Consider the following 72,089-nt stretch of genomic DNA (forward strand, 5'->3'; position numbering starts at 1 on the left):
TTCTTCTTTGTCTTGGGTGTGGGCTTGTTTGGACAAACTTCCACAAAGTGCTCCAACTCGTTGCATCCATAGCATCCTTTCTTTCTTTGCTCATTTCTTTGATTGGTGAAGATAAAATCTTGAATTTGGATGTGCACACCCTTGACATTGAGCCTTTGGATCATCTTCTCCACCTTGTTGATAAGTTTGATTGATTCTTCAGTAAGGTCGGAGGTGGAGGAGGAAGATTGATCATCATCACTTGAATCATCATCATCCTCCTCATCTTCTTCTTCATCTTCACTTGAGGAGCTTGAGCTTGAGCTTGTCTCAACTTGCTTGCCTTTCATATTCTTTTTCTCACTATATGCAAGAACTTTACCTTTGCTTGATGAAGAGGCTTCTTCTTGACCCATCTTGCGTGACATTTCAAATGCCACTATCTTGCCAATGACTATGGCTGGGGTCATGGTGCTCAAGTCCTCTATGTTGTAAAGGATGGTGATGATGCTTGCTTATTTCTTTTGTGGTAGCACGGAGATGATTTCCCTCATGATGTCCACATCATCTAGCTTCATTAATCCTATAGAATCGAGCTCATTGATAATTAGATTCAAACAAGAATACATGTCATGAACAAGCTCATCATCATTCATTTCAAAAGAATCATAACTTTGTTGAGCTAGGCAATGCTTTTGCTCACGGACATTACTTGTGCCATCATGGAGCTCTTATAATTTTAACCAAATTTCATGTGCCATATTTAAAGAGAATACTTGGTTAAACACATCTATGGTAAAAGATTCAAACAAGCAATTTTTAGCTCAAGCATTGAAATGAATTTTTTTCTTCACTCTTTGTGGGTTTATTGGGATTCTTAATGGGTTTCATCCTGTCACGAGTGACTCTCCAAACACCCAAATCTACCACCTCAAGGTGACAAGCCATTCTAGCTTTATAGCAGGGGAAGTTAGTGCCGTCAAAGTGCAGAGGCCTAAAGGTATCCATCCCAACCACTCTAAATAGCGTCGGCTCAACGGCGGTGAAGCCAAAGGTCCAAATTGAGCCAACCGGCTCTGATACCACTTGTAAGGGACCATGACGCATAAGAGGGGGGGGTGAATTAGGCAATGTAAAACTCTAACTCTAAACTATGGCCTCCTTTTCTAACCTTAGTAAAAACCTATGCAAAAGATAAACTATCTAAATATACAACTACGGTTTTGCTGGTGTGTTGCTATCTCTACCGCAAAAAGGAGTTATGCAACCTAGGTTCCAAACCTATCAACTACCCTATGACTAAGCTAGGAAAGTAAAGCACAAACCAAGATTGCAATGTAAATGCGGAAGCTAAAGAGTAAGGTAGAGATATGCAAACTCCCGTTGACGACTCTGGTATTTTTACCGAGGTATCGAGAAGCACGCAAGCTTCCCCCTAGTCCACGTTAGAGCCCCTCGTAAGGAATCCCTCGTAAGGGCCAAGCTCCCAGTCAGGTAACTCCGTGGATAGCCTCGGGCCTTCCCCACACGCAAGTGGGTCTCCAGTGTGCCTTCCGACAAGCCTCTCCCGGACCGCTCCCCGCCGTCTTCACTATCAAGCTTCCGACCGAACCGTTGTGGGCCTTGTTCCCTTCGGTACACGGTGGCGGCCATACCACAAACGCGGTTGGTGTGATCTCACAAGACAACAAGCCCCTCCAATGTACAGCAATGGTGCGCGCAAGCACCGAGTGGTAAGAGGTGTGCAAACCTCACTAAACACTAGGCATAAACCTAGAGCAAGCGCATAAGCGGTGGTCTAACTAACCTAAGCACTTCGCAAAGTACCTACGCTAATCACCGAATGTATCACTAAGTACTATGCAAGTTGAGATCACTAAAGTGGTGTATCAACACCCTTGATATGTTTTCTCAGCTCTCCACATCTCAAATGGCTAGTTGGGGGAGTCTATTTATAAGCCCCATGGAGAAAGTAGCCGTTGGGGACGAAACCCCGCTTTCTGCTACTGATCGGATGCTACTGTCGTCCTGACCGTTGAGCGCGCGCGTTGATCAGACTCACTACCGAGTCCGATCATCATCGATTGGATGCGTCCAGTCGCATTTGCGCCGCTCTAGAACCTCTCTGGACTCGATCGGACGCTGCACTTTGCGCGTCCGGTCATCCAGTGCCACTGCGTTCGGTCCTCACTGAGTTGTTGCCGCGACGATGAACAGTGAAGTTCGTGCGTCCGGTCACTGCCTCGCTCAGCATCCAATCGCTGCTGCTGACGTCTATTGTTGCCAAGCAACTATCAGACGCGTCCGGTCCTCATAGGGCTGCGTCCGATCACCTCTATGGAGCTCGTTTCTTCGCGATCTTGCGTCTGGCTTGGTTCCTATCTTGGTGCTTGGACTTTACTTGATATCTTGGGTCTTCTCTTGTGCTTCTATGGTCTTGCTTTTGGTGTTGGTCGTGGGATCATCATGTCGCCTTTGTCCAAGTCACGTCTTGCACCCTATTGAACTACAAAACAATTACTTGCCAATTTATTAGTCTAATTTGGTTGTGTTGGTCATCAAACACCAAAATCCAAAGTAAATGGGCCTAGGGTTCATTTTCCTTACACTATTCACATTGACTTCGCTCTCTCGGTGCCCTCTAGATTATGTAGTGCGCAGCCAACCATTCCATTGTTCAGCTGAAATTGTATGACCTGATTAACCACATTATTTATCAGATCCATCAAGGAGAACTGTGACTGATATTGTTCAATAACCAATGTGTGCCACAACAATGAAAGAAGGATAGCAATTTCAAAGAGTTAAATGCACCAGCGGCCCTCGAACTTGTAAGCGTGTGTCACTTAGGTCTATAAACTCACAAAATGCACTTTTGGGTCCCTAAACTTATCAAGTGGTGCACTGCAGGTCCATATAATACACGTAGGCATTTCTAGCTAATGTGGCATATGACAGCTGTCACACCCAATTTTAAGGATAAAATTGAATGCACAAAACTCGTGTGTGCCCAGGGATCAATCACACACACAAGCTGACAAATTACATAAAGTATCATCACGGTGTCTCTTACATCAAATTCATAATATAACATAGTCTTACATCACACAGTGGAATATAAAAAGATAACTCTCTCGTGGGGCTTCATCACAGGGAAGGTCAACTGGTTGACCACAAGCCTAAAAATTTTCAGGGAATTCCTCATACCCGTTGTCATCTGTTACCCATCCGGGATTTTTATCCAAATAAAGAAAATAAACAAGCGTAAGTACATCCCGTACTTAACAAATTAACATGGGGTTATGAAGCTCAAAAAGATTGACTCTGGTTTATTGCAGTTAGCATTTTTAGTAGGTCAAGCTTTTATTCTCAGGTATTATCAAATTATTCTTAAGCTCCCATTTAATCCTATGTGAACAGATATCAGGGTCAAGTGTATCATATATCATCATAGAACAACTTAAATGATCAACAACAAGTAACCAGTTATTCTGTGAGTTTTTTGGGCCGCTCGTGACCGTGAGCACGGCTGTTATAACAGTTTGTTACCCTCTGTAGAGGTGGTGCATATTCACCGCGAGTCATGATTCCCATATGCCCGGGTTAATTACTCCCATATCACTGCCAAGGTGAGCGGACAGGGTACACTATGAAGCCATTTCATAGGTTTCTCTAACAAGTTAGGGCCGCTAGGTTTCCTTGGCAGGCAGATGTAGGAACCCCCCTTTGCTATGGCACATATCCATCGCGGCTATACACATAGGAACAGAGGCAGCCCTATACCCAACGTGGCAAGCCCCATTTGCGCCAAAAAGGTAACCTCTAACTAGCTAGAAAAATGTCATATTACTGAGCTAAAGTCAGAGCCATATGACTCTCCCGGTTGCACTGTCAGTCCCAGCTTTTGCCGACAGATAAGTTCTTATGGAGGGCCGGGAGCAACATGATCAAAAGTCATTTGCACCTTCGCCCTATGGAACAGTTGTTATAAATCATGTTATACTTTTAGTTCCATAGAATCATTCATCATCATATAGATTATGTTCAGTTAGAACACTAGCAATCTACCCATATGCAATTACCCCATAGGAGTCAAGGGAACAAGTCATCAAATGTCTAGAATGTCCTTAGGGTTATCAAAATTAGACACATGCACATGAGTAATTGATTAAAGTGAAATAGGACATCAAGGTAGGCCCATGCTATACTTGCCTTGGTTCACAAACTCTTGCTGGTCCTGCTGGTCGTCGAAGAATTCTTGGTCTCCAACGTTCTCCTCACCGTCTGAACGCGACCAACACGGCAACATACAACATTCCAAAAGCATCCATGCAAAGCAAACATTCCTATCATTAGAATAGTACACCAACAGTATAGAAAACAAGATAAAATGTTTGTGAAGATAATCTACGTCTCGCTACGATCACGTCAACGCGAAGTTCACGAAAAACGGAGCTAAAATGCGAAAGTTATGATTTAAACAGGATTTCCTATAGCAATATATTTAATTAAATCTAACCATGAAATTTAAAAGTTCCAAACTTGACTAACAGTGATTCTAACATGTAGATTATGAAATTACGAAGCTAACGCGATTTGAACGGATCAATTCGGAGCTAAAACGACGATTTTATAAGCAAAACAGTTCAAATGGCATTTCTGTAAATACTGAAAACGTATTTTAGACTAAAGCAGTGAACTTTACGCTTTCAAAATGAGAATGCGTACTCGGGGAAATGCGCTTTGGACTACGGGTTCTATTCATCCGAAACCGAGGGACTCTTTAGCATATTTACACGCGAAAGGGTAACTTCTAATCCTGGCTGCAGATCGGAAAATGGACGGCTAGAATCAAATCTGGGGGAGAGAGAAGAAGGGGTGGCCAGAACAGTAGCTCCAGGCGGCCAGGCGCCATGGCCGACGGCGAAGACTTGCCAGCGAGCTCAGTTAGGGAGCTTTGGTTCGCGATTCGATGACCCGAAGCCACCGGATGAGAGAGGGGGAGCAGGCGAACACGTTTAGGCCGAGAAATTGGTCGGAGGGTGCGGCCGTGGCGGCGGTCGCCATGGACGGTGGCCGGAGAGCTATCGGCGCTCGCGGCTATGGCGCTAGAAGCCACCAAACGCCAAAAGAAAAGGTCGGGAGAGAGAGGGGAGCATGGGGGTCTCACAGCGGGGGAAATCGGGGTCGGAGTCGGCTCGGGGAAGGCGGGTCACGGCAGACGGCAGACGGCGGTCTTCGGTGCTTCGCCGTGCGTCGGTTGCGACCTCCGAGGCATGAGCGAGTGCGAAAAATGGAGCAGGGAGAGGCAGCAGGGGGGCGGCTCGGGCGTGGGCTTCGTTTTGTAGAGGCAGGGGCGCGGGTGACGCTCCCACGATCGAGGACGTGGGCGGCGGTTGCGGCTGCGCTAGGCGCGGGCGGTTCCGAGTCGCGCGGGAGGAAGGGGGAGGAGCTGACAGGCGGGGCCAGGCGTCAGCGGCTGGGGAAAGGGAGGCGCGGCGGTTGTTCGCGGAAGGCTGGGCTGGCGCGGTTGCCAGCAGCCCAGCTCGGCTGGGCCGGCCCAAGAAGGAAGCGGGGTAGGGAGAGGCGAGTGGGCCGCAGAAGGAAAGGCCTGCGGGCCGAAAATCAAGGAAGGGAGGGAGAGGAAAAAAATAATTCTTTTTCCTATTTCCAACAATTTTCAAAATTCATTTTCAATTAGATTTTGAATTCATTTGGACTTTAAATCAAAACCATTCATCACAAAATTAAATATGCGGCAGCATGTATGCATCACTTGTAGCTAATATTATATTTGATTTTAGTTTTATAAAAATTATTACTTTCCTATGTTTGAATGCTCACATAATTTGCTTAATTAAATCAATTTGACTATTTTTTTAGAAAATGTAAAATTTGGGTGTTACAACAGCGTGGCATGTGTTTTTATATTTAAACCCTCTAATTCTCTCTTCTTCTCACATCGTAGCCCATGACCAACACGGCATGGTTTAAAGATGTCCCGCAGGGCCCCATGAAGCTCTTTGTAGCTCTGGAAGGCTGCGCTGATGATGGAGCAAGGGGTGTTAGGGCAGCCAGTGTTCGTATGCATCGACGCCGGCAGCAACGCCGTCCAGGGTTCAAGGAGGGCGTCTTCAGTGGCCTGCGGGACGTCTCTAAACCACGTCGTGTTGGTCATGGGCTACGACGTGAGAAGAAGAGAGAATTAGGGGGGTTAAATGTAAAAACACATGTCACACTGTCATGCCACGTCAGCTAGAAATGCCTACGTGTAGGGATGAAAACGGATCGGATACGGACGGATATCACCGATATTACATTTGTTTTCATATTTCTGTCCGGATTCGGATTCGAATACGGATAGTGTCAACTATGTCGGATAGGATACGATTGGATATCGACATCATAAATATGCGATTTGAGTATTCGGATACGGATACGGTATCGGATGTTGGATATCCGGACTCGGATACGGACAGATCTCAACCCCTCTAAACAGATTCGGTTTCGAATACGGTCGGAAAATATCCGTACCGTTTTCATCCCTACCTACGTGTATTATATGACCTACAATGCACCACTTGATAAGTTTATGGACCCGTAGACCTAAGTGATACACGCTTATAAGTTCGAGGACCGCTGGTGCATTTAACTCAATTTCAAATGCATCGTGCAAAAATGTCAAGGGTTCTTTTTGGCTCCAGGATCCCACGGCCACTGAACCTGTATATCTGTACTGCCACTATAACATCACATTCCCAGTATGAATGGCATTGTTCGTGACTGGTGAGGGTGATGCATTAGTGGATCTATTCGTCACACGATTCACTTCCAATCTGTTTGCGGTGATGGTACGTCAAAACAAAACAAAACAAAACAAAAAACTGTTGTGGTGATGCACGATGTGGGTGGGCTTCAGTACCCTTATAGTGGATTTCATCAGTCCAGAGCATAACCTAGTTCTTCATCTGTTTGCACTTCGCTTGCTCCACTACATTTTTTTTCCTTTAGTTTCTCCCTGATTTAATGGTCGGTACACAGCTTTTGGTAAAATCTTGTTCAACAATGAGTGTTATCTTAAACGTTAAACGGTTAGTCACCATCCATTTAGCGTTTAGATGACCGATTAGATGGTTTAAACGGATTGCACTGTAGCAGTAAATGTACACTAAGTTATTTTTTTTATACAAATGTTTAAGTGCAATTTAAGGCACGAACATAGTTCCATAATTCGATATAGATGATAAACAATTATACAGTCATACACATAGTCATATAGATATCATTTAAATAGCACCAAAATTTCACCTCCAAGCCCAATTTCACCCACCCAGAAAGTTCGTTTAGCACACAAACTTTCATGTTTGTCGCCTAAACTGCAGTTTAAATGTATGCTTTGGCATCTACACCCATTTAGTCATCGTTTAATGCCATTGTTTAAGTTGTTTTTACCAGTTTGATTGTTTAGACGCATCAACATTTAATTCAATGACTAGGGCAAAAATAAACCCACTGCTTAGTGTTTAAACGCGTGTAGACGGCTGTTTAGATGCGTTTAGGCGAACACCGTCAACAACCCAATCAATCATTTCTTCACTGTTGTGCATCCCAAAGAGTAACATATGCATTATTGGGAATTTGACATTTGTCAACAAGAAAAAAAATTGAGAGTTGTATGCACATATAAGCTCAATGAAGATAATAATATTTATAAAATTTAATTATTTGAACATATGTATGTTTTGTACTAAAAAAGGCCAATTTACTTAATAAACTAGATGATACCTGCGGGGACTTTGTAGTATTATAGAGCATGGAACAACTTTTAAATATTCAAGTTGAAAATGAAAAGAATGAAGGAAGGAAAATAGGTGAAATGATCGAACATGCAGTGTACTACTACTAAAGTTTCAAACGTCCTTTTACCTCCGCTGCTACACTAATGCTCCAATTCCATTTTTTTGTTCGCAAAAAATCGAAGCCCAGACCCATGTGGGACCTAGGGAGCATTCTCTAGTGGAGTAGCAAAACATAGCAGCATGGGCCAACGACCCCTTCCCCGGCCCTCCAACTTCCGCACGCGTGAAAAAAATCCACCATCTCTATCTTCCTTTAAAAAACTAAAAAATCAAGACTGCAGGAACGGGGGAAGACTAAATTTTTACTATCATTGCCCCAGGCTCTCGTCCAGTTACCAAACTTATTTAGCAATTATACATTTACTACATGAACTGTTCTCAGTGCACGTTTTTCCCTATGCCGCAATCGCACACGTCACAACTACGACCGCGCCGTGAGTGTGGCGGACGATTTGTCTGCCACACGAGGTTGGACGCCAAAATTGAACTGGCCGGTGCGGCAGTCGCCGAACCTCTGGCGATGTGCAGCGTGGGTGTTTGGCACTTGCGACGTGCCACACTTTGGGCGCGACGACTTGTGGCGGGCGTTGGACACCACCCAAACGCGCCCTCAGTGCCTTATTTTTGTAACTTTTGGCGTCGTGGTAGTTCATATCAGCCTACCAGCGTGGATCGGCCAGGGGAAAAGACGTTGGTGACCTTGACGCTTTATCCTGTCGCTTGGGCCCCCTCGCTCAGTTCATTCCATTCATTCCCCCACCCGTTGTCTCCCTTCTTCCATCTTCTCCTCTTGCTCCATGGCGACTTCGACGGCGACTCTGACCTATGGAGACGATAGCGCCTGGTGCTCGTTTGAACCCGACGGATCCACAGTTCCCACAGGCGCTCCCAAGGCAAGGAAGGTTAGTGACACCATTGCCCCGTGTCATGCATGCAGCATTGGCGAACTAGGGTTAGGGTTCGATGGGTATTTAGGGGGATTCGGCGTTCTTGGCCTGAACTCGTCTATTTGCTGTTCATTCATAGGTGACTGATGTATTATGCGCTCGATTCGGACCTGTGAGCATGGATCCTTGAAAGCCCAAGTTTGATTTTGGATAATTGATGAAACCTAGGACTAACCTTCGGTCTAAGAGTGTGAATTAGATAAGGTAGTCCAATCTAAGTGGTGGAGTTAGATGATGGTCATGGTGAAGGTGATGGCTACAAAAGAGATGATCAAGTACTCTAACTTGGAAAAGAAGAAAGAGAAAAACAAAAACCAAGGAGATCAAGGCAAAGGTATCAAATATGTTTTTTTGTTTTGGCACTCAAGACACCATAGAGGGTGTGAGTGTGTTTAGCATCGGTAGCTGTACTATAAAGAGGGAAAATCTTTGGCTAAACGGTTATCGAGTGCCACTAGGTGACATGACTCTTGCATATGCATTAGGGACCTAGTGTGCTAACATTTGACCCTTGAAAAATGCTTGGAAAAATGCTAATATATGTGCACACAAGTTCTACACTTTGTGGTTAGCAACTTGGAAGCAAGGGTGGAGAAGAAAGTTGCAACTGGGCCCAGGTGTTCAAGGGAATTCGGACCCTAGCTGGGCCAGTCCAGAACCAAACCCTAACACCGAGGGCCACAGCGGGTGCTCCGGACCCTGCCTGGCAAGGGTTCCGGACCATATTCGTTAGGTCCAGTTGGACGGAGCAGAGGAGTTTGAGAGCATCACTGAGCCACGGCAGCTCTGGACCCAGCTGTGGCGTGGGTCCGGACTCAAGTGTGCGCGAGTTCGGCTGTGGCGCGCTCGGCAGCGAAGTGATGTGGCACGAGCTGGAGAACCGGACTGTGGCAGAACCGCCCGAAATAACATACTTTCGAAGGCGCTCATCTTCCACTAGACACTAAGCATCCCGAAAGTTAGCTACAGTGGACAGTTCCATCGAGCACACCCACGGGAGAACTCAAATCAATCCATATTTTACTTCCAGAATGCAATAATGAGTACGAGCTTACAATACTTAGTCTATTTCATACAACAAGAGTTCTTGAAAATTATTTATTACAATACCAGCGTTTAGAGTGCGATAATTAAACAGTGGAATGAAAAAAAACATCTAGCGGAAATAATACAAGGATTCGTCTGTGTCCACTAGAAGAATCCTCCACACAAGAGCTACTCCTCAAGCTACACCTGCAATAGGGTAAAATAAACCCTGAGTACACAATATACTCACAAGAGGTATGATATGCAATATAGGTTTGTTGTTTTCTTTTGTTTGAGAAAAGAATTGCTAGAAGTACGTCCTTAAGATCAAGTTTAATTAGCAGTCATGATTACTTCATTAGCTAACCATTCTAGGTAAGTACATGTTCTACTTTTCAAACAAGGGTTGAGCAATCAAAACCATTTCACTATCTTTCATCTTTCAGTTCTTACTACGTTGCTACACCATAGCCAAGTCATACTGTCTCATGGAAACGGTGATTTGCGAACCAATGTATCCTAGCTAGGTACCCTGAAACACACGTCTCGCTTGTACCTCAGGCACAAATGAGACCAACCCATTTCACTCCTGTCACGGGGCCTAGGTCCCCGTCCAAACTTGGACTCCAAGCCCGCACACTTGAGACCCGGTCTCAATATGGTGCTTAGACCTCCCCCTTTCCTGCCTCCAATCAGTCGATCCAGAAAGAGCCGGAACCCACGACAAGAGCGTAACGAGCCTTCCCGCTCCCATAAGCAAGTATGTGCTCAGGATAATATATGGACAGGGAAAATAGTGTAACCAAGCTAAGCCCCGTGGCCACGAGACACAACTCGTTACACCCACCATAACCCATACCATATCCCTACCCGGTCTCCATTTTTCTTTCATCATTTTATCATGAGAGTAAATATAATAATCACCTATTGTGAGTAACGGCAGGTTACTCACGCTACCGAAAACCTAAGCATAGCAGCTACTCGAACCTGCACTAGTAAGACTCATAGGACAGATATATCTATGCATGTGGTTTTCATAAAATTTCTGTAACATAAATGCACATCACACACATATATATATATATATATATATATATATATATTCAGTGATTATAAAAAAAATAAGGGTTATGCATAGGGCTTGCCTTGGGCAGGCGTGGTGTCAGCTGAGTTAGTCAGTGGAGGCTTCGGGACCTCCCCCTACACGGGAATCTCCTCCTCGTACTCCTCGACGATCTCCTCGAACTCGGGATCACCGGTGGTCACGATTTTTGCCAACTCGTTCTCTATATGCATGTGATGATGATGCAACAATTCAGTATTTAGGCAACGACAACTCTTAAAAGAAGAATACACATGTTAAGCTACTAAGCTAGTTCTAATTACTAAGATACTAAGCTAACTATCATATTCATCAAGCAAGATATTGAGTTCAACTAACAAGCACCTAGTTTCACTATTCAATAGATTTAATGTATATTTAAACATAGAACATTTAACTACCCTAATGTTTAGTCTATTATAAGGCTACAAAAATTACAGTGAACACATAATAATACAATGAAACTACCATAAAAATTCAGGACTAAAGCTATCACCAATTTACCACAAAAATTCTTATAATATTTAACCTAATAATATTGAGCACTCTCAAATGATTTAATAGCCCCTAGTATCAACATGTATATGTATACATTAATTACACCAACAGATAAATCACAATTTTAGGAGCCTAACAAAATTTGTTTCATAATTTTTGGGTATCTACAAGATTTTATATTAATTAAACAAAACTAGCTCTCGAATAAAAATATAAAGCTATTTCTAATTCTTTACGAAAAAAGAGAAAATGAACTAGCCCAGCGCGGCCCACGGCGGGGAAAGTGGTCCATGGCGGGGAACTCACGTGTGCTGGCATTTTAGGAAAAAAAAGCCCCCGTGCTTCCTACTATTAACGTGACCACTATTGGCCATATTCCTTTAGTCGGCGATTATGCGCGAAGGCCCCCGAAAAGACTCATCTTCACATCGGGGAGGTCCCCGAAGCCCTCGCGCTCGCCAGCGTGGCGTTGGCCGACACGGAGCCGCTACATCGGCCAACTAGGACCCGCACAGACCTAGCTAGGGGTTGATGCTCACCTACGGACCGACGCGCAACGCTGGGCATCGGTTAGAAGACTAGAGATGAAGTAGGGTGACTTCTCCATGTCGGCGGGCAACCTGCGGTGGCGACGATAATGTTCCAGTGAGCCACGGCGCTAAGAGAGCAGTAAAGGTAGCGGGTGAGCATCAGCGACTCACCAAGGACCTAGCCGAGGTGATGGTTTGGCTAGAGATGCCTCAAGCAAGGCTGGCCGCGTACGCCACGTTGGGACAGCGGTAGGGGTATGGCTTAGGTGCGCATGGCAAAGAGGGGATCGAGACGAGTCTAGTGGTGCAGCCAATTTGGCTCGAGGTGGTCAGATGGGAGCTGCCCTCGGTGATGGGCGGACTCAGCCTTATCGGCACGGTGGCGGGGAAAAACTCCAAAATTGAAGCTCGGCTAGGCTCAGTCCAAGGCAGTGTGGGATCGGGTGGTTAGGCAACTTGATGGCGAAGCCAGTGAAGCGATGAATTGGCTCATGATGATCTCTCCCTAATAGATTTAATGGCGCAGCCCAGACAGCCATGGAAGAAGAGAGAGAGAGAGAGATAGGTGGGGCTTAGCTCGACCTCGTCTTGGTGGGATACGACCGACACGATCGGGGAGACACACGCGCAAACACTGCAGACCAAATGCGTGCGTCCACTACCAGGCACTACTTGCATGGCCGTAGCGCCATAAATGGCAATGCGATGGTGCGGGCAGCAGGGGAGGGGGAAAGCCCTCGTGCGCATAGTGAGGAGACGAGCAACAGCATGGCACATTACCAGCAGCAGCGGCATCGTAGCAGAGCGGCAGGGACAGCAGAGCAGTAGCGGGGTGGCCCACAGCATAGTGTAGTGAGCAGCAGCCAGGGCACAGGTGAAAGCTCTAGTTTGGTTTTGGTGAATTAATGAAACCCTAAGTGCTAACCTAGTTTATCAAAGTGATTATGAGATAGGTAGCACTACTCCAAGTGATGAAGCAATGATGAAAATCATGATGTTGGTGATGGCATGGTGATGATCAAATGCTTGACTTGGAAAAGAAGAAAGAGAGAAATAAAAACTCAAGGCAAAGGTGAAACTTGATAGGAGCTTTTTCATTTTGGTGGTCAAGACACTTAGTGAGTGTGATCACATTTAGGATCGATAGTCATACTATTAAGAGGGGTGAAACTCGTATCGCAATGCGGTTATCAAAGTGCCACTAGATGCTCTAACTCATTGCATATGCATTTAGGATCTAGTGGAGTGCTAACACCCTTAAAAACATTTGTGAAAATCTGCTAACACATGTGCACAAGGTAACACACTTGGTGGTTGGCACATTTGATCAAGGGTGGTGAAGTTACGAGTCAAAAGGAACTATTTTGTATTGACTGGACTCTACCTTGGGCAGTGACCAGACTCTGACCCTACGTCCGGTCAGTGGAGCGCAGTGAAGGCCACCCTTGGTCCCTTGATCAGATGTTGAAGAGAAAGAGGGACCAAACGCGAAGGGGTGCGTCCGGTCATCTCATGATGTACGCTGACATCTTGGCGCGAGGAGCAGCAGTGACACGTGGTAGGCGGTGAAAGATCAGACACAGGTGCTGCGTCCGATCGCAACCAACCTGACGTGTCCGGTCGCAAAACAGAGGCTCGGGGAGCTCTCTAGAAATGATCAGACTCTGGTTGGTCTACATCCGGTCGTACAGGAGCGAACGCATTCGGTCGCAAAACAGAGGCTCGAGGAGCTCTCTAGAAACGACCGGACTCAAGCGTTGCAGCGTTCGGTCATCTCACTATGCTGTGTTTGGTCGCTACTTGACCATTGGCGCATGAAAGATGACCGTTGAGATCCCGCGACTGAGGTTGAATGGAGGCAACGCATGGCATGCATCCGTTGACCGGACGCTAGACCGAGTGCGTCCGGTCGATCTGACCGGCGCATCCAGTCGCCCTAACTTTTTAGGGAACAAAGAGCCAGCGGCTCTATTCATGGGGGCTCTCTATTTAAGCCTCATTACCAGCTGTAGCTCACTCTCTTTGGCCATTTGCATTGACATAGCAACCTTGTGAGCTTAGCCAAAGCCCTCCCACTCATCTCCATCATTGATTCATCATCTTTGTGAGATTGGGAGGGAATCCAAGTGCATTGCTTGAGTGTTTGCATCTAGAGGCACTTGATATTTGTGTTTCACTATGGGATTCACTTGTTACTCTTGGTGGTTGCTGCCACCTAGATGGCTTGGAACAGCGAGGATCGTCGAGCGGAGGTTAGTGATTGTCTCTGGCTCCGATCGTGGTGATTGTGAGGGGTTCTTGACCTTTCCTCAGCGTAGAGCCAAAAGATACTCTAGTAAATTGCCCATAGCTTGTGTAATCCTCATCTTGTGTTGGTTGTGCGGCACCCAATTGAGGGTTTGGCGTGTGATGCCAATTAGCACATGAACCTCCAAGTGAGTGAATCACCACAACGAGGACTAGCTTGCCGGCAAGTAAGTGAACCTCGGTAAAAAATCATTGTGTCATCATTTAATTCCGAGGTGATTGGTCTACATTGGTATTTATTCTTGTGATTGATTGGTTCATTCCTCGACTCGGCGGTATAACTATCTTGCTCTCTCACTTTACATTACCGCAAACTAGTTGTCAAGCTCTTTAGCGTAGCTAGTCATGAGAGCTTATTAGTTTGGTTAGTGTGGTCTTTAGTTAGCTTTTGAGAGCACACTAACTTAGTGTAGTGACATAGCCATTGTGTGGATAGAGATTTTATAAACTAGAATTGTGGTAGGTGGCTTGGAATTTTTAGTAGACTAGTGCAACACTCGCTTCGCCTCATATTTGACTAACCGGTTTGCTAAGTGTTGTTGTAGAAATTTTAATAGGCTATTCACCCCCCCCCTCTAGCCATTAGGACCTTTCAAGTGGTATCAGAGCCGTGGTCACCATGATTTGAGGCTTAACAATCTTCGGTGTAAAAATGACTCAAATCAACAACACCAAGAAGCCACCACAATTTAATGGCACAAATTATCTATATTGGAAGTCAAAGATGACCACACATATCAAGCCAATCAATAGAAGGGTGTGGAAGGTGGTAGAAACCAAAATTGAGATTGATGATCTAGAGAATCCCACCGCGGCCAAAGAAGTGCTTCTCCAAAACAATGACATTGCTCTAAGTGCCATTCATGATGCAATTAATGAGAGAACATTTGAACAAATCAAGAACATTGAGATGGCTCATGAGGCTTGGAAGAAGTTGGAACAATCATTCGAGGGCACCAAGGCAATGAAGGGTGCAAAGGCATACATTCTCAAGGAGAAATTTGCTAGCTTCAAGATGAAGGAAGATGAAAGTGCGTCAGACATGTTCCATCGAATGGAAGTGCTTGTCAATGATCTCAAAGCACTTGGTGAGAAGGTGGAGGACAAGGACTTCTCTCATAAGTTCTTAAAATGCTTACCCGCAAGATTTGGTATGTTGGTCACCTTGCTAGTGAGGACCGGTTTGTACACAATGACACCAAACCAAATCTTGGGACATATATGACCAATGATGCTTATAGAGATGATGACGAGAAGGAAGAAAAGAGGGAGAAGAAGGATAACAAGAAGAAGAGTGTGGCATTCAAGGCCACATCATCCAAGGGCAAGGCAAAGCAAGAATCATCATGTGAAGATGAAGACTTGAGCTTTGATGAGATGGATGATGAGAAGATGGCTCTCTTTGTCAAGAGATTTGGCAAGTTCATGATGAAGAAGGGCTACCGTGCTAGAAGAAAGAAGTCTTCATCCAAGAACAAGAAAGAGTCAAGAAGGTGCTTCAATTGTGAAAGCAAAGATCATCTTGTTGCTCAATGCCCATACAATAGTGACAATGATGATGACAAGAAGAACAAGAAGAAGAACAAGAAGGAAAAGAAAGAGAAGAAGGACAAGATGACCTTCAAGAAGAAGAAGAAGAAGGGTGGTTCATATATGGTCACTTGGGATAGTGATGCTTCCTCAAGTGATGATGATTATAGTGAATATGATAAGACCACCAAGAAGAAGGCACTTGCAAGTATTGCTTTCAGTGAGAAGCATTCTCTCTTCGACACTCCATCATGCTTCATGGCTAAGGCCACTAAGGTACAAACTTGTGATGATGGAAGTGGTGAGGAATATGATAATCAAAATGAAAATGAAAGTGATAGTGATGATGATGAACCAACTAAGGATGAACTACTTGACATGCTAGATGATGCTAAAGAACACTTTGACATTAAGAGAAGGGAATGCAAAAGCTTGTATAGGGAAATAAAAGCCCTTAAGCAAGCCTTTGATGAGCTCAAGGCATCTCATGAGAGGCTAGAGGAAGCCCATGAGAAGCTTGGCAAGGCTCACAAGAAGCTTGAAAAAGATCATTCCTCTTTACTTGATGAGTAAAATGAGAAGAAGCATGTTAAGACATGTAATGTAGGCTTAACTTATGACCTAATTGATGAATCATTATATATGCCTATCATTGTTGCTCCCACTAACCCTTCTTGTAGCACTTCTACTTCTACCTCATTTAGTAGTGATGGTTTTACTTGTGATAACTCACTAATGGTTGAGAATGAGACTCTCAATGATGAGGACATGGCACCTTCAGATACGAACAATGATTATAAGGTGCGCTCATTCCTATATTTGCATAGTGGCTTTGGTTATAATTCACTTGGTTCCACATGTACATGTCACTATTTGAATGTAGGTACAAATATGTCTCAACATGCAAGTTCATCAAAGTTGAACTTTCGGTTCGTCGGCAGCCCGACAGTGCCTCATTGGGAAGGTCATAACTCATCCATCCGGAGTGCGATTGAGGTCAATGAGCACTTGATGGAAAGCTTGTTTGATAAGATTTCAAATAGATCTGGTCCCATCTCAATATCACGTCGGCAAGGCCTCCAAATCACCAATATATTCTGTCGCTATTTCTGGCGGGAGCTACACTGTCGTCATGGGCTTGTTAGACATCCTTGGGACCCAGGCCCAAGTTGGAGCACGCCCCAAGAAGATGGAGAACACCTAAGAGATGGCCTTGGACGTCCTCCTCCTTGGCCACCACCTTAGGAGGCCAGCAAGGACGTCCAAGCCAAGCCAGAGGCCCAGTCCAATCCAAGTTCGAGTCTGTCTCGGCCGTCAGGATCAGTCTGCAATAAAACGGACGCCCAGGACGCATCCGGACTCCGTTTTTGATGATCCACATATGGATGGAAAGATAATTTGATAAGGAAGCCAATACAAGTGGTTTCACATCAAAATCTGTTCGAAATAAATGGGAATCGTCGAAACAAATCAGCGTCCAGAATCTGCTAGGGTGCTGCGACACCGTCTTTTGGTCCATTGGACCATGTATCGAGTTTGGGCCCATTAGGGGCGCGTCCAGGGGTCTTGCATGACCCTAAAGTCTTCATAAACAACCGCCACCCCTCCATTAGGGTTTGGGTTTTGCTTAGATTATTCTGTCAAGAACAGTTTCGCCGTTCATCGGTTTGTGAGACCCCAACTCGTGAGATTAATCATACATCTGCAATTTGGTTGCGATCTTTCTTGTTCTTGCTTGTGTTCTTCATTGCGCAGGCAGGGATTAGCCTTCTTGGCGAGGTCAACCTGGTCTGAGACTCGGTTGATAACTAGAGGAGCTGTGGTGCTAAGATTGCAGGGTTTGATCTTTTGATCTGAAGCCAGATCGGTGTGTCATTCTCCACCACAACAATAGTTATCATCACCTGACAGAAGATCGGGATCCCCATCTCCATTACTCAAGAAGGAGGTCAATGAGCTCACTCACACCTTGGCTAAGGCCTATGGTGGTGAGGACTGCTTGCTTATGTGCTTGGGTAGCCAAAGAGCTTCTCTCTATAAAGAGGGATTGGAATATACCCCTAAGAAAGGCAAGGTGACCTTTGCTCCTCACAAGACTAGTTTTGTGAAGAACAATGGTCGGTTTTGTACTAGTTGCAAGCAAGTTGGTCATAAAGAGCATGAATACAAGAATAAAAGCAAAAATGCTAATGTATCCTCAATTAAGATTAATTCTTTCTATGTGCTTACCAAGGATGCAAATGGTGTAAAGGCTAAGTTTATTGGTACACCATGGATGGGCTCAAAGAAGAAAGCCATTTGGGTGCCAAAGAGTTTGGTCACTAACCTTCATGGACCCAAGCAAGTTTCTGTACCTAAAAAGAATTGATCTTCTTTTGTAGGTCAATTACAAAGCTGAAGGAAGGCATTGGGTTCTTGATAGTGGGTGCACTCAACACATGACCGGTGATGCAAGAATGTTTAACTCAATCAACACCAACGGCAATGATGGTTATGATAGTGTCACATTTGGTGATAATGGCAAAGGCAAGGTTAAGGGGCTTGGTAAGATTGCAATATCCAATGACATGAGCATTTCCAATGTGTTGCTAGTAGAGAGCTTGAACTTCAATTTGCTATCCGTGGCTCAATTGTGTGATCTTAGATTCAAATACATATTTGGGATAGATGATGTAGAAATCATAAGTATAGATGGTTCTAATTTGATCTTCAAAGGCTTTAGATATGAGAATCTATACTTGGTTGATTTCAATGCTAGTGAAGCTCAATTATCTACATGTTTGTTCACTAAGTCTAGCATGAGTTGGTTATGGCATAGAAGGCTTAGTCATGTTGGAATGAAATAATTAAATAGATTGGTCAAGCATGACTTGGTTAAAGGCTTAAAAGATGTAGTGTTTGAAAAAGATAAGCTTTGTAGCTCTTGTCAAGCTAGAAAACAAGTTGGAAACACCCATCCTAAGAAAAGCATGATGAACACTAGTAAAGCATTTGAGTTATTGCACATGGATTTGTTTGGGCCAACTCAATACACTAGCATTGGTGGCAACAAATATGGTTTTGTGATAGTGGATGATTACACTAGATACACATGGGTATTCTTTCTAGTGGACAAAAGTGATGTATTTGCAACATTCAAATCATTTATCAAGGGCATTCACAATGAGTTTGAAACAACCATCAAGAGAGTTAGAAGTGACAATGGTAGTGAGTTCAAGAACACTAGAATTGATGAGTTGTGTGATGAATTTGGAATTATACATCAATTCTCATCCAAGTACACTCCACAATCTAATGGCCTTATTTAGAGGAAGAATAGAATACTCATTGATATGGCAAGGTCTATGCTTAGTGAGTACAATGTGAGTCAATCTTTTTGGGCTGAAGCTATCAACATGGCTTGCTATTGTAGCAACCGCCTCTATTGTCACCCATTGAAAGAGAAGACACCATATGAGCTCTTGAATGGTAGAAAGAACAACATTGCATATTTTTGGGTATTTGGTTGCAAATGCTATATCTTGAAGAAAGGCACTAGATTGAGCAAGTTTGACAAGAAATGTGATGAAGGATTCCTACTTGGATACTCAACTACTAGCAAAGCATATAGAGTTTAGAATTTGGATAGTGGTACTCTTGAGGAAGTTCATGATGTTGAATTTGATGAAACCAAGGGTTCACAAGAAGAAAATGAGAACTTAGAAGATGTTAGAGGCATTCATTTTTCAAATGCCATGAAGAACATGGATGTTGGTGAATTGAGGCCTAGGCAAGTGAATGATGATGATGATGATCAAGTGCAAGTGCTTTCTAACTCAAATGTGCAAGATGATACAAATCAAGCTAGTACAAATAGCTCTCATGACAATGAACAAAATCAAGTGGCTAGTACATCATCTCAACCCAATGATCAAGCAAGTGCAAGCAATTAAGTTTCAATACTCCAACCTACCAATATTGCAAGGGATCATCCATTAGATACTATCATTAGTGATATTTTAAGAGGTGTGCAAACTAGATCAAGATTGGCTTCATTTTGTGAGCATTTCTTATTTGTGTCATCCATTGAACTAAAAAAGATAGATGAAGCATTGAAGGATGTTGATTGGCTAGATGCTATGCATGAAGAATTAAATAACTTCACAAAAAATTAAGTATGGGAATTAGTAGAGAGACCAAAGGGACACAATGTGATTGGAATCAAATGGGTCTTTAGAAACAAATAAGATCAAGATGGGATAGTAGTAAGGAACAAAGCAAGATTGGTAGCACAAGGATATACACAAGTTGAAGGTCTTGACTTTGAAGAAACATATGCCCCGGTTGCTAGATTGGAAGCAATTAGAATCTTACTAGCCTATGCTTGTGTCCACAACATTAAACTCTATCAAATAGATGTCAAGAGTGCATTTCTCAATGGTTACATCAATGAAGAAGTATATGTTGAGCAACCTCCCGGTTTTAAAGATGACAAGAAGCCCGACCATGTGTACAAGTTGAAGAAGGCATTGTATGGCTTGAAGCAAGCACCTAGAGCATGGTATGAGAGATTTAGGGACTTTCTACTCTCTAAAGGGTTCATGATGGGAAATGTTGACACCACTCTTTTCATCAAAAAAGATTGGCAAAGACTTATTTGTGTTGCAAATCTATGTTGATGACATCATATTTGGATCAACAAATCAAGACTTTTGTGAAAATTTTGGAAAGATGATGGCTAATGAGTTTGAGATGTCCATGATTGAAGAGTTAAGTTACTTTCTTGGTCTTCAAATCAAGCAATTGAAGAATAGTACATTTGTGAGTCAAGGCAAGTATATCAAGGACACGATCAAGAAGTTTGGCATGAGTGATAGCAAAGCCATTAGTACACCAATGGGAACAAATGGAAACTTGGATAGTGATGCAAGTGGAAATATGGTGGATCAAAAATTGTATTGGTCTATGATTGGAAGCCTATTCTATGTGACCGCATCAAGACCGGATGTCATGTTTAGTGTATGCATGTATGCAAGATTTCAAATGATTTAATAGCCCCTAGTATCAACATGTATATGTATACATTAATTACACCAACAGATAGATCACAATTTTAGGAGCCTAACAAAATTTGTTTCACAATTTTTGGGCATCTACAAGATTTTATATTAATTAAACAAAACTAGCTCTCGAATAAAAATATAAAGCTATTTCTAATTCTTTACAAAAAAAAGAGAAATTGAACTGGCCCAGCGCGGCCCACGGCGGGGAAAGCAGCCCATCGCGGGGAACCCCCGCGTGCTGGCATTTTCATAGAAAACCCCCATGCTTCCTGCTATTAACGCGACCACTATGTGCCCTATTCCTTTAGTCAACGATTATGCGCAAAGGCCCTAGAAAAGACTCATCTTTGCATCGGGGAGGTCCCCGAAGCCCTCGCGCTCGCCGGCGTGGCGTTGGTCGGCATGGAGCCGCTACGCTAGCCAACTAGGACCCACACAAACCTAACTAGGGGGTCGATGCTCACCTATGGACCGACGCACAACGTTGGGCATCGGTTAGAAGACCGGAGACAAAGTAGGGCGACTTCTCCACATCGGCGGGCAACCTGTAATGGCGACGACAATGTTCCGGTGAGTGATGGCACTAAGAGAGTAGTAGAGGTAGCGGGTGAGCATCAGTGACTCACCAAGGACCTAGCTAAGGCGATGGTTCAGCTGGAGATGCCTCGAGCAAGGCTAGCCGCGTACGCGCGGTGAGCTCGGTGACAAGCCACGGTGGACACGACCGCGTCAGTAGTGTTGGGACAGTGGTAGGGGTATGGCTTAGGTGTGCATGGTGAGGAGGGGTTCGAGGTGAGTCTAGTGTTGTAGCCAATTTGGCCTGAGGTGGTCAGATGGGAGCTGCCCTCGGTGATGGGCGAACTCGGCCTTATCAGCACGATGGCGGGGAAAAGCTCCAAAATTGAAGCTTGGCTGGGCTCGATCCAAGGTAGGGTGGGATCGGGTGGCTAGGCGACTTGATGGTGAAGCCAGCGAAGCGACGAACTAGCTCAAGATGTTCTCTCCCTAACGGATTTAATGGCACAGCCCAGCCGGCCATGGAACCAGAGAGAGAGAGAGATAGGTGGGGCTCAGTTCGACCTTGTGTTGGTGGGATGCAGCCAACGCGATCGAGGAGACACACGCGCAGACACTATGGACCAAACATGTGCGTCCACGACCGAGCACTGCCTACGTGGCCATAGCGCCATAAATGGCAAGGCGACGGTGCAGGCAGCAGGGGAGGGAGCAAGCCCTCATGCGCATAGTGAGGAGACGAGCAATAGCACGATGCAGTACCAGCAGCAGCGACATCGCAGCAGAGCGGTAGGGACAGTAGGGCAGCGGTGGCGTAGCCCGCAGCGCAGCGTGGTGAGCGGCGGCTAGGGCGCAGCTGAAAGCACTAGTTTGGTTTTGGTGAATTGATGAAACCCTAAGTGCTAACCTAGTTTATCAAAGTAATTATGAGATAGGCAGCACTACTCCAAGTGATGAAGCAATGATGAAAATCTTGATGTTGGTGATGGCATGGTGATGATCAAATGCTTGACTTAGAAAAGAAGAAAGAGAAAAACAAAAAGCTCAAGGCAAAGGTGAAACTTGATAGAAGCTTTTTCATTTTGGTAGTCGAGACACTTAGTGAGTGTGATCACATGTAGGATCGATAGCCGTACTATTAAGAGGGGTGAAATTCATATTGAAATACGGTTATCAAAGTGCCACTAGATGCTCTAACTCATTGCATATGCATTTAGGATCTAGTGGAGTGCTAACACCCTTAAAAACATTTGTGAAAATCTGCTAACACATGTACATAAGGTAACACACTTGGTGGTTGGCACATTTGATCAAGGGTGGTGAAGTTATAGGTTACAAGGAACTATTTCGTATTGACCGGACTCTGCCTTGGGTAGTGATCGGACTCTGACCCTGTGTCTGGTCAGTGGTGCGCAGTGAAGGCTGCCCTCGGTCCCTTGACATGACGCTAAAGAGAAAGAGGGACCGAACGCGAAGGGGTGCGTCCGGTCACCTCATGACATACGCTGATGTCTTGGCACGAGGAGCAGCAGTGACAAGTGGCAGGCAGTGAAAGACCAGACTCAGGTGCTACATTCGATTGTGACCAACCTGACGTGTTCGGTCGCAAACAGAGGCACGGGGAGCTATCTAGAAATGACTGGACTTTGGCTGGTCTGCGTCCGGTCGCAAAACAGAGGCTTAGGGAGCTCTTTGGAAATGACCAGAGTTGGGCGTTGCAGCGTCTGATCATATCACTGTGCTGCGTCTAGTCGCTACTTGACCATTGGCATGTGATAGATGATCATTAAGATCCCACGACTATGGTTGAATGGAGGTGACACGTGGCATGCATCTGTTGACCGGGTGCATCCAGTCGATCTGACCGGCACGTCCAGTCGCCCTGACTTTTCAGGGAACAAAGAGCCAACGGCTATATTCACGGGGGCTCTCTATTTAAGCCCCATTGCCGGCTATAGCTCACTCTCTTTGTCCATTGGCATTGACATAGCAACCTTGTGAGCTTAGCCAAAGCCCTCCCACTCATCTCCATCATTGATTCATCATCTTTGTGAGATTGGGAGAGAATCCAAGTGCATTGCTTGAGTGTTTGCATCTAGAGGCACTTGGTGTTCATATTTCGCTGTGGGATTCACTTGCTACTCTTGGTGGTTGCCGCCACCTAGACTGCTTGGAGCAGCGAAGATCGTCGAGCGGAGGTTGGTGATTGTATTCGGCTTCGATCATGGTGATTGTGAGGGGTTCTTGACCTTTCTCCGGCGGAGAGCCAAAAGGTACTCTAGTAAATTGCTTGTGGCTTGTGTGATCCTCATCTTGTGTTGGTTGTGCGGCACCCTATTGAGGGTTTGGTGTGTGATGCCAATTAGCGCGTGAACCTCCAAGTGAGTGAATCACCACGAGGACTAGCTTGCTGGCAAGCAAGTGAACCTCGGTAAAAAATTATTGTGTCATCATTTGATTCTAAGGTGATTGGTCTACATTGGTATTTATTCTTGTGATTGATTGGTTCATTCCTCGACTCGGTGGTATAACTATTTTGCTCTCTCACTTTATATTACCGCAAACTAGTTGTCAAGCTCTTTAGTGTAGCTAGTTGTGAGAGCTTGTTAGTTTGGTTAGTGTGGCTCTTTAGTTAGCTTTTGAGAGCACACTAACTTAGTGTAGTGACATAGCCATTGTGTGGATAGAGATTATATAAACTAGAACTGTGGTAGGTGGCTTGCAATTTTTAGTAGGCTAGTGCAACACTTGCTTCGCCTCATATTTGACTAACCGGTTTGCTAAGTGTTGTTTGTAGAAATTTTAATAGGCTATTCACCCCCCCCTCTAGCCATTAGGACCTTTGAGCAAGGCCCATAGTGGCAGCAGCACCGCACGGCCAGGGCAAGCGACCAACCGTGGACGGCCATGCCCAGCCATGGCCAAGCCAGGAGCAGGCCTAGCCAGCCTGGCCTCAGCAACACGCACGATGCCGAGCTATGGAAGAGGCGGTGATTGTAGCCCCCGGCTAGACAGCCCAAGGCCGTTCACGTGCATGAATTTTAAAGCATCAACCACGACTAAACCAACTTGATTGAGTCACAACCACCTAGACCATACCAAAGAGGGTACATTCGACTACCATTAGAAGCAATAACATAGCACTGGCCTTTAGCTATGTTTTTTAGAATTAATTCCCCAACATGGCACAGCCATTCTATTTTCAGACTTAGGAAATTTGCTAAGTCTAGGGCTGATTTTTATTTCAACTTCAATTTCCAAGCTACTAAAAATACTAGCCAGCAATTTTATTTTTCTACAGCAAGAGTTGCATTGTTATCTACAAAGTTTGTCCTTTAAACTTTATTTAAGTGACACAAATATGTTTTATAATGTTTTTGCCCAATAAAAATTGGTTTTGAACCTCACTTGATACAACATGAACTATTGGCTCAACTTTCCTTTAACACTTTTATCAAAAATTTTAGGTTACAAGCAATTCATCTACACTCTTTATCACTTGCAATGTCACATAAACATGATGCTCATGACATGATTTAGAATGTTGTTTAGGGTGTAACACCGAGAGTGTTACACGGTCCCGCATTGTGCATGGTTCGGATGCTGCGAGCGGATCGGGTTTGGAGCCATTTTGGTGCTCTGGATGCTTACTGGATCCATCCGGACCCTAGTAGCGAGTGGGTCCAGCTGTGTTGGAGTGGGTCCGGTTCGGAGGTGAAGCTGTTGGCGTTGATCAAGTGACCATTGAGATCTGACGCGTGAGATTCAAAGGAGGGACAGGTGGCGCAAATCCGAGATCTGGACCCGCCTTGTAGATGGTCTGGACCTTGGATCCAGTTCTAGGGCCCGGTCGACCTCGAGCAAGTAACGGCTAGTGGAGGTCTTGGACCTCTATAAATAGACTTGGGGCGCTTTGGGCTCACTCTCTTGGACATTTTCACCTGTGATACATCCTTGTGAGCCTAAGCAAACACCTCCCACTTATCTCCATCAATGATTCATCATCATAGTGAGATTGGGAGAGATTCCTAGTGCATTTGCTTGAGTGATTGCATCTAGTGGCACTTGGGGATCGTTCTGGCTGTAGATTTTTTGTTACTCTTGGTGGTTGTCGCCACCTAGACGGCTTGGGGCAGCAGAGGAGGATTGGCACAAGTTGGTGTTTGTTTGTGGCCATCTCCCGGTGATTGTGAGGGGTCTTATACCTTCTCTGGTGGAGCACCAAAGGTAACTCTAGTAAATTTCTCGTGCCATTGAGTTACCCCACTTGTGGGTAGGTTCTTGCGGTGTCCATTTGTTGGACCTAGGTTTGTGAAACACCTATTAGCCGCGCAAACTACCAAGTGTTGGTCGACACAGCAGGGACTAGCGTGCCGGCAAGCACGTGAACCTCGGGAGAAAAAATCTTGGTGTCCATTGTGATTGGAATTCTCCCGGTGATTGATTTGGCATTCATATTGTGATTGGTTCATTCCTCTACATGGCAGTATAACCTTTCTACTCACTCCTTTACATTTACTTTGTTTAGTTGTGTAGCTAGTTTTGAGAGCTTGCTTGCTTGTTTAGTTTCACCTAGTGGATCTCTTTAGTGTAGTTTTGTTAAGAGCTCTTAGTGAGTAGTGACTTAGCTCTTGTTGTGTGCCTAGTGATCATAGCAACTAGAATTGTTTGGATAGGTGACTTGCAACACTTGTAGAGCTAGAGCAAAATTGCATTTCGTCGTTTAGCGTACTAACAATTTGTTCTAGTGATTTTGTAGAGTTTTTATTAGGCTATTCACCCCCAGTCTAGCCATATTAGGACCTTTCAATCCTGTCGGCTGCCCCCCTTGGTAAGTCCTATTATTGCTAGGCTAGATATATGTCTAACTGTAGAATGTTTACACTCATGCCAGGATTGAACCTGGCAATGAGTTTAGAGTAGTTTTTAAGGTTGCTAAGTATACCGATGATGTTAAGTATGGTGGGCTGGTAGAAATGACTAAGAAAGAGCATGAGTTGTGGCTGTATAGGAGCATTGGGTGCAGTCTAGCTTAGTTTTATGATGATGTTGCTACAAAGATTATCTGGGGACTTAGCCAAACATTATCAATTTGGGTTTTGGACACTAATCTAATGCTCGCTTTGAATGGAAAATTAGAAGGGATGATCAATGGTAGGTAATGATGAAGGACAAATGGGATGAAAGGGTGGCTTACATTGCTGTGGAGGTTGTTGCCAAAGATGGATATGAGAGAAATGATAGTTCAGTGGCATCTAAGGTTAGCAACACTAGTATTCCTCCTAGGTCTGGTGTCACTAATTTGGATGCTTCTTCTGCTGGGCCTAATGCAGAAGACACTGGTGATACATATACTATCGAAGTCATTGTGGAGTGGGATGACAACGGGAAAGAAGGGAGACAACGGGAGGGGGAATGAATGGGATGAATTGAGTGAGGGGGGCCCGAGCGATAGGATAAAACGCTAGGGGCACCAATGTCTTTTTCCCTGGCCGATCCATGCTGGTAGGTTGATCTAGACTATCATGACGCCAAAAGTGGCAAAAATAAGGCGAGAAATGTTCATGTAGCAAATGTGTAATTGCCAAACTAAGATCGGCAGCTGGACGGGTGTCTCTAGGAATAATGGCAAAAATTCCATAGGAACTATGAGGGAGGAGGGCATACGTGGATCCATCGTCTACGAGCTCCTTGGCTGACCATGGAGCAGGGAGCCAGATGCGGAGAGGCGGCACACACGCATCCATGTACCACGCACCACGGGGGACAAATGCAGAGGGCAACATAGGGTGGAGGAGCGAAGTGAGCCAAGCTGACATAGGAGGGAGGTGCTAGCGCCGTTGCTGCTTCAAGCTTCATGTCCATGTCATGAGAAGATGGTTCGAACAGACAATAGTCACCAGTGTCCGCTCCCTGCCAACTTGATCTAGAGGACATGGTGGGCCCTCTATTCGAATCTAGCGCCCATGCTCTCTCCCTTCTTGCTACTGCGGCTAATGCCTTCCTATGCTCGTCCAGCGTCAACGCTTCCTCCCTTCAGTGCACAGCACTCCCTCCACCCCGATCGAGCCTCGACCACTTGAAATCGGCTTCTTCTCTAGCCAAATGGGCCCAATCCTTGAGTGGCTCTCCATGCGGCATTGGTGGCGTGACAAATCTGGCTACGATTTAGGTGCATCGGGTACTGATGCATGCCCGCTACTCGAGTTGTTGCCACAACCGCTTTTGCAGTGTTGGTTTAAGTTTAAAGGGTTATTTGGATTAGTACCATTACAATTCTCAGAACTTTGAGATGTACCATTAAAATTCATCAATTTTGAGATTTACCATTATAATTCATTATTTCACTGAGTTTCGCCATTTTTATGTTTTCTAGCTGCTTGGGCCCACTGGCAGTCGTATGCGCATTGTTCTCTTTTTTGTATGGATGATTTTGCCCTTGTCCAAAGTTGAAAGAGCCCTACGCTGCGCCCATGGCCCTATCTCTCAGTCCCTTCTCCTCCTCGCTCTCACTCTGTCTCTCACTCTCTCGTCCTCCCAATGTGGCGACGATGGCAGAACCCTAACCCTAGCCACCGGCGTCCTGGAGCCCACGCCCGTGCCTGAGTCAGCTGCCGCTACCGCCCAACTACACTACTGCCCGTGCCCTAGCTGTCCTCTCGTGGCCCCATCTCTTGGTCTGTAGGCTCTACTCCATGGTTGTGCCTAGGTTTTGAAGCCATGGCCGGGCAGTGCACTAGAAGCCCAATGAAGGTACCTTCAATGGGCTCGAGCGCGATGGCCAGCAGTAGAAGGCAGTGCCCTTATTGCCATGTTCCTTTGGTCTAGATCTAGAGCAAGCAGCCGACGACAAAGGATTAGTGGTTTCTCATGTGCCCATACAACATTAAGGTTAGGATTCTTGACATTTTTTACCTCACTATGTCTCTTGATGCTACTCTGATTGATGTGTTTTTGTGTGCAGGGTGATCATACTACATGTGGCTTCATCTGCTCTGAGTTGCAGATTTAGGCCTTGGAAGCAAAGGAATGTTGGTTGCAGACTAGTAAGGAGACATCAGCTGACTGTTATGCCGAGTTGAAGGAAGAATTGCAAGAGTTGAAGCAAACTGTGGATAGTGTTGTAGCTGATTTGTGGAAACTGAAGGTCCAACCTGCTGAGCCAAAGCCTGAGCTGGACACGAAGAAATGTCATATTGTGCTTGATTGTTCAATTGTATCGCTAGTTTTTTTGGCTTTGTAGGTGTCCTGATTGGTGCATTTGTTGTTGCTGTTATGTGGAAGTGAACAGCTAGAATGTGTGTTAGTCAGCTAATTTAAGCATGGGTTAGCTAATGTGTGACTGTGTGTATGTATGTTATCCTGGAATTGAATTGAAATGAAATGTGTTCTGTTGAATCAATTGACATCTTGTATTCTAACTGGTTTGAGCAGGCCCATGGCATTAGGACCACCCAACTGATATTGAAGAACTTGTTGCTAGAGAATTTCCTAGCTTTACTGAGACAATTGTTGGATCAGTTGGGACTAATGTTGTGGGTTCAGTTGAGATAGCAGATTTTGTTGTTGAATCTTTTGAAGCAGTTGCAGCTACAGTTCTGATTGTGATAGCTGTTGTAGTTGGGGTTGTTGACTTTGTAGGAGTGCCTACTGGTATTCTATTGTTTGTTGCAACTATGGAGTCTAAGTTAATTGTGATTGCTGCAAAGAACCCATCGTTGTTAGACTTGGTAACCCTGCACGCTGGGTAGGTGACTGTTGCTCTTTCAGCTTGCGCTGGTCCGATGACTGAAGACATGCAGTAGCTTTCAACTATTGTTGTGGCTGTGATTGTTGTCGTTGGAGTTGTTCTTGTTGCTGCTACAAGTGAATGGCAGTGGTTGGACCTGCTATTGTTGCAATACATGGTGAGGCTGCTGCTGGTGTTGAGCTAATGAGGTAATTGCAGGGTGGTCCACTTTGGAACCAGCCTGTAAATTAGGTAAGCCAATATGTTGGGCCTGCATACTCAATCTTTTTGTTGGATCTTCACTAGCACTGCCTATCCCATCCTGCATACCTAGTTCATTAGAGGTCAAGTACTACGACTGTACAGCAGGGGCAGCAGTTGCTAGCATGTGAGGATTTTGCTACATAGCCATCCACTGAACTAGGCTCAGGCCTAGAAATAATGCATTTTGGACATCTTTTGACTGTTGTCTCCCAGTTCAATAGATAATGATCAAATAGCATCATCAAAGCATTCTAACTACAACACAACAGGAATCCAAGACTTTATAGGTTCACAACCACTTAAATCGACATAACAACATACCAGGTTCACAACCATACAATGTTCCAGCATTCTAACTACAAGGTTCCAGGAATCCAACTACAATGTTACACAAAAGCATATCATAAACTACAACAAGGTTCAACTGCTGATCTTACAAAAGCATACTAGTAGCAGCATACAAGTTCTCTTTTTATTACAAAGCATATCATAAGCTGCTGACAATCTCTAGTCTTCATAGACTAGCCTCCTAAGGCTACTAACAACAGTAGTAGGTGGGTCGGTTGTTGCCTTTTTGAGCTTCTTCTTGATGGGTGTCTTCTTCTTCTTTGGTGTGCCCTTCTTCTTCTTCTAAACTTTCTGTTTCTTGCCTTGGGAGGGACCAGCTGCATCTATTGGAGCTTATTTCCTACATTTTAAAGGTGACATTACATATTGTGAAGTAAAAAACAATGAGACAGATTTAGTGCATAGAAACATACCTTTTGTTAGCCTTGTTCCTTGGTGGAGCTCTCTCACCATCTTCTCCAATCTCTGCATGTTTGCAAGTTTTTGAAAAGTGGCCAAAATCTCCACATCTCCTACATTTGACCTTCTTTTTGGATGCCCTTTTCTCCAAGCAACCTCTATGCCTTTGAACCTTTGATCTTCCTACTCCTCTGCCTAACAATGGTGGATACACTTTGAATCCAAGTTCCACAACAGGCCATTGCGACCTATCTAGGATAGGTTCAATTCTGTCCTCATAGGTTGCCTTGAACCTAGCCACTGAGTAATACTCATGGACAAAATCTTTAATTTTCACCCCTCTGTTGGACAAGATCCATGCCAAAGCATGTTTGTAGGGCTTCCCTGTCAACTGCCACTCCCTACAGGAGCATTTATGGTTCTGCAAGTCAACTGTTTGTCTTTTCTGATTGTTCCACTCATCCAAGATGGTCACTTCTGCAATATCAACATCACTAACTGATACCTTGACCACTTTGAGGTTATTGCTGATCAAGTTGAGCTCCTTCATCACATTTGGGAGTATATCATCTGTCCACTGCCTAGCAATTCATGCAGTAGCAGACCTTTGAACTTCTTTATTTGTACATTGAAGCTCTCTGAAACATTATTTGTCAAGTAGTCACACTTGCTGTTTTCTGAAAATGCACACCTGTACCAGATCCTGTTGTGGTGCTCCTCAAGGTACTCAATGGCTTCAGGTGCAAACTCAAAAAAAAATTCTTCATGTGCTACTGAAACAGCCCTTGTGTGTAGCTTCTAGCTGCAGGGTACAAGTGATCAGTGAACACCTCACCAGAATACTTCAAAAAATTCTGATACAAATGCCTCATGCACTCCCTGTTTTCAGCTTGTGGGAAGACAGACCCCACTGTAGTCTCTAGTCCTTTACATGCATCTGTACATATAACCAGATTTAGAACATCTCCTACAACCTTATGCAGCTGCTGCAGAAACAATTTCCAATTATCTTCAGTTTCTGACTCGAGAATTGCATAAGCTATATGGTACAACCAATTGTGTCCATCGACACCAGTAGCTGAAGCTAACTAACCCCTGTATTTACCATGCAAACAGGAAGCATCTACCCCAATAAAAGGTCTGCAACCAGATAAGAATCCATCCACACATGGTCTAAGAGCAACAAACATCCTCTTGAATCTATTTTTGGTGCCAATCTTCTCTAACTCTATCTCTACTAAGCTAACAGGGGATACTTTCTCAATTTGAGCACCCCAATTAAAAAGCAACTAAAAACTCTCCTCATATTTACCATGGATCTACTCTAAAGCTACCTTCATACCTGACCATGCCTTGGAGTATTTCAACTTAATGCCATAGTCACCCTCCAATTTGTCCATGCAGTCAGTTGCACCTTTGGTTGGATTCTTCTTCAGCCAGTCTACCAACCTATCTGCACACCAACCTTGGGTGGCCATCTTCCCTTCTCTGAGTTTTGTGGTAGGACAGTTGTGTTCAAAAGGTAGCCTTTTGATCTACACAAACAAATGCAATAGGACATTAGTTGTATAAATAACAAATTTAATAAACAAACAACTCCAACAGTAATGCCAAATTTACCTCTATTGTCTTGCCATAAGAATTTCTAGAAGCATGTATACGCCAAGGACATCCCTCTGCTTTACACTTGGCAATAAATCCAGTGTGGTCAGTTTGCAGACCAACAAACTCAAAGCTTGTCTTCACTGCATGATGCCTAATTGCCTTCCTGAATACAACAATATCAGGAAAGAGCCCTCCTTTCACAATCTTGGGGTTTTCTAGATCATGAATCACATGGACCTCCTGTGGATCTGCATCATCAATCTCTGCCTCAAGAGGAACACCTCCTTCAGCAGCACCACAATCATTTGCATCAGCATTAGCGCATGGTTGTGGGTGAGAACTATTAGCAGCATGTGCATTGTTAGTGTACTGATGAGGAGGTACTGGCATGTACATTCCCTCATCATCGACACCCGCATACTCCTCCTCATTATCAAACATGTCTGGCTCCCTATCAGGATCTAGTTCAGGCTCTAAAGGATACTCTGGTCCTTCATCTGGCTCAATAGTAGGCTTGGTAGCAGGGCTAATAGAAGGATTAGGCTGCTCAGCAGGATCTGGAATAGGATTCTCATGCCTATTAGGATCTGGACTAGTATTCTCATGCTCAACAGGAGGAATCACACAAAGAGACTCTAGGGTAGCAAACTCATCAACATCTGCAACTTTTCTTTCAAAAACTCCTACAACAAGTTGGCAATGCATCTGATCCTTATACATTTCAAACACATCATTCAGCTGGAAGTCATTAACTAGTCTGACGTCTTCACACATCCTTTTGTCAAAGAACCACACACAAGGACTCTGGGTAGGGGACCATTTGAACTGATTGGTTAAGCTTTGCATCAGCAACTCAAAAGTGAACGATCCTACCTCCACATCCCATTTAATCACACTACCCTTCGTGTAAACTTTCCTACCATTACTGTCTGTAGTACAGAAACCTTCAACTTTAATCTCTAAGGAGAACAACCGAACCCTAGCAGCAAACAAACAATTCGCAAATAAATACACTAGGGTCAATGCAATTCCTCGACCTACTCGCATCGCTACTCAGACTCAAGAGATTGAAGGCTGGAGATCCATACCTCTCCTCGCCGTGCTCCATGTCCGCGGGGTCAGCCATTGCGCTCAATGGAACACCATCGTGAGGTCGCTGGAGAGGCTCCAATCATCCGGGATCCGGGAGGACAGCTCGGGCACGGGCGGCAGTGGAGTTGGCTGGCGGCGGCAGTTGACTCGGGCGTGGGCGCGAGCTCCAGGACGCCGGCGGCTAGGGTTAGGGTTTCGTCGTCGTCGCCGTGTCGGGAGGACGAGAGAGTAACAGACAGAGTGAGCGCGAGGAGGAGAAGGGACTGAGAGATAGGGCCACGGGCGCAGCGCAAGGCTCTTTCAATTTTGGACGGGGGCAAAATCGTCCATACAGAAAAGAGAACAGTGCACATACGACTGCTAGTGGGCCCAAGCAGCTGAAAGACGTAAAAAATGGTGAAACTCAGTGAAATGATGAATTATAATGGTAAATCTCAAAATAGATGAATTTTAATGGTACATCTCAAAGTTCTGAGAATTATAATAGTACCAATTCAAATAACCCAAGTTTAAAAGGATGACAACTCATGGGTAGTTAGTGGTATAGAGCCGGGACTTGGCCGTGCCATTTGAGGGTGGTTATGGCACGGTCTTTTAGCACAGCTCGAAGCACGACACGACACGGAATATTTTGGGTCGTGCCTCGCACGACACAAATACGACGACCGTGTTGTGCTTATAATTTTGGCATGGCGGGCTACATGGCCCGATCCGCATTTTGGATCGTATTTGGGCCGGCACGAAAATGACACATAGGTACATCTACAACTCTGTAATGCAATTTTCTAGTATTTATTATACTGTCTCTATCTAATTATTGAATAGATTATGGAAATCGTTAAAACTTCCATGAAAATAGTATACATAAGATATATTTTTTATACCACGAGCGGAAAAGAAAAACTAGCAGAAACATTTTGAGGACCGTGCTTGCGCCGGCACGACCTGAAGGTGTGCCGACGTACCACGGGCCGTGCTTGGGCCGAAGAAAAAATTTACCGTGCTGTATCGGCACGGCTCGACGTGCCTCGCGAGCCTAGTGGACACGACCCGAAACGGCATGAAGCACGATATGGCCGGGCCGTGCCGGCCCGGCCCGGCCCAAATCCCACCTCTAGTTAGTGCGGCCCGGCCCGGCCCAAATCCCACCTCTAGTTAGTGGAAGGAGGCCAGCACTTAGAACAACGATTCATTTCACCGTGTAACTATCAGTTTTTGGATTGGAATTGAAAAAACAATAGTTGCAAGAGCCGTGAACGCGGAGACGCTTTGACTACACTGCGTGACTTAGAGGTTAGTTAGTTGTGGGACCCTTTGAATGACGTGACTTCACGAAATTACTGAGAAATCCCTAATGGGGATCTCCTATTTAGGTACAAAAGATATCTTAATTAGTGTAATAGAGTAATTAGAGGAGATATAAGGGAAAAATTGCGAACTAGGGTGTTTGCCCCGCTCTCTCTCCGCCTCTGCTAGCCAACACTGGCATTAACCTATTTCCTGGAATAGTCCTCATAACTACTTTTGAATATTTAGGCATAATGATCTTTGAGAGAGTTTGGGAAACATTCTGGAAGAGTAAAGTTACGCTATAGCATCCGGTTTATACATATGTAGACAATACAGTACGACAATCCTCCTCAAGATGAGTGATAGATATCTACCTCTAAAAACTCTCTAACTTTAGATCCACTAAATTATGCTCAAAATTGCTTTTTCATGGGAATCAAGGAGTGTTGTCTGAGTATCATTACGCGAGAGTATAAATAATTATTTTTATATACAAAATAGAGGTTATGTTTATAGAAGAAATATTTTTCAAATAACAGAAAAAAAACACCAACATATAAGTACTGTACAAGTGTACAACAGAGCAGAAGTGATTTTTTTTTAGAATTAGCAGAAGTGATACTTTAGTACAATTGGTGAAAGGAAAGAAAAAGGGGAAAAAAATCTCAGCATATGGGCCGCTTGGGCCGAAGTGTGGTTGCCGCGTTGCGCCACACGCGAACGGTCTATACCTGATGCGAAGATGGCCGCCTCGGCTCCCGGCGGCCGTCGTTCACCGCCATGCCGGCGCCCCGGCCGCACCGGACGTCGCCGTGGCAATGTACCACGCCGACGGCCTTGTCCGCCAGCACAACCGCTCTCTTGTGGAGCTCCTCCGCCGCGGCCGCTTCTCTGCCGCCCGCCGCCTTTTCGACGCGCTTCCTGCCCGCTCCGTGGTCACATGGAACTCGCTCCTCGCGGCGCTCTGCCGCCGCAGCGACGTGAGAGCTGCGCGCTCCTTCTTCGACGCCATGCCAGTGCGAGACGTCATCTCTTGGAACACGCTCCTTGCCGCGTACGATCGATCGCTGCAACCCGATCACCTCGGCGCCGCGCACCGTCTGTTCGACGAAATGCCTCAGCGCGATGCCGTCTCGTGGAGCACACTTCTCGGCGCCTACACACGCCGCGGGCTCATGGAGGAAGCCCAGAGGCTGTTTGATCAGATGCCACATAGGAATTCGGCTTCTTGGAATACCATGGTCACGGGGTTCTCTGCTGTTGGCCAAATGAGGAAGGCACTCAATGTGTTCGAGGCAATGCCTATCAAGGACTCTGCGTCACTGTCTGCAATGGTCTCCGGTTTTATCAGGAATGGCTGGTTGCACGAGGCTGATGAGCTGCTTACAATGCGCCTGAGGGTGATGGACATGGACAAGGCTGTTGATGCTTTCAACACCCTTATTGCTGCATATGGACAAACAGGGAGGGTAACTGATGCAAGGAGGTTATTTTCTTTGATTCCAAAAACACAGAGCCATCACAAGGGGCATAAGAGGAGGGTGTTTGAGAGGAATGTTGTGTCATGGAACTCGATGATGATGTGCTATATCAGAACTGGAGATGTTTGCTCAGCTAGGGCATTGTTTGATGAGATGCCATATAAGGACTTGGTGCCATGGAACACTATGATAGCAGGGTACACTCAAGTCTCAGATATGGTGGAGGCAGAGAAGCTGTTTTGGGAAGTGCCAGACCCTGATGCAGTGACCTGGAATTTGATGATACGAGGGTTTACACAAAAAGGGGATGTGGAACATGCTCAGGGATTCTTTGATAGGATGCCAGAGCGGAGCACCATCACGTGGAATACAATGATATCGGGTTATGAGCTAAATGAGGATTATGATGGTACAATCAAGCTATTCCAAATGATGCTAGAAGTTGGTGAGAGGCCTGATCATCACACTTTCTCTTCAGTTCTAGCAGCATGTGCGTCACTTGCCATGTTGCGCCTTGGGGCTCAGCTCCACCAACTTATTGAAAAATCATTTCTGCCAGATATGGCAACCAACAATGCACTTATGACAATGTATTCCAGATGTGGTGAACTAACCAGTGCAAAGGCCATCTTCAGCCAGATGCATACACAAAAAGATTTAGTTTCTTGGAATGCACTGATAGGAGGTTATGAGCACCATGGTAATGCTACAGAAGCATTGCGCCTGTTTGAGGAGATGAGGAGTGCCAAGGTTATGCCAACTCACATAACTTTTATTTCTCTCCTGAGTGCATGTGGAAATTCTGGCCTTGTCTCCGAAGGACGGGTGTTTTTTCATACCATGGTTCATGAGTATGGCCTCGCTCCTAGGGTTGAGCACTATGCTGCGCTTGTCAATCTCATAGGACGACATGGCCAGCTTGAGGACGCATTGGAGGTGATCAAGAGCATGCCAATTGCTCCAGACCGAGCTGTGTGGGGGGCATTCCTGGGAGCCTGCACTGCTAAAAAGAATGAAGCGCTGGCTGAGGTGGCTGCCAATGCATTATCCAAGATTGATCCTGAGAGTTCTGCTCCATATGTTTTGATGCACAACTTACATGCCCATGAGGGGAGGTGGGGAAGTGCATCTGTGGTTAGAGAAGACATGGAACGGCTAGGGATTCACAAGCATCCAGGGTACAGCTGGATTGATCTGCACGACATGGTGCATGTCTTCATCTCAGGGGATACCTCGCATCCCCTTACCCAGGAGATTTTTCAGTGCTAGAATGTTTTTATAGGTCATGTCGAGATTGGAGCTAGACGGCTATGTGAAATTGTTGTATTTGGAGGAGATAAGAGGTTTTGCGGTGTAGAAACAAGCTCTTTCTTCCGTTCTTCTTGGCCTGTACATGTCTCTCTTGTAATGTTTGCACCTTTCTTTGGTAATGAAAACACAAATATTTTATTATTATATTTGATAAAATTGAAGATCTATGAGGGCACTGCTGATTGTGTGAAAAACTAAACTCATACAGATTTCCATAACAGTGATGTGGCTGTCAAGTGGAGTATTTGCCTACAGCTTGAATTATCTAAAATCCAACGGTTGAAATTACATGGAGATGAGCCAACACAACTGCTCAAGTAATCTCTCACCCTTTTACATGGAGATGAGCCAACTCAACTGCTCAAGTAATCTCTCAACCCCCCCTCTTGAATGGATACATAATTGCCTATCCATGATAATTATTGCTGTAATGATCAGTTCATAAATTTATGACTAAAGTAAAAACCTTAGCCTTAACCCAAATATATGCCATCGTCCCATCTACATCCAAGAAAGTTGCATTTTGATTGAATACAAGTAATCCATTCAAAGGTGTAAAAGAAAAGTTCTATAGGCAAAGAGAAACTATAGAATAAAATTTTCTTCAAAAGTGTGCTAGAAATTTCTCATTGAGTCATATACTCCATGCTACTAATTTCCCAATGGAAAAAAAATGCCATGGATAGACGGCGAAGATTAGTAGGTAGTACTCCTGCATTCCTTGGTGCAAGTAGAAACAAATCTTGAACTGAATCTAGCCGAAAGGCTTTGATTGACCACTATGCATGCTCTCTAATGCACAAACCCCTATGGCATGCTCGGCAATTACCAATCCATTAGCCACGCTTTGCATTAATTCCTCGCGTGGTTTTTAAGCCGTTTCCATTAACCCAATGATCCCAGGGTTTAAAAGAGCCGCATTTGCCTTCCATCTTCTCCACTCCCTATATTGCTGGCCTCAACTCCGTTCCAGCATCTCCCGGAACCATGGAGGCCAAGATTGAAGAGAGGTAAACCGTAAACTCATTGCTGTTGAATGATCTCCCAGCCAATAAGCTCAACGGTCTATTAGGCCTTGGTCACGCACCCTAATCGGGGGCGCACAACCCTACATGGTTTATGGGCCCCCGTCGCACTGCGCTATATAAAGTGGTGGGAGCCGGCGGCTCATGGTACGAGGTTGACTGCCGAGCTGCAGTCCCCACTGTACAAACCCTAACCCGATCACGAGGGGAGCGCAGCCAGCGACGGGAAGCCCCCATCGTCTTCACCGTCGGCCTCATTGCACCGCCACTGCATCACCGGACTTCACCAACTCTTCTTCTCCTTTTCTCCATGTTCATGTTCTACTGCCTTTTACACAAATTAAAAGAGTTCACCCATCTAGATTCTACTGCTAGTGATTCCAAAGTATCTAACAAAGGTATCAGACGCCTGTCTAGTATGTGGATCTGGATCGGGGAAAGAAAAGCAAATCGAACCATAACCCTAATTTCATCCCGAAATCAAGAAATGAATGAAAGAAAAGGACGGTTTGGCAAGGGTTTTTCCTACCTGGGATCTCCCTTCCTGTCACCACCGCCGGCGCATGGTCGCCGCGTGGGACAGATCAGCGATCTGCCGCTCGTCGTCGGGACGCCGACATCGGCGACAGGGCTCAGGGCATCGTCGAGAGGCCGTTCGACGGCGCCGCGCTCAGCCATGGGCGAGCGCGCGCGGCGGCGCCGTCGTCTCCTCCGGTCGTGGCCGCCGCAGTTTTGGCTCGGTGTGCCTGAGAAAGAAAAGCCAGAGAGTGAAAAGAGGGCAAGGAGGAGCCGGGCAGGACCTCCGGCGAGGTCTGGACGCCGGCCTCCATCGAAAACCCGCCGCACCGCTGCCGTGTTTTCGGCTGGAAGAGTGGCGACGGGAAAATGAACTAGGGTTCAGGGCGGACGGCCGGCGAAAGGGGGTTTTTGATCTCCCGAAACGAACGCTGGACCGTCGGATCGAACCGGACGGACAAGATCTCTCCGCCGCTCGCTGGACTTGCGGGTAAAATCGGCCCAAAGGGGTTTTGCGCGGCCCAGCCCCAGGTTAAGGCCAGGAAGCGGCGCGCGCGCGATGGTAAGCCTGGCCGCGGGCTGGTTTTGGCAACTGGACCACTTCGTTGGCCTACGGCTCAAATGAAATAGTAACAGTTTTCATTTAAGTTTATTTTCAGAAGCACTTGAATGAATTTTGTAAAGTTTTGCTGATATATCTCTGTACAATATTGAACCAACACGATATATTTTACAGAGAGTGTATATGTACAGTTTAAATGCTTCTGAAAATCATTATGATATTATTGATTAATGTTTCCACTGCATATAAAAAGTTGTTATTTCATTATTAAATTCAAACCAACGGGAGAATTTAATTTTGAAAAATGGATATTTTTTCGGTTGATTATTATATTGTTATTTTCTGACCTACGTTGTTAATAGCAATATTATAATGATATTATGCATTATTTCTATTTCTGCCCAACGGTGATGTAGATTTAATGTATAAAACAGTTGTATGTTTTAATTTTGATCAACGTTGAAACTAAGACATGCAATTGTTGTAATTATATTATGTTCTCACTTTAAAGAGAAATTGTGTTTTCAGAAGGATACTCCTTGATGGCATATCAAAGATATCCCAACTCTCAAAGGGGATAACTACATTGAATGGAAGAAAAATATCGACTTGGCCTTCATCTTGGCTGAGGTGGACTGGGTAGTCACCACACTGTGTCCCAAAGAACCTGAGGCACCGGTGAGGGAGACTGATGAGACTGATGCTGCATGGCAGAACAGAGAGCGGGACTTTGCTCCCATAAAGATGTCTTTTGACCTTGAACATAGAAAGTGGATCACAGCCATTAAGAAATATTTGGCTGTGATAAAGAATACAATTGAGCATGCAATAGTGGGCTCAATTCCAGACTGTGACGCGGTCACAGAGTACCTAGAAAGAATAAAGAGTCAGTTCATTGGCTCTTCAAAGACATATGCAACCTAGCTGATCAAACAGCTGGTGACAGAAAGGTACTCTGGTGGCGGCAGTGACATTAGAGAGCACATACTGAGAATGAGCAATTTGGCATCTAAGCTCAAACCAATGGATTTGGCTCTTAAGGATGAGTTTCTTATTTATTTTATTTTTGCTTCTTTGCCAAAAGAATTTGACACTTTTGTTGTTAATTACAACTTACAGCCCGAGAAATGGGATTTAGAAAAGCTCATAGCCATGTGTGTGCAGGAGGAGGAAAAAATAAAAGTTTCACAGGGTGGTACTATCAACTACCTAAAAGATAATAAGAAAAAGAACAATAATAACAGCTCTTCCTCCGAGTCACCTGGAAAGGGTCCCATACAACAGTCTCAGAACAAGCAATTCTCAGTGGATAAAGATCAATGTCTTCATTGTAAGGGAAGGGGACATTACAAGTAAAATTGTTCCGATTTCCTAAAGATGATTATGAAAAAAAGGTAAGAACATTATTACATTCGTAAATGAATCCTTGTATGTCATGTTTTCAAAATCTATTTGGTGGATTGATTTAGGTGTAACTATTCATGTTGCTAATTCTTTATAGGGATTCCGTTCGATGAGAACTTTGCAAAGAAGCGAAAGTTTCATTAAAGTCGCAAATGGAGTACAAGCAGATGTTGAGGTCGTTGGCGATCTTCCGCTAGAGCTTGCTGATGGCTTTATACTTTTTCTTAGAGATGTTCTTTATGTACCTTCTTTGCAAAGAAACTTGATTAGTGTTTCAAAGTTGGACCATGATGGTTATGATTGTTATTTTAGAAATGGCAAATGTCAGATATTGTTTAATAATAGATGTATTGGTCTTGTCTTCCGATAAGATGAGCTTTATTTGTTATCACTTCGTGAAAATGTGAATTCCGTATGTGGTGTGAATGAGAAAGTATCATCATCGAACAATGCAAACAGAAAACAAAAGAGAACTCCTAATGTATCGTCGAAATTATGGCACTGTCGTTTAGGCCATATTTCGAGGGAGAGAATAGAAAAACTAGTTAAGAATAAAATTCTTCCTCCACTGGAGTTCTCTGACTTAGAGCAATGTATAAAATGTATTAAAGGAAAGTATGTAAAGAAAATTAAAAATGATGCCAAACGAAGCACAGAATTTTAGAGATAATTTACACAGACATATGTGGTCCTTTTCCTGTGAAAAGCGTGGATGGTTATGATTCATTCATAACATTCATAGACGATTACTCTCGTTTTGGCTATATTTATCCAATTAAAGAAAGAACAGAAGCGTTGGATAAATTCAAAATATTTAAGGCAGAAGTTGAAAATCAGCATGATTTAAAGATTAAGATAGTCAGGTCTGACCGTGGGGGGGAGTACTACGGTCAGCATACCCCATATGACTAAGTTCCTGGACCTTTTGCAAGGTTCTTACAGGAGAATGGTATAGTCGCCCAGTATTCAACACCGGGACGAACCTCAGCAGAATGGAGTAGCTGAAAGGACGTAACCATACCCTGATGGATATGGTGCGCAGTATGATAAGTTACTCCACCTTACCATTGAGTTTGTGGATGGAGGCGTTAAAAACTGTCCATTCATATTTTAAATAGAGTACCAAGTAAATCGGTGCCCAAAACACCACATGAGTTGTGGACAGGAAGAGTACCCTCACTAAACCACTTATGTGTGTGGGGGAGCCCTGCTAAGGCTAAAGTATTTAACCCAAACATTGGGAAATTAGATCCCAAAACAGTGAGTTGCCATTTCATTGGCTACCCTAAAAAGTCAAAAGGTTTTCGTTTCTACTGTCCAGACAGACATACAAAGTTTGTAGAAATGAGACACGCTGTTTTCTTAGAAGATGCAGTGATGAGGGGGAGCATGGTAGCTCGAGAAATTGATCTTGAGGAGAAACGGGTGTATGCACCCACTCCGATGGTTCAGGAGCCATTTTTTGAGCTACCTGCTGCTGCTACACCTACAATGCAAGATGTTGTAGGTGCCAGCACCTGTTGTTATTCCTCCTATGGCAACAACGAATGAGGATGAGGAACCCATGGTTCAGAATCCTACAGAACCTATTGCCACACATGAGGGGGAGCAACAACAGCCTCAAACAGAAAATGTGCCAAATGTAGAGGCCCTTAGAAGATCTCAAAGAGTTAGAAGATCAACTATTTCTAATGATTATGAAATCTATAATACTGAAGAGTTTTATATGGAGGGTGATCCCACCTCGTATGAAGAAGCCATGAGAAGCGAACACTCATCAAAGTGGTTGAAAGCTATGAAAGATGAAATGGAATCTATGAGTTCCAATGGTGTTTGGGATTTAGAATAATTCCTAAAGGAGCCAAAACAGTAGACTGTAAATGGGTCTATAAAATAAAATATGACTCCAGAGGGAATATAGAAAGGTTTAAAGCACGACTTATGGCGAAAGGTTTTACACAAAGAGAGGGGATAGATTACAATGAGACATTTTCTCCAGTCTCATGTAAGGATTCCCTCAGAATTATAATGGCATTAGTGGCATATTATGATTTAGAATTACATCAGATGGACGTAAAGACAACATTCCTAAATGGAGATTTAGAGAAAATGTTTACATGGCACAACCAAAAGGTTTTATTGTAGAAGGAAAGGAAAGAATGGATTGCCGCCTAAAGAAATCCATTTATGGATTGAAGTAAGCTTTAAGACAGTGGAACTTGAAGTTTGACAGAACAATAAAGAATTTTGGGTTTAAAGAAAATGTTGAGGATAATTGCATTTATGCAAAGTTTAAGAATGGGAGATTTATTTTTCTCGTTCTGTATGTGGATGACATTCTACTTGCTAGTAGTGATGTGAGTCTGCTGCAGGAGACAAAGAAGTTTTTGTCCTCAAAGTTTGACATGAAAGACCTTGGTGAAGCATCATATGTTTTGGGCATAGAAATTCACCGAGATAGAAGAAAGGGGTATTAGGACTGTCACGAAAGGCATACATAGAAAAAGTATTAAAGAAATTCAGTATGCATAAATGTAGTCCATCGCCTGCTCCTATAGTCAAGGGCGACAGATATGGGGATTTTTAATGCCCCAGGAACCAGTATGAGCTCGATCAAATGAAAGTGGTTCCATATGCTTCAGCTGTCGAAAGCTTACAGTATGCTCAAGTATGTACACGCCCTGACTTAGCTTTTGTTACCGGGTTGCTTGGCAGATTTCAGAGTAATCTAGGAATGGAATACTGAAATTCGTAAAGAAAGTCTTGCGATATTTGCAAAGTACGAAAGGCCTCATGTTGACATATAGAAGATCAGAATCTCTCCAATTGGTGGGGTACTCGGATTTTGATTATGCGGGAGATGATAGAAAATTCACGTCAGGATATGTATTCACTCTCGCAGGAGGAGCTATTTCATGGAAAAGCTCAAAGCAAACTGTCACTACATCGTCCACAATATATGCTGAGTTTGTAGCATGTTATAAGGCATCAGGACAGATGAACTGGCTAAAGAAGTTTATACCCGGTTTAAAAGTGGTTGACGACATTAATAGACCACTGAAGTTATACTACGATAATAATCCAGCAGTACAGTATGCTCACAACAATAGGTCAAGTGGTGCTGCCAAACACATTGACATAAAGTATTATGTTGTGAAGGATAGAGTCCGGGATCAACTGATAAGTCTTGAGCATATAAGTACCGAAAAGATGCTCGTGGATCCGCTTATAAAAGGCTTACCACCCAACGTGTTCAGAGAACATGTAGCTGGCATGGGTTTAAAGGAAAGCCTGTGATTCCTGGATTATAAAGGGCCCAAAAGTTAAAGTATCTATTTCAGATCAGAGACGTGCATTGTATCTGTTAAATCTATCGGCGATTGACCGTGACGATGAAACATGCTCTATGCATCATCTGTGAAGAAATAAGAAAAGAGAAAATGTTTGAAGTTTAAAGTTTAAAGATAAATGTAATAGTGTGAGATCAAGGGGGAGAATGTTGGAATGATCTCCCAGCCAATAAGACCAACGGCCTATTGGGCCTTGGTCACGCGTCCTGATCGGGGGCGCATAACTCTACATGGTTGATGGGCCCCCGTCGCACTACGCTGTATAAAGTGGTGGGAGCTGGCGGCTCATGGTACGAGGTTGACCGCCGAGGTGCAGTCCCCACTGTACAAACCCTAACCCGATCACGAGGGGAGCGCAGCCAGCGACGGAAAGCCTCCATCGTCTTCACCGTCGGACTCACTGCACCGCCACTGCATCACCGGACTTCACCAACTCTTCCCCAACCATCGCTGCCCGTGCGCAGAGCTTCACCGACCGAACGAGATGGCCGGATCCTCCTCGACGGTGCCCACTGATGGTCTGTACCTCGACACATCTCTTCTTCTTCTTTTCTCCATGTTCATGTTCTACTGCCTTTTACACAAATTAAAAGAGTTCACCCATCTAGATTCTACTGCTAGTGATTCCAAAGTATCTAACAGTTGCTTCTTCTTCGTACTCCTCAGTTTTTAGCCATGTTCTTGGTACAGAATGTCAGTGTGCTAATATCAAAAAAAATTCTTGTTTGCATTGGCAGAAGCTTGTGGCCTTACTGGACAGGTGTTTGGCCTGATAGCCACCTGCTTGAAGAGGAAGCGCTCCTCTCCGGCCTCTCCTTACCAAGCTTGCACTTCCACCCATCGTGCTCGACCATTACATCCAGCAACATTCTGCAAGGTATGCTTCTTTTTTCCTGTATGGAGTTGTGGATTCAGGATTTCAGGTGCAAGATCGATGAGACCTTCTTCCGAACTCGATGTCTTGTTCTTTGAGACGCATGCAGGTGAGCTCGACGCCATCTTTGAGGATGATGTGCTGAGGCATTGGGATGACATGGAGCAGTCTGGCAATAAGGTAGAGGAGGAAGGCAACGAGAGGCTGCCGCTGCTTTGCTACACCGAGGAGGAGAAGAAAGTGTCCTCGAACACCAAGGTCGTCGTCAGAGCAGCAGGCCAGCAAGTGAGATCGTCAGAGGAGCCGGTCCTGACGTTCGAGCTGGTGTCGCAGTACTTCGGGGCCGCATGTACTAAAGCTTTAGTTCATGAAATTAGGGTGGTGTTTGGTTTTTTAAACTAAAATGAACTAAAGTCATTAAATAATATGGAAGAAAGATCTTTTTATCCACTCTTTTACCCTGGGAGAGAGAGAACGATAAATGAGGGATACGGATGTTCCCAACACATTTTAGTCTATTTTAGTCTAGTTTTGTGGATTAAAGAACTTTAGTCCATTTTAGTCCAAATATTTGGCTGTTTAGTCCAAAATACTTTAGTCCATGGAACAAACACACCCCTTCTACATGCCGATCATGCAGGCGGCGCGGGAGCTCAACGTCGGCCTCACCCTCCTCAAGAAGAGGTGCAGGGAACTGGCCAACTGGGCATCCCTAGGTGGCCACATGGCAAGATGAAGAGCTTGCAGTCCCTCATCAAGAATGTCCAGGTTTCGCTTCCCTATGTCTCTCCTCCTGTCCTCCATCCCCCCAGTTTCACATTCACAATGCTCTGCGTCAGATCAGATAGAATAGAAGTTTGCATAATTCAATCAATCCGTGATGGGAATTTGTGAGACTGGTGGGTTGCGGTGCAGGTCCTGCAGGAGGCGGGCAAGGCGGTCGACGAGGAGCAGCTGAGGGCGGTGGTGGAGATGCTGCAGCAGGAGAAGCAGCTCCTGGAGCAGAGGCCGTATGTGCAGCTGGATGAGAAGACCAAGAGGCTCAGGCAGGCCTGCTTCAAGGCCAACTACAAGAAGAGACGGCTCTTGGCTCTCAAAGGAGGGGAGGCACCAAGAATCCACAAGTACTGATCCAAATCAAGTTATATGTTGGGGTCCTTTTGCAAGCCTCATGACGGGATTTCAGCTTATCCTATATACATTATCTCCTGTTATGCTCGATCGATCAATGTAATCCCCGAATCATGCGGAAATTCATGTGTTTCGTTCTTGTTGCGTGAAAAGTGTTTATACTATGTGCAGTACTGATACTATCAAGTGTCTAAGTACAACATTACTATTGCATATTTGCACTACGCTATGCTGCACTTCAGTGTACGTACTAGTCTTCTCAAGGTTCAATCGGTGACCAGCTCTGTCCGGGCCGCTGTTTCCCTCTGCTCCTTGCCAATGTCGACGTGCTCCGACAAGATCGCCCTGAACTCGTCGCCGGTGAGCGTCTCCTTCTCCATGAGCACGTCCACCAGGGTCGATGGCCGCGCGGTTCCTCCTGACATGCTCCTTGGCGACCTCGTACGCCTGGTCGACGATGTGCTTCACGGCGCTGTCGATGTCCGCGGCGAGCTTCTCGGACATGGAGTTCCGGGCCATCATCCGCAGCACGACGTCGCCGCTCTGCGCGGCCGGCTCCATGAGCGCCCACGGCCCGATCTCCGACATCCCGAACGTGGTCACCATCTGCCGCGCCACCTGCGTCACCTGCTGCAGGTCGCCCGCCGCGCCCGTCGTCACCTCGCGCTCCCCGAAGATCACCTCCTCGGCGGCGCGCCCGCCGAGCCCGCCCACGATGCGCGCGAAGATCTGCTGCTTGGACACCAGAGTCGGGTCCTCTCCCGGCAGGAACCACGTCAGCCCTCGCGCCTGCCCCCGTGGGATCAGCGTCACCTTCTGCACCGCGTCGTGCCCCGGAGTCAGCGTCCTGCATCAATCAGTCGCGCAGTCAGTGTACTTGGCTTGATCATGGTCAGGGCAAAGGAACATTAGCTTGGAACAAATTAAAGAGGAAGGAAGGTCGATTAGTAATAATACTTACGCGCAGACGGCGTGGCCGATCTCGTGGTAGGCGACAAGCAGCTTGCTCTTGCCGTCGGTCATGGTGGTGCCCTCGAGGCCGGCGACGATGCGGTCGATGGAGTCATCGATCTCCTTGACACTGATGCGGTCCTTGCCGCGGCGGCCGGCAAGGATGGCAGCCTCATTCATAAGGTTGGCAAGGTCGGCGCCGCTGAACCCGGGCGTGCGCATGGCCACGACGCCGAGCGACACGTCGGGGTCCAGCTTCTTGTTGGAGCTGTGCACCCTGAGGATCTCCTCCCGCCCGCGGACGTCGGGGAGCCCGACGCTGACCTGCCGGTCAAAGCGGCCCGGGCGGAGCAGAGCGGCGTCGAGGATCTCCGGCCGGTTCGTGGCCGCGATGACGATGACGCCGCTGTCTCCGCTGAAGCCGTCCATCTCCGTCAGCAGCTGGTTCAGCGTCTGCTCCCGCTCGTCGTTGCCCCCGCCGATGCCCGTGCCGCGCTGGCGGCCCACGGCGTCGATCTCGTCGATGAAGACGAGGCACGGCGCGTTGGCCTTGGCCTTGTTGAAGAGGTCCCGCACCCGCGACGCGCCCACGCCGACGAACATCTCGATGAACTCGGAGCCGGACAGCGAGAAGAAAGGCACCCCGGCCTCCCCCGCGATGGCCTTGGCCAGCAGCGTCTTCCCCGTGCCCGGCGGGCCCACCATCAGCACGCCCTTGGGGATCCTGGCCCCCACCGCCGTGAACTTCTCCGGCGACCTGAGGAACTGCACGATCTCCTGGAAGTCCTGCTTGGCCTCGTCCACGCCGGCGACGTCGTCGAACGTGATCCCGGTGTTGGGCTCCATCTGGAACTTGGCCTTGGACTTGCCGAGCCCGAACGGGAGGCTGGGCCCCCCGCCGCCGGCGCCGGGGTTGTTCATGGTGACCGACCTCCAGATCAGCGAGGCGATGAAGAGGAGCGGGAAGCCGAAATTGAGGAGGAGGTCGAGGAACATGAGCCCGAGGTTGGGCTCCACGGGGTGCGCCGCGAAGTCGACGCCCCTGTCCCGCAGCTTGCGCACCAGCTCGGCGGGGAGGCCCGGGAGCTGCACCCGCACCCGGTGCACCCTCGACGCGGCCAGCGCCGGGTCGTCCAGCTCGACGACGGCCACCGTGCCGTTCTCGAAGAAGTCCACCTTCCGCACCGCGCCGGCGTTGAGGTAATCCAGGAACCGCGAGTAGGACATCCGGTTCGACGTCACCTCCTCCGGCGCCAGCGCCGGCTCGGCACGCGCCCGCGCTGGGTCTCTCACGGCGAGACCGAGCCCGAAACCCAGCCCCGCGGACTGCAGCAGCCTCCTCCTGCTGAAACCGGCGGTGTCTGATGACGACGACGAAGGAGGCGCGACCTTGGCAGCTGGAGGCGCACGCTTCTGTGGAGGCGCCTGCTTGGACTTGGACACGTCCTGAGCCCCGCAGATGGGCAGGCGGCTCGTCGTGGTCAGGGACATGGTCGTCGGCGACATCGGCAACTAATCGGACTAGATCGACTACCTCCTGCTTGCGTGACGCGAAATTGCAATGCAACGTCGTACGCGCGTGCCGTGTCAGGTTTCAATCGTCCTTTGCGGTTTTGGAGGGAACGAGGGCAGCGATCCCTGGTTTAAATAGCTGCATCCATGTCACGGCGATGTTCAAGCGGATGTTGAGTTTGCCCGTGTCTGATTGGCAGCGATTTGAGTTGGTTTTCTCCCGTAGTTTCGTGAGTTGGTGGATAGGCATGTCCGGTTGCGCTTCGCGTAACGTCTAGAACCCGTCGGCGGATAATCCCTGTCGTCCCAGGCCGAAATCCAGGCAGCCAATTATTTTGTGTGGATCGCGTCCGCCGGCTCCACAGAAAAGTAGAGTAAGCTCTAGCGGCGTCCGGTGTTTTTCTTGTCGCCCCGCGCAGCGCACGGCCGCACACCTGGGTTCGCCGCGCCCGCACCGCCGCACGCGTAGCAGCGCGGCTCGCGCCTGGCTTTATCCTGGTGTCGGCGTGTCGCTACCGTCTACCGGCTACTACGTACCTCACGTGCAGAAGAGTAAGGCCGTCGCGCCTGTTTTTCTACATTTTGGGGGTTTTTTCATATTTCTCGAAAATATTGGAAACATGACAAGTCGACAAGAGACAAAACAGGACGAGAATTCACAGGAACCAAATGAAAAACAGGAGATGCTTTTTTCCCGTCAGTATTTGCAAAAATCTCATTTTTCATATTTATGTATTCTTTCTTTCTTAATGAAAAAGAATACATAAATATAGTTAACAGCTAGTTTTTGTGTTGGGGTATTTGATGATGTTGCTGGGGAATAAATGGATTACCCATTATCCATATCCAAAAATGATCCACCCCAATTCATCCATCCCCAAAACTAGAGAAAAATATCTAACGGGCATGGATTACACAATAGGTAGGTCTGGCGGTCGTTGCCATCCCACACTGACGAGGAAGGAGGTGGCTTGGAAAAACCCACCGGCAGACTACATCATCTACTGTTAGTGGGTTAACGGACAACGTGGTGTTATCGGGTGCCCTTGCTTAGACTCTGAATTCAAAAGGAAGAGATTAACAAGTATATTGACAAAAAAATTATTATATTCGCTCATAATATAAATAAAAATTAGAAATTTATACTAGTAAAAAAATTTGTGATATGTTAGGGGGGGGGGGGGGGGGCGCATGGCCCCTGCCAGCCCCCCTGCCTCCGCCAGTGGCGGGAAGGTTGTCAAAGAAATTCAAGATCTTACCTGTCTAAACTTCGCTTCATTTCAAATTAGCGCTATCTGTAGATCATGTAATAGGACTGCCCATGCACTAACAGCACTGGGATGTGATTGTGGCTATTGATAGTGCGGCGTCTAAGTAATGGAATACATTTCTATTTTTTTTTAAAAGAACCCGATGAAACTGTTGGCCTTTTTATTTTGGTGTTTTAGATTACACATACAAGAAAGCAATTCTATTTATTCTCACAATGACAACCTATAGCAGCTTTTTTGTTTTTTTAGGAAACAACCTATAGCAGCTGCTATCATTTTCTTTTTTTTTAAAAAAACAGTGGGCCAGATCGTTGCTGTGCTCCAGGCCTACATCAGCCATCAAACGTAGCTGCGGCCCAAGCCCAGCTGCGCCCACGCCAAGGTCGCACACGCGTGCGTCCTCAACGTTGACACCTTCGACTTCAACTGCCCCCGTGCTCGATGACGAGAGGCGCTGCCATGGGCTTGCCGTCAAGGGCGGACTTGGTGGGAATCGATTTATCGAGAACGCGCTGCCATGGAAATCGCTGTCAATATTAGAATTTAGGAGTTTAGGTTGCTTTGGAAAAAAAAATCTGACATATTTTCATATTTTAAATATCCAAAATGAAAATCCTGATCCTGCCACTGCGCCTACACAAAATCAGAGGGAAACGAGAGGATACCTGATGTGAGCCGCGGGGAGTGAGAAAAACAGAGAAGACGGGGAATCGGACGGTGATGGCCACGCGTGCAGTGATGACTAGAACCTCACGCTTGTCTTACGTACTGTGTTATGTTTAAAATAGGAGAAATTTTTGGTTGTTGTACTGTATTTTTTAAAGTAGGAGAGATTTGGTCGTTATCGTCCTATTCGAACTTTACTTTTTTAACCAACAAACAATATTTTTCTCTCATAACAAACCAGTTAATAGTACTTTCAGTCATAACTATATGGGTGCTGATCGAATAGGCTGCCTAACATGCATAACTGAGTGCGGAATGATTTCAGCAGTACATATTGATGTTCAGGTTACAATCGAAAGTTTGCTTTCCCTTGAGGAGCCCAGATGGCTGTTGGGCTGTCTTCGTTTAGAAAGAACGAGGAATCAGAATCCTGCGCCCAAAAGATGGGCAGCGGATCAGGCCACGTCGCCCGTTAAATCCGATAACCATCGGATCAATCCAACTCACGACGTGAACCGTCAGATATGGATAGCAGTGGGTCTGTAGCCAATTAAGCGGGCAAGAAAACGGGCGCTTGAGAATATTCGTGAACCCGCTTGGCCGCTCGGGCACTTCCCTCCGGCCTCCGCCTTGCCAATCCCGAGCATCGAGAATGTTCCGGTCGCCGCCTCGTCCTCCCCTCCGCTTGCTGCGCCGCCAACGCCTGTCCACTACACCGCCCTCGACCGACAGCCCCTTCTTCTTCCTCGGCCACGGCATGAGATGTCGGACTACAGAACCCCGCTTTCTGCGCCGCTCGCGCCTTGTTCCGCTTCCGCTTGCCGCGTCGCTCGCCGTTCATCAATTTGGCCCGAGAAGATCCTGGGCCCTCAGAACGGGCACGTGGGGTAAGTCCGCGTCGCGGTGTGCAAGGCAAGAGGTGTTAGTGCTCTGGATCTCCGTTGCGCCCCTATGCGAGCTCCTACGCCGCAGAGCACCAGCCAACCCCTCAGCGGCCAGAGTGGCGTCCATGGACGATGCCCAGCCACTGCTCGGGGAAATGCCTCCAAGGTAGGTGTGCATCTTCCGGGAGATGTAGCTACTCTGGTGTTTTATGATATGATAGTATTTGATCAGCAATGCATCAATAGAGATAATAAACAGAATACATGGATCTGAAATAGTTGTGTCCCATGTGTACTAATTATACATATACATATACATATCATTTAAAATTAATATTACTGGTAGGAGTTCTAAGATGTGCAGTGGCTTACTTCATCTCATCAAACTGGAATGGCATGTCTTGCCTTTGTCGCCTGCTCTGCTTAAATATTTTATACAATGACATTTTTCAAATATTAGAGCATCGCATTTCAGTATGTCATATCAAATTAGCAAAACCATCCAACTACTCCATTCAGGATTCCTACACATCACAGATTAGTTGGGCTCATACCGCCAGAACTTGAAAGGTCAAATAAAAAAAGGGGTGTACCTAGTGCAGAGAGCTCCCGCTCTGTACGGGATCTGGGGAAGGGTGTCAGTAGCAAGCCTTACTCTCGCCTGTGCAATACAAGGAGACCGCGACTCGAACCCGGGACCTTCCGGTCACAAGCAGATAAAAACAAAACTATTTAAGTGCGACTTTTGTTCTTCCTATGTGTGATTACTTGCAGGTATCTACAACGAAATTATTTAAGTGGATACCCCCTTGCTCGTATACGATCGTGGATTATAAGCTGGAATAGTATTTTTCTCTCACACCAAACCAACCAGCAGTAAATAATCAACGATCGTTTATGACGAAATGAACAGGCTGTAGAATTTAGCGGTTTGGTAGAAGTGACATTGTAAGTTCAGTTACAACAGGAATTGGCAGCCGTTCACAATCAAGTATGCTACTGGAACAAGACAGTAGTTGTTTCAATCTAAATGCGCATGTTTTTTTTAATATGTCAAATTCAGGTTCTTTTTCCCAAACTGGTAGCTATGTACTATGAAAATAAAAGATTAACTAATGATGCTTAGTAAACTCCGCTTCTTATCTTTATGATAATTGTGTATCTAGTATTAAGATAAATAAAAATTTCAGAGCCACCTTTGTCAGATAGACGGGGGAGAAAACATGTTCTATTTGTAAAATAGAAACGTGTTCGAGCGAAGGAGCACACATGACCTTACTCTATTTCTTTAATTAATTTCCTGGGCACAGCACAAATATTTTCTCTAATGCATAATTATTCTTTCGGCCTTGTTTAAATCCAGTGTGTAAAATTTTGGGGTGTCACATTGGGTGTCACATGAGGGTGTCGCATGGGGTGTTCGGATACTAATTAAAAAACAAATTATAAAATCCTTTAGTAATCCACGAGACAAATTTATTAAGCCTGATTAATCTGTTATTAACACATGTGTTACTGTAGCACCGCATTGTTAAATCATGGACTAATTAGGCTTAAAAGATTCATCTCACAAATTAGTCGCAAACTGTGCAATTAGTTATTTTTTAGTCTATATTTAATACTTTATGCATGTATCCAAATATTCGATGGGATAAGGAGTAAACTTTAGGGGGAGAAACTAAACAAGGCCTTCATCCGTCTACATTTAAATAGATCATTTTGTTTTTGTGTTCCCTCTTTCCAGGCTGCTGCATACTGTTTCCATGGACTGATTCTTGACGAGGAAGAGACTGAAGTCCAAAGGGATGGCCATAGCTACTCTGCAATCATCAGAGATTTTATCAATGAGAGCAAAAAAGGCTTCTGAGGCTTTCCACAGCTCTCCACCAGCATCAAGGTCATTTGGCATGTCCAAATCGTTTCATCAAGCTCGGAGTTTCCAATAATGCAACTTCCTTGTCTTTGGATGATCACATTTTTCAGCAATTGAATTTGGCAATGGCTGCATCATAGGGTCTTCATTTATTATTGGGCATCATGTTATATTTCCTACCACAAATTAAACACCGGTAAGTGGTCACCGTACAATTCTCAAATGCTACACTTTTAACAAGAGGCAAAGTGAAGGGCCACGCGCCTATACGCAGCAGTTTTTGACGCAATGGGGCGGCAAAAACAGCAGTACGTGGCAACTAACTGGCAAATGGATCACGAGGGTTGATTGTAGAACTGGATTTGCTGATCTCCCCTAATTTTCAAACAGTCAAATGAATAATTGTTAGCGTAAGATTAGAGATGAAAACGAACAGATAATGCCTCTTTCATATCCTTATTTGTTTTTTTTTTGTCAGATTCGGACGGACCGAAGCGGATAATATATGAATGCAGAAGCGGATTCAGATTTTTTTAATGCTAGAAATAGTATAGAGATAAAGTGGAATTGGATCGAAGACTGATTATATTTAAGTAGTCGAGTAATATATACATACATATAAAATTATATGTTTAATCAAGGATTAATTTAGTAAAGTGTCAGCAGCAAGCAGTCCACAATAATCTTGCACTGCAGTCCATATTGTGGCTAGCACATGACACAATTAATACTTAACAATATATATGCATAATCATAAATAATAAGTTATTAAACAATAAGTAACAGACCACAAGTTCTCAATTCAAACTTTAGCACGCAATAATCACATCACAAAATAGAAGTTTTTAACTAACAAACTTCTCTTTACTCTAGATTCTTTTGTTTTTTACTCTAGGGAAAGAAAATATTGGGTATTCTGTTTTAAACATAAGAAAATCCATATAGTTTTTTTTGGATAATCCATATCTATTGGATTTTTGCTAATTCCATTTCCATATCTCGAATCTGTACACAATCAAATTTGGATTGTCGTATAATATTAAAAGCTCTTCTTCGAAATTTGGATTCATATTGGAAGAATTACCCCCGTCACTTTTACATATACTCCAACATAAGATGGTGACATGAACTTATATTATGGTTATGTTTCTTTCATCGAACATATATGTTTAAGTTTGAGTTCCCAACATAGCACATGTAATGCTTGTCTTTATTTATGCTCATAGCATGAGCCCCTCTTGATTTGGAGAGCGTGTATTTTGCGTTAAGGGGACACGTCCACATGACCTGCAAACTCAGAGTGGCGCCGCTGAATAAAAAGGGCAATCATTTAGGTTATTTTGACAATTCTTAAAGTTTAATAAAATCACAATGACATTTATGTTTCTTGTCGTTAAACATATCTATTTAAGTTTGAGTCTTCAGCGTAACCGACCGTAGTATTTACATCATATTTGGATCACTGAATTAACAACGAGTTAACTAATTTTTAGTCCACAAGAATCCAAATAGGTAAGTTAATGAGTGGACTAAACCTTAGCTAAGGTCTCAACTAATTGTTAGTCACTAGTCCACAAAAACCAGCACCTACTAGAACTAATAGGTGCAACCAACCTCGAAAAAGTCAAAAATACCCTTCGTGGCCTATGCGTGGGAACAACCAGAAGTGGGTAAGGGGTATATAGGTCTTTGCATGGTAATGGTACTATCTATTAGTTCTATGATCTGAACAATACATGACTAATTTTTAGCTAGGTAACTATTAGCCAACTAGCAACTAGTTCTATTCTTAGTCTAGACTAACAACTAGTTTAGTCCACCGAAACATACCCTTGTTTATGCACAAATTGATTCTCTTTGTTTAGAGAGCTAAAACTTAGGCTGTGTTTGGTACTTTAGATTAAATTCTAATTAAAAAATGTTTGTGCAAAAAGACGCCCACCAGACGAATAATTTGAAGCCTTTTTAGATGTCACTGTTTCCACGCAATATAACTTTCACAACATCTTAGATCTTGTTGTTAGCTTTTTTATTTTCTAAATGAGTGAGAATAAAGAGATGTTTTCTAACTGTTTTAAGTGAGAATGTGAGATAGAGAGGAGGAAGATTTTACTGTTGTTTCAACTAACATCTGACCGTCTTTCTACAACGTATTGATTGGAACAACTTTCTTTACGACTATACTAGTTTATAGCAGTGTTTTACCGCTCAGAGCTTAATTGAACATTACTTTAATTTTCTCTAGTAAAATATTATAAGAAGGTTTTGGTGTTTAGTGGATAAGCTTTGATAGAACCGCCTAATCTAATGTCCTCTTAAGGGTACTTGTCCTCCATTAAACACTAAGTACCCAAGAGAATACACTAAATCGTGCGGTTCCGTCGAGGACACTACAAGGGAGAACTCAAAAATTTATGTTTTTCTATTAGGATCATAAACGAGAGAATAAAGCTTATAATATTTTTAAGCCATTTCTTACATCATTTAATTACAATAGCAGAATATTACCTCAATTGATTATAACAGCGGAAAATAACAATGTTATCAGAGTTTTCAGCGAAAATGTATATAACGATAAGTTTAAGCGCTAACACGAGGAACATTTATATACATGGAATGATAACAGACCATAAGTCTTTTCCTTTGTAAAAATATTTTATGAAAATTTGTAACACCCTAAAATTTGTATTTTTGAAAATAGGATTGAAATGATTTATTTATGATTTTTTGTGCACATGAAATATAGGAAAAAGAATATTTTTCATTATATCAAAATTCATCATAAGGAGTAGCAACATGGTTGTGCATACATGCCGGTGTATTTAATTTATTGATTGAGTGATTGGAATCAAGATTCAAAATGGTTTGAATTGCTTTTGGAAATAAATTTGAAAGTGGCTTTGAAATAAAAGAAAAGAAAATTAGAAAATAAAAGCATTTAAGAAGTTGTAAAAATTTATTTTTGAAAACTTACCAAAATTGCTCATTTTTATTTGAATTGAAAATTATATTTGAAATAATAATTAAATTTGGTTTTGGTTCAAGGTTCAAATGAATGCAAAACCTATTTGAAAAAGTATTAGGAAAAACAATTTGGAAAAAGAAAAGAGCAAGCCCTCTCCCCTTCTGGCCCACGGCCTGCTCCAGTTCGGCCTCTCTCCTTCACCCTCACCCGCTTCCCCAGCCGGCCTACCCTGGCCTGCTCTCTCCTCCTTCCCCTCACTCCCCCGTGTTGGTCGAGCCGGCCCAAGCGCTCCCTTCCTCTCTCTCACTTGCGCCCGAAGGCCCCAGCTGAGATCGCAGCCCAACTTCGCTTGCTCAATGGCATAAGCCCGTGCACTCCTTCCCTTCTCCCTCTGACAGCTTGGGCTCTCTCCTGCTTACGCTGACTATCCGGACCTGCCTGTCAGCTCCGTCTCCCACCTTGGCTCGTGTTCGACACGGACTCTGCGGTGTCCATGTCCGCCTCCGTCATGCCCCCTCTCGGTAACGTCTGCCCTATGCTGCCCGACCCTTAAATAGCGAGCCTCCACGCCCATGCCGTCCCCCACCGAGCCCTTGAGCAAGCCGCAGCGCTGCCTGTGCCCTATCACCGCCCATCCGATTCCGCCAAGAAAGCTCTACGCCGTCGTGCCAATTAGCCTCTCCATTGTCCCTGTAAGTATCTTCTCGAGCTTCTAGTCGAGTTTGCGAACCCGTAAAACCCCTTAACTCCCTCTATCTCGCTCTGTTTTTGTCTCCCTCGCTACGCTTTCGCTCCGCCGCCGCCATTGCTCGTCACCAGCAGCCACTACTCGCGCTTAGCACTGTAGATGGTCGTGTTGAGTTCGTCGTGGCCCAATCTATCTCCCAAAGCCAACCCTGAGTCCAATTTAGCTCTGTAGAGCTTTTCCCCAATTTCTCCGATGAGAAATCACCAACGCTGGCGAAATCGCCGCCGCCCAGTCCTTGTTCCGGTCGATTTTTCCCCAATCTCCTTTCTCTGTCTAATCCAAACCGTCCAACATAGATCCAACGACCATTAGAAGCCGATACCCCTTCGCCTGTTCTTTTACTAAAGAGACCCTCTGTTTTCTGCTAATCAAGCCGCAGTCCAAGGCATGTTTCCAGAATACGTTTTCCTATTCTGAAAGCGTAGTTTCTTTCTGGTAGATTCAAATATGTTTCCATCTATTTATGGTTTTGCCACTAGTTTTCTTTAGGCCATAACTTCTCCGTTTTAACTCCATTTTGATCCATTCAAGTTGCGTTAGATTCATAATTGAGTAATCTACATATTCATCCTACTGTTAAATATATTTTCAACTTTTAAAATTTGAGGTTAGATTTAATCTATTATTTTATTAAAGGAAATATATGTGTTTGTAGTAACATGTAGACCATCTTTAAAACCTTTTTACCTGTTGTTTATTGTGTTTGGTGTATTGTTCTAATTTAGATCTATTGTTTGCTTCATGTATGATTGCATGGATGCTTGTGTGGTGCTTTATGATCATGTCCAGTCAATGATCTTTGCGTTGGTGATATAAAAGAAGTTGGTGATCTAGAAGAAGTCATTTGGAGGTTACAATTCAGTAGAAGAAGGATCTAAGTTTAAGGCAAGTATAGCATAGGATCTTCCTTGTTGTCCTATTCACCTTAATATCATTTTAATCATATGCATGTGTCTACCTTGACAACCGTAGTAATTTTTCTAGCTATTTGATATCTTGGATTCCTTGATACATATGGGGTATTGCATTGGGTAGTATGATGCTAGTGCTCAACTACAACCATGATCTTGTAACTTGACTAATGGAATATGCAATAAACATTAAAAGATGTTTTTTAGCAACATGGAACAAGGGGGCTAGAGCATTGGGTTGTTTTATGGTGCTCTAGATTCCTCTCCCTAAGGACTTATCTGTAAGTGATCATCCATGACTTATAGTATAACTGTGAGGGCTACATGGCTCTGGCTTTAGCTCAGTATGAGGACCTTTTTCTAGCTTGTTAGTGCTTACCTTTATTGGTGTAAGAATGGTTTGTCAAATCGGGTATAGGACAGCCTCTACTCTTATGTGTATAGCCATGATGGAATTGTGCCATTCGACAGGGGGTTCCTATATCTGTTTGCTGAGTAAATCTAATGGCCCTAACTTGTTAGACGAACTTTTGAAAGGCTTCATAGTGAACCCTGCTGACCTTCCTTAGTAGTGGTTTAAGAGGCTCACGACCTCGGGCGAAAGGGTAAATTACTACTTACAATAAAAGTGTACAACCTCTACATAGTGTAAAACTGGTATATCAGCTCATGGTCACGAGCGACCTTGGAACTCTTACGGAATGATGAAGATGCTCACTAATTATTACTATTTATGCTATTTATTATTCATGTTTACCTGATCATGTGTTTATGTGGGCTTGTGGATAAACTTGTTACCACCTTATAGTTAAAACCATGACTCATTAAAAGCTAATCACAGTTAACTAGTGTCAGCCTTTTGAGCCTCATGAACCCTATGTTATATTTCTTGAGTACGACATGTACTTATGCTTGCTTTACTTTTTAAATCTTTGGAAAAATCCTAGATGGGTACCAGATTGCTAGAGTTTGGAGGAATTAGGCTTGTGATCAACTAGTCAGTTGTCCCTATGGAATTGGAGTCTTCACCCGAAGATCGGAGTTGTCTTTTCGTTGTTTGTTGTCTAAGGTTATATCCTTTATACTAAGTATGTTATATGTTGAGCATTGCCTTTCAATATTACCCTTATTTATAGCTATATGTGAGATTTGACTTTCTGGGCTCATATATGGTGTGTATCTGGTTTTGTTCTTAAAACCAGGTGCTACAAAATTTTGAATAAACTCTACGTCAGCAACATAAGGAAATCCACGCTGAGCCCACCAGGAGGTTTCCACACACAAAAGCCTTCTACCATCCATCAGTCACCTGCAACAGGGGGAATAAAACCCTGAGTACTCGATTGTACTCAGCAAGAATTACCCGATAGGAGGAAAATAAAGGACTTTAAGGATATGCTACGCTATCTGGCTTGTGGGTTATTGCATATGTAGAAAGCATTACTAAACGTGCGTCCGTATATTCAATTTTATTAGCAATCATCATTAGTTCATTAACTAACCATTCTATGTAAGCACCTATGCTACCTTCAAGCAGGTGGTGAGCAATCAGAACCTATCGGGTTCATAAACCCAGGGTCCCTCATGGACTGGCTTCCCAACAAAGGCCCGGCCCAGCGGACAAACGTTGCAAACAACGCACAACTCATGGGCTAGCCCAAAACACCTAAATGATAGGCCAGAAGAATAATCCAATCTCCGATCGGAAGGCCTTGCCGAGGAGGAATGACGCCCGCTTCTGACTCTGGTCCGCCTCTCCGACCGGAGGGCCGAAGAAGGAACAACGCTCGCTTCTGGCACCGGCCCACCTCCGGATGGCCTCTCCGATCGAAAGGCCTGTCCAAGCACCGCTTCTGACTCCGAGCCGCATCTCCGACCGGGGATACGCCGAACCTCTGCTTACAGCTCTTCTTTGACTGGCGCAATCAGAGCCGACTGGGAGCAACCGACCGGGGACGCCCGCTCGGTAAGGACCAAGAAACAGATGGAGAAAATAAGGCAGGGCACCCAAGTCAACCGCAATACCAAGGACCGTACCCTGTACACCTATAGGTTAGTACCCTGCGACCTCCCTGGCATGACAGAACTCAAGCAGTGTTGTAGGCACCGACATTTTCCCCTATAGTGTTGTGGGCACCATCAACTCCAACAAATATGGTAAGGCTCCCCCACGTGTCTCTGAGGCATCAACAGTGTTGTGGGCACTGGTATTTATCATACTAGGCGAACATGGTAAAACCCCTTGTATGCCTCTGTGTATCAACAGTGTGGCAGACACTGACGTCTGCCATACCTAAAGAAGACGACGCAACCACCCACGTGCATCTGACACTAAAACAGTATTCTGGGTGCCTACCATCATCTTGTACCCGACGGCGTGGGTAGCAAGACTTAGCTGCATACGTACTCTCTCCCTCTCACTTGTAAGGCCATCCCCTTCATCTATAAAAGGGGATGCACTCTCTTCCAAATAGGGAGATTGATCAAGTTTACTAGTACACAACAACAGAACTATCAGGTTCAAACCACAAGCACATGCTCGAACACTTAGCACATAGCGGGGTTCCTGTCACTCTTGGCCCTTCAGACTAGAGTCCGATTGGACCTCTTGTACCCCCCATCTTTCTCCTTCTTGTTTGTAACCCCACAGCAAACTTCGAGCACCTAGGCTCAGGAATAAAGTCATCGACCGACTCAAACTTGATGTAGGGCACGTTGCCTGAACCAGTATAAACCCTGTGTCATTGAGTGCTAGGCCACCTCCGATCATAACGTACGACAAAACTACAAATATTTATGTGTTGGTCACTTTCTGCACCGATAGTTGGCGCTGTCCGTGGGGAAGACGTTGTACGTTCAACACTTTTTGGTCATCGGATGGCCCACTTTTCTGCCACCTTCACCATGGTGGGCTCAAGCGATACGACTCGCTTCGGCTCACTAGAGTTTCCCACACTCCCACCTATTGGGATGCGGGTCCCACCCATCTTCGAGCCATCCCAGGCCTTCCTCTTTGGAAACCTAGACTTCATCGCCGACCGGCTCGACGTACTACACCTCCGCGAGGAGGCAACCATCCCAGTGCCCGTCAGAGGGGCGCCCTTTGTCGGCTCTAGGACACCCAACGACTTCAACGACGAGCCGCCTGTGCTTCAGTCTGAGCAAATGCTCTGCTTAAACCCTGCTGTGAGTAATGTACATACTGTTATTTACTCACCATTTGCTAACTTCCGCCGATTATCCAAAGGGACCCCATTGTCCCTGTCGCGACCACCATGCGACCGGCTCCCCTATGGCCTCGCGTCCCCCATGGATGCGTATGCCTAGGGGATCCGAAGGATGCCAGTGTTGCCCCCTCTCACCATCGCGAGGAGTGGTGAAACACACCCCAGGCGCAGTCGCCGACCGGACGATCGGAGTCCCATCCCGGATGGCTCGGGACCATGGGCCTTTGCCCGACACATCCTGAGAGCGCCACTCCTGCAATGCTTCAATGGAGGATGAGGCAAAGGCAAGGCCAAGCGCAAGGATTAGGACGATGGCCCCTCCACGTAGAGGGGCAAAAAGAATAGAGAAGATCACCGCCGACCGGCCAACTCCGTGTTGGTCGCCATGGCTGATCACACGAACAAGCAGCCCCAGCAGGGCCTTCCATACCACTTCAATGAGCTCATGGAGAGCCCATGCACCAACCATGCCTAAACCATCAAACACCTCTACAAGGACTATGAGCTCCTCAAGTGCCTTCTGTGATAGGCTGGCGGGCCAAAGGAAGAAAAAGGCGCAGAAGCAGTGGCCAAGAAAGGGGGTGTAGCGGGCAAGGATTTGGACAACTGAAGGTCGAGGTGATCTGACTGGATGCCTACTGACTAAAGGACAACAATGACAATGTTCTCACCAACGCTTGGAACAGCTATGTCGTTTCTTCCCCTAAAATTCAGTCTTACCATTGTTTAATTAACGTTTGCTCCTATAAAAGCGCCCTGACCCGAACACTTTTGGCCTAGGTCGCTCGAGGGCTCCATGGGGGTGCACTACCACCTCTCTTTTCGTTTACTATCATATGGTAAAACACCTTCCTACCCGAACAAAAGGGTAGTTCGTTTCTTTAAATTACCTTATGTAGCTTTGCTTTAAATGTTCTAACCGATCGCACCCCGCCTCTACCTATGGTTACAAGCAGCTAAGCCTTGCGGGCCACGCCTGGGCTCCTAAGGTTGCAGCCTATGGGATGAACGAGCAAGTGCGAAAAAGAAAGAATAAAAAACAAAATTATGCTAAGGTAAAACTAAGGAACGAATGGGACAAGCTTCCCCGAATGGAGTGATTCCATCACAAAAAACAAAATTGATTGTATTCATTGAGTACACAAGAACATTTATAAGGGGGCTTCCCCATGAACTTAACTTTTTACATCTGCTAAACTAATTATACTTTACAAGCTATTGGGGCTGCCCGGCGGTATCTGTTGTCGATGCGACCGGCAAATGCACGGGCTACTCGCTCCCTGGCTGGACGACATTTGGCTCTATCAGAGGCAGGGCGACATTCATCTCTAACCCAGGTTGGACGCCATCTGCAGGCTGGGCGACGTCCTCCTAACGCATGCTTTCGGCCATGTCTGCATGGTAAGCATCCATCACCAACTGCGCAGAGACTTGCTCGGCCAACAACTTTGCGTGTGGTAGCAAGCTCTCCTCACACAACTAGATGTCCTCTGTGCTACAGCCATCGGCATACCCACTGCAGATGGTGGTGAAGTCTAGGTCTGGGTGGTACATCACCACCGAAGTCAACACACCTAACGCTCCATAGAATAGCCTGTCGGTGACCTCAGCTGCTTGTACTTGGCTCTGACTGCCCGCAAGGCTAGTACTTGACGCCATCCGACCTCATCCGGAACCTCCGCCAGTCAGATGGCGGGTGCACTAGTACTTGGCGCTGACCCAAAGACCTCCGAGATAATGAGCTAGGCAACATTGCGTATCTGGTCAAGTTCCCTTTCGAGAGCACGTCGCTCTTCAAGGGACTTAGCCAGCGCCTCCACATTCTGGCCAAACATCGCTTTGGCCATCTCTAGGTCCTACTCCAACAACTTCACCTTTCCACCCAGCTCTAGAAAAAGGACGATAAGCTCAGAATCAGGCTAAAGGAAGAAACCAACAGGTCAAAAGTAGAAAAGGTACTTACCAAGGAGGGTGTTCTCAAGGATGGAGAGTCCCTTCGCCTGCCGGGTCACCTGCTCGTGTAGCTAGGCGTTCGCCTCCTCCGTCCCCATCACCCGGCCCCAAAGCGCGAGCACTTCCTGGTCAGCCTTTGACCCAGCCTTTCACTCCAACTCTAGGGCCTTCCGCTTCAAATCTAGGGTCTCTAGGGCTCTTTGGAGCGCCACCTCGGTGTTCGCCAGGGACTTCTGCAACGCCGCCTCGGTCTCCGACTGGCGGGCCTTCGCCACCTTAAACCCCTGCTCAATGGCAGTTGTCTGTTCTGCCGTAAGCACTCTCACCGCCCGTACCTCTATCACCTCCACCGCCCAGTCCTAGGACACGTGGCGGGCGGACTCCAGCTGATGCTCAATGATGTAGACTAGGCCCGATCTTCCAAAAGGTATGATAGCGTCGATTGGCGGAGACTCGACTGAAAGCATCTAGGCCCCTAGTTGGGTTTCGGTGATTAATGACAATACAAGATTACTATGACTAACGTGTGTTTTGCAGAGGCAATTAAGTTAGGTCATGGTAATGGAGATCGATTGGGCAATCAAGGTTGTCATACCCCTACGATAGAAATCATTTCGGTTTTCAAAGGATGGATGACAAGGTTAAGGATGACTAGTTCTAAGTGTCGATTGGAGTTGGAGTGACAATTAGAGTAGTTTAGGACTTTGTTTTTCCTTTGGCTGTACTATTAAGGGGGTATGGACGGGTAGCTTGACCTAGTTGAGTCTAGTGAGTTAGGTGTGGTGTACACTTGTTAAAACTAGCTCTAGGTAGCTCCTATGAATGCCTAAGATCCTTTGGAGCAAACTTCATTCACATATGATCAAGAGTTGGAAGTGAATGGAGGGTCAAATGCTGACCGGACGCTGGCCCCGGTGCGACCGGACGCTGGCCGTAGGGTCTGGTCAGTTCATTTGATCAACAGAATGCGTTCGGTGTGACCGGACGCTGGAGAGGTCAAGTGACCGGACGCTGAAAGGCAGCGTCCGGTCGACTCCAGTAAGGTTCCAGAGAAGGAAATCTGCGACCGGACGCGTCCGGTCAGTACTGACCAGACCCTGAGGGTTCAGCGTCCGGTCAAGTCCAGTAAGGGTTTCATGCGACCGGACACATCCAGTCAGTGCTGACCGGACCCTGCCAGCGTCCGGTCAACTCATTTTTACTGGTTCGCGGGTTGAACTGACCGGAGCGTCCGGTCACCCCGCAGAAGCTCATAACGGTTCGTTTTTTAGGCTGCCTTATAAATAGAAGCTCCACTCGTGTGTGGAGTCACTTTTGCTCATTCCAACAGCTGAGAAACACGTTTGTGAGTGCCAAGAAGAGCAAGGTCCTAATGAGGTGATTGAGATTTGAGAATCCAAGAGAGTAGCCTCATTAGTGAATCAAGAGTAGTCAAGTGTGCATCCATCTTCTCATTAGGCTTTGCGTGGTCAAGTGAGAGTTTGTGCTTGTTACTCTTGGTGATCGCCATCACCTAGATGGCTTGGTGGTGGTTGAGAGCTTGGTGATCACCCGGCGGAGCTTGTGGGTGACCCAACTCAAGTTGTGAGCGGCTTTGGGTGATTCGCTGCGACGAAGTGTTGAAGAATCAACCCATAGAGAGCACTTGATCCTTGCGCGGATCAAGGGGGAGCTACACCCTTGCGCGGGTGCTCCAACGAGGACTAGTGGGGAGTGGCGACTCTCTAATACCTCGGCAAAACATCGCCGCGTTCCTCTCTCTCTTTACTTTGAGCATTTACTTTGAGTATTTACTTTGTGCAATTCAATACTTGTCTTTACATTCATAGAGTTGCCATGCTAGAGTAAGTTTGGAACATAGGTTACAAGTCCTTTATGCATTAGTTTGATAGAAACACTTTTCTAGGCACAAAGGGGTTAATTGGGCTATCCGTAGGATTTGATTATTGTAAGAAAATTTAGAATTAGCCCAATTCACCCCCCCTCTTGGGCATCTTGATCCTTTCAATTGGTATCGAAGCCTCATGCTCACATTTTTAAGCTTAACCGCTTAGAGCAAGATGTCTCACGGGGATGGACCTCCTCCTATCTTTGAGGGAGATGACTTTTCATATTGGAAAATCCGCATGGAGGCGTACTTAGAAGCTCTAGACGTTGGTATTCTTAGAGCCGCCTCGCAAGGCTTCCCAAAACCTCAAAATGCTACTAACCTACAAGGCGATGAGGTTAATTATGAAAAATGGAATGCAAAGGCTCGCAACACCATCTTTAGAGGCCTTTGCAAAGATGTGTTCAATCGTGTAAGGAACCACAAAGACGCCCATGCACTATGGTCGGACGTTTGTGCGCTCCATGAGGGAACCAAGAGTGAGCGTGAGGAACGCTATCATCTTGTGATTAAAAAGCTAAATTCATTTGAGATGCTTCCCAAAGAAAGTGCTAATGAAATGTATTCTCGTTTAAATGTTCTTGTAGAGGAAGTCAATGGGCTTGGACTTACTCAAATGTCACCATCCGACGTTGTGAGAAAGATCTTAAGCGTCCTCCCCATTGACAAATATAGGCATATTGTGACCGTGCTACATCAAGATGATCTTTCCGCCGCTACACCAACACAAATCTTGGGAAAGATCAATGCTCATGAGATATACATGCACATCACGCCACAAAATGGCTCATCCTCTACAAAGAAGAAAGAGAAGGACTTAGCATTCAAAGCTAGCCAAGATAAGGGCAAAGCAAGACTTGAGTATGAGAGCTAAAGTGATGAAGATGATGAAGAAAGTCTTGCTCTTATGGTGAAGAAGACCGACAAGATGCTAAAGAAGTTGAACAAGAGTGGCATCAAGTTTGACGGCAAGAAGAAGAAGTTCTTCACTAGCTCAAGAAGAAAGCCAATCTCTGAGATGGATTGCTACAATTGTGGCAAACTTGGCCATCTAGCTCATCAATGCACAAAGCCCAAGAAAGACAAGTTCAAGAACAAGAACAAGGGCAAGAAAGATGACTCAAGCAATGAAGATGAAGATGAGAAGAAAAAGAACAAGCCATACAAGAAGAGAGATGGCAAGAAGAGGGACTTCCACAAGAAGAAGAAGAGTGGAAAGGCCTACATTGTCGGTGATTGGCTCACGGACATTGATTCATCAAGTGGATCATCCGATGATGATAGTGACAATGAGAAGATGGCCACCATTGCTATTGATCTTGCATCTTCACCTCCACCATCGCCATCATCCTCTACACACCTGTGCCTTATGGCCAAGGGTGAACGCAAGGTAACTAAGAGTGATGATAGTAGTGATGATGAGCATGCTAGTGATGATGATAGCGATAGCGATGATGATGATTCACCTACATATGATGATCTTGTCAAAATACTAAGAAAATACACTAAGATCATTAGAAAGAGTAGAGCTACCAATGAAAAGCTTAATGCTAAAAATGATTCACTCTTAGCTAAGTGTGATACATTGGAAAAGGCTATGAGCTTAGAGAAACTAATGATGCTATATCATCCAAACTCAAGGAGCTAAAATCTTCCAAGAAAGAGCTTAAAGATAAACATGATAAACTTGAGTGGGTGCACAATGAACTCATTACTAGCCACAATAAGCTAAAAGATGAATACACTACTCTTAAGATTAATCATGATACTCTTGTTATTGCTCAAGAATTTTTACCAAATGAGCCACGTGACGCTACTAACCATATTGTCAAGATTGATATAGCTACTTCATGTGATGATTTAATTGATGAAACCATTAAGCATGGATCTAGTAGCAAAGGCAAGCAAGTGGTTGAGTGCAATGACTATAATGAGTATGTCAAGCTCAAGAGTGATAATGAGAAGCTCATGAAAGATCTTGAAGAGATGAAAAGCCACAACACCATTGTGCTAGAAACTCTTAATCATGACAAAGAGTTGATCTTTGAGAATGAGAAGCTCAAAGAAGAAAACAAGAAGCTCAAGGAAGAGAAGAACAATGATGTTCTCAAGGAAGAGAACAAGAAGCTTAAGATGGAGAAAGAGCATCTCAAGGTGGGATTGAGCAAGTTTGCTAGAGGCAAGCATCTCCAAAGTGAGCTACTCATGAACACCGTCATAAAGATGGATAGAAGTGGGATTGGATATGTGGCAAGTGTAGAGAAGAAGAAGGCTCAAGCTCAACAACAACAATCAAAGCCAAAGCCAAAGCCAAAGAGATGTTTTGAGTGTGGACAAGAAGGCCACTTTGCTCATGAGTGTCAAACTCCACCGCCACAACCCTTGCCCAAGCATGCTAGACCCTTTGCTTTCAATGCTCACTACATGCTAAGAAAAGATTCTAGTGGAAAGATGAAAGTCATATTCTTAGGACCCCCAACAAGAGTAGGCCTAAGAAGATTTGGGTGGCTAAGTCACTTATTGAGAAGGTGAAGGGCCCTCAACAAGTTTGGATTCCTAAAGTTTGAATCTCATGTGTGTAGGTGAACTACAAGACCGGTGGAAGTCATTGGGTTATTGATAGTGGTTGCACTCAACATATGATTGGTGATCCTCGTATGTTCACCTCACTAGATGAAGAGGTAGATGGGCAAGAGAAAATAATATTTGGAGATAACTCAAAGGGCAAGGTTAAAGGATTGGGCAAAGTGGCAATATCAAATGATCATTCCATCTCCAATGTGCTATATGTTGCTTCATTAAGCTTCAACTTGCTATCCGTTGGATAATTGTGTGATCTTGGCTTCCAATGCTTGTTCACCGAGAAGGAGGTTGTTGTATCCAAGGTAGATGACAATCAAGTGATATTCAATGGATTTAGATACAACAACTTATATCTAGTTGACTTCACCTCCAAAGATGCAAATTTGAAGACTTGCCTATTCACCAAAACAACACTTGGGTGGCTATGGCATAGAAGACTTGCTCATGTTGGGATGAGCTCACTCAAGAAGCTTATGAAGAATGATTTGGTGAGAGGGTTGAAGGATGTGAAGTTTGAGAAGGACAAGCTTTGTAGTGCATGTCAAGCCGGCAAGCAAGTTGCAAACACTCATCCAACCAAAGCATTCATGTCAACCACAAGAGTGCTAGAACTCCTACACATGGATTTATTTGGACCAACAACATACAAGAGTTTGGGAGGAAATCTCTATTGTCTTGTGATTGTGGATGACTATTCAAGGTATACATGGGTGTTCTTTCTTCATGACAAATCCGAAGTTGCATCTTGCTTCAAGAAGTTTGCCAAGAGAGCTCAAAATGAATTTGAAGTGAAGCTCAAAAAGATTAGAAGTGACAACGGGAAAGAATTTGACAACACAAACATTGAAGCCTATTGTGATGAAGTTGGGATCAAGCATAAAGTATCCGCAACCTATACTCCTCAACAAAATGGTGTAGTTGAGAGGAAGAACCGGACTTTGATCACTCTTGCAAGAATAATGCTAGATGAGTACAACACCTCCGAAGCTCTATGGGCGGAAGCAATCAACACCGCATGCTACGCATCAAACCGCCTATTCCTTTAAAAGTTCCTTGGCAAGACACCTTATGAGTTGCTCAATGGGAAGAAGCCGGACGTCTCCTTCTTTAGGGTGTTTGGTTGCAAATGCTACATCTACAAGAAGCGGCAACACCTAGGGAAGTTCCAAAGACGTTGTGATATTGGTTTTCTTGTTGGTTACTCATCGAAGTCCAAAGCATATAGAGTATTTAATAATGCCACTGGCTTGGTTGAAGAAACATATGATGTGGAATTTGATGAATCTAATGGCTCCCAAGGAGCACATGAGAATCTTGATGATGTAGGTGATGAACCATTGAGGGAGGCCATGAAGAATATTCTGGTGGGAGACATCAAGCCAAAAGATGATGAAGATGATGTACAAGTCATTAACCAACCCTCTTCATCAAGTGTGCCACAAGATGGTGAAAAAGATGGGAGAGTAGAAAATGAAGATACTCATATCTTCCATGAGCAAATGGTGGTACAAGCACAAGATGTTGATGCTCCACAACCTCCTCTCCAAGTGGTCAATAGAAGAAATACACCTCTCCTACAAGATCATCCACAAGATCTCATCATAGGGAGTCCATCAAAGGGAGTAATGACTCGATCTCAAAAACTTACTTCATTTATTGCTCATCACTCTTTTATCTCTTGCTATAAGCCTACCAAGGTAGAAGAAGCTCTTAAAGATCTAGATTGGATCAATGCCATGCATGAAGAGTTGAACAACTTCACTCGCAATGAAGTTTGGACTCTTGAAGAGCGACCAAAAGGTGCAAGAGTCATTGGAACAAAGTGGGTGTTTCGCAACAAGCAAGATGATCAAGGTGTTGTTGTGAGGAACAAGGCAAGACTAGTTGCAAAGGGGTTCTCTCAAGTTGAAGGTTTGGATTTTTGGAGAGACCTTTGCACCGGTTGCAAGATTAGAAGCCATCCGTATCCTTCTTGCATATGCATCACATCATGAAATGAAACTATATCAAATGGATGTGAAAAGTGCATTCTTAAATGGCTTTATTAATGAACTAGTCTATGTTGATCAACCTCCTAGGTTTGAAGACCCTAGATATCCTAATCATGTTTATAGGTTGTCCAAGGCACTATATGGGCTTAAGCAAGCCCCAAGAGCTTGGTATGAGCGCCTTCGGGACTTCCTCATTGAGAAGGGCTTCACCATTGGGAAGGTCGACACCACACTATTCACCAAGAAGCTTGATGGATATATCTTCATTTGTCAAGTATATATTGATGACATCATCTTTGGATCATCAAATGAAGACTCATGCAAAGAATTTGGTGAATTGATGTCGAAAGAGTTCGAGATGTCCATGATTGGTGAGCTTACATTCTTTCTTGGTTTTCAAGTCAAGCAAATGAAAGAAGGCATCTTCATCTCTCAAGAGAAATACACAAAAGATCTTCTCAAGAGATTCAAGATGGATGAATGTAAGCCAATCAAGACACCAATGCCGACCAATGGACATCTTGACCTAGATGAGGGAGGTAACCCGGTTGATCAAACTCTCTACCGTTCTATGATTGGTAGCTTGTTATATTTAACCGCATCTAGGCCCAACATCAAGTTTAGTGTGTGTATGTGTGCTAGATTCCAAGCTAGTCCTAAGGAAACACATTTAATTGCCGGAAAAAGAATCCTTAGGTATCTTAAGCACACACCAAGCATTGGCCTTTGGTATCCCAAAGGAGCTATATTTGAATTAATTGGCTATTCCCATTCGGATTACCCCGGATGCAAAGTTGATAGAAAAAGCACATCCAGAGGGTGCCATTTGCTTGGTAGATCACTTGTGTCTTGGTCCTCCAAGAAACAAAATAGTGTGGCTTTGTCCACCACTGAAGCAGAATACATTGCCGCGGGTGCTTGTTGTGCACAAATTTTATACATGAAACAAACTTTGCTAGACTATGGTGTAGTTCTAGAAAAAGTACCTCTTTTGTGCGACAATGAAAGTGCGGTAAAACTTGCAAATAATCCAGTTCAACACTCTCGCACCAAGCACATAGATATCCGCCATCACTTTCTAAGAGATCATGTTGCTAAAAATGATATATCACTAGAAGGTGTAAGAACCGAAGATCAATTAGCGGATATCTTTACTAAACCGCTAGATGAGGCTACATTTTGTAGATTGCGGAATGAGCTCAATGTACTTGATTTTAGTAACTTCACTAAAAATTGAGCTTGTGTTGTCCCTTGCATTCATTGTAATATACAACATGTTTAATGTTTGGCAATGCATATAGGGCTTGTCTAACATGGTTAAGATAACCGCCGAAAAGCGTGTGAAGAAGCTTAACCTTGGATCAAACTTGACAAGCAACTAGACTTACTTACAAGTATTGCATATGCATGAATGTTGTTTTTGTTGTTTTGTTCCATTTGCCCTCTTATTGCCTATTTTCTTAAAAAGAATTATAGCCTAAGGCAAAATATTTTGAAAAATATGAGGGTTTGAGAGAGGTCACTCACATCAGTCCCAATTGGTGTTTATTTGGATCCTATTCAAGTTGGGACTTGATTGGGAACAGGCAGTGCAAAGGAACTTTGAAGACTTGCTGGAAAAAGTGCACCAGACGCTGCACCGAACGCTGCTGTCCAGCGTCCGGTCAGTTCACAGGAGGTGAACTGCTGGTGAAGGAGTGACCGGACGCTGCGTTTGTGCGTCCGGTCAGGAAGGGATCCAGCGTCCGGTCGTTTAGAGAAGGAACAAGCTGTACTGACCGGACCCTGCCTGTGTCCAGTCATGGACCACCGGACGCGTCTGGTCCCGATTCCAGAGGAATTGGACCTCTCTGGAATCGACCGGACGTTGGGTGGTAGCGTCCGGTCGCTACCACCGGAGCGTCCGGTTAGTGGATCTCGCGCGGCTTCAGGACTCTTTTCCATTTCCTTATCTGTTGCGCTTGGGGACCTCATTTAACCGAAGGCCAACCTCGTTTTTCTTTACCCTAATCGCCCTAGCCGCCACCTCCGGCTCTCCCACGCCCAAGCCGCTGTGCTGCCGTAGCCCCGTGCCAAGCACCTTGCACCAGCCACGCACGCCACCGTGCCTCCCCTGCCTGTGCTCGTCCCTACCTCGCTCGCCACCGCGCCGCCACTGAGGAGCCCGCTGCCGAGCCTCGCCGCGTGCCCAAGCCACTGCGCGCCTCTCGCATGTCTGCGACGCCGGAGTCAAGACTGAGGGGCTCTCAAGGACATTGATCCAAGTCCTAACCCTACCTCCTCGTTTGGTAAGGCCCTTTTTTTTGCCGATTCATCCGATTACCCATCGTTTGCGCAGCAACCCTAACTTCGTCGTTGTCACTGATCCACGGCCAATTCTTCGCAGAGCTTCGAAAACCCTAACCCTAGTTGGTTCCAAGGTTCCCCGCGCGACGTCTTTTCTTTCTCCTGTTCACTGATCGTCAGGTAGCTTGCCCATCGTCTCATTTTCGCACCTACATTGCTTGCTTCCTAGGTCTTTCACATCTATTAGATATATCGTATTTATTTATATATCCATCTATTCCATCGTGCAGCGAGTCGGTGATGTTGAGATTCTTGTGGCAGTTGGTAGCCAACTCGGAGCCAAGCTCGCGAGTAAGGATCGAGGCCAAGCCTCGAGAGTGTCAGTTTGACAGTTGATCTTCATCAGTGGCAGTTCACCCTCTTGTCAGATCAGATGGCTCGCACCAAGAACTTTGGTGGTGGTCCGGGTGATGATGACCGGAGGCCCCCGCCTCGCCAGACTGCAGGATCGAAAGGCAAGGCAACGAAGCAGGTGACATCCAAGAAGCGCAAGTACCCCGACGTAGAGACAGCGAGAGCAGCAGCTGTTGCAGGGGCCGACAGTTCCAGCTCAGCTCCACCAGCACCGCAGATGGACCCCGCATTGATTGCCATTCTTGAGCG

General features: G+C 45.3%; 1 long non-coding RNA gene and 3 pseudogenes across 2 annotated transcripts; 3 read left to right on the top strand and 1 right to left on the bottom strand.

Moving 5' to 3' along the window:
* Positions 1 to 34,806: 34,806 nt before the first annotated feature.
* LOC136529685 (pentatricopeptide repeat-containing protein At1g62260, mitochondrial-like) lies at positions 34,807 to 36,980 on the top strand (annotated as a pseudogene).
* A 7,765-nt stretch (positions 36,981 to 44,745) lies between these two features.
* On the top strand, positions 44,746 to 45,717 carry LOC136525857 (protein RKD1-like; annotated as a pseudogene).
* Positions 45,594 to 48,290, bottom strand: LOC136527619 (ATP-dependent zinc metalloprotease FTSH 6, chloroplastic-like; annotated as a pseudogene).
* A 2,436-nt stretch (positions 48,291 to 50,726) lies between these two features.
* On the top strand, positions 50,727 to 57,460 carry LOC136529761 (uncharacterized). Of its 2 annotated transcripts, none has more exons than XR_010777406.1 (3): positions 50,727 to 51,167; positions 52,746 to 53,070; positions 57,377 to 57,460. It is a non-coding gene; the product is annotated as an uncharacterized lncRNA (long non-coding RNA). The 2 variants fall into 2 exon arrangements; XR_010777407.1 differs by lacking the exon at positions 57,377 to 57,460 and adding an exon at positions 53,353 to 53,689.
* The last annotated feature ends 14,629 nt before the right edge of the window (positions 57,461 to 72,089 follow it).

Source organism: Miscanthus floridulus, chromosome 19, assembly GCF_019320115.1.
Source record: "Miscanthus floridulus cultivar M001 chromosome 19, ASM1932011v1, whole genome shotgun sequence".
Taxonomy (NCBI): domain Eukaryota; kingdom Viridiplantae; phylum Streptophyta; class Magnoliopsida; order Poales; family Poaceae; genus Miscanthus; species Miscanthus floridulus.